We start from the raw sequence: 72,089 nt of genomic DNA, 5'->3' as shown, positions 1-72,089 counted from the left end.
GTAGGCCATATCCCATAAGGGGTTCATAGTCTTAATCTCCATTTTATGGGGGAGGTAACTGAGGCATAGAGAAGTTGTGACTTTCCCAAGGTTATACAGCAGACAAGTGCTTAAAAAATACTATTATCATTACTCCTGTATTCCTTTTTTCTTTTAATTGCAATTGTTAAGTGCTTACTATGTACCAGGCACTGTACTAAATGCTGGGGTAGATGCAAGCTTCTCAAGTTGGACACAGTCTCTTTCCCACACGGGGCTCCCAGTCTCAATCCCCATTTTCTAGGAGATAGCTGAGGCCCAGAGAAGTTAAGTGACTGGCCTGAGGTCACACAGCAGACAAGGAGAGGAGCCAGAATTAGAACCCACTCCCAGGCCCGTGCTCTAACCGCCTGCCACACTGCTTCTCTATTTCCCAGGAGAAATCGATCACCAGGAGAATGCTGCAATGAGAGACAGGCAGGAGAAGGAATAAAATGCCCAAAGTAAAACAACTATAGCCATCCATACATAAGGAATTACAAGATAATGGGATCATAGTACAGTGCTCTGCACATAGTGAGCGCTCAATAAATACTATTGAATGAATGAATGAATTTGAGCTGTTTACTTCCAAAATCAAAATTAATTCTTCTCTTGAAGGAAACAGATGTGCAAGAGTGAAAAAGGAAACAACTATTTCTTATTGCAAAGCCTTTTTAAAATCACATCTCTTCCAAGAAGCCTTCCCTGATTAAGCCCTCTTTTCCCCTACTCCCTATCCCTTCTGTGTCACCTACGCACTTGTCTCTGTACCCTTTAAGCACTTCGTATTCACCCCGCCCTCAGCTCCATAGGGCTTAGGTCCATATCCCCAATTTCCCTGCCCACATGGAACTTACAGTCTTCTGTAAGAGATGGCCTGCTAAGATGTTTAAATGCTGATATTTGGGGATTGTTTGCATGATAATTCTCTGACATTTCATCAGCTCTCTCAAAGAGCAACACTCCAGCGTCAGACGAAAGCTGAAAGCTTTTACATATTCCAAAGCCCTCAACATCCCGGGCGGTGGAGAACAGGGCTCGCCAAGACCTCTGTGCTGTGAATTACGCAGGTGGAGTTAGCCCGCACCTCAATTAACCGCATCAAACTTTCCGATTTCTTTTTCATCTCGGCCCCTTTCGCGCAGTATACAATTAGATTCTTAAAAAAAATATATATAGTCTTTTACAGCATCGTTCGTCTTCCTACGGGATCGATCATTTCCCATTGTGTCAGAGCACTAGTGGAAACAGCTGGACCGTGGCTGGTCTCCGCAGAGAGAATCGGTCATCTCTGTGGGAATCTCGGGGGTGTTTACATGCAGAACTACACCTCAACCTCTTTCTTAAGGCGGGGAGACTTGGAAAGGGTTACTCGGTATGCCTAACAAGTGTAAGGGAGCGGGCTTTTCTTGTGCTATTTATCCGACGAAGAAAACGGGGAGATTTAAAAAGAGGTTTCTACATACTCGGTGAAACTGCAGAAGTCTGAGAGTCAGGGGAACTGGGTTTTGATCCCAGCTCTGCCGCCTCTCCCAATTATTTTCACTCGTCATCATCATCATCATACCTCCTCAGTAAAACGGGGAGTAAAACTCTGAGCCCCATGGACCGTGTTCATCCTGATGAGCTTGCTTTAGCCCCAGCACTTATTACAGTGCTTGGCACAAAATAAGTGTCTAAAAGATACCAGTACCTGCCCCCTCCCTGCAAAAAACAAGTATTATTTAAAAAATAGACAAATGACCAACAACAACGACAACAGAAAAACACGGCTACGTCTTCCAGATCCCCAAGCGACTGAATCAGTCACATTTATTAGGGCTTATTGTGTGCAGAACCCTGTACTAAGTGCTTGGGAAAGTACTTAAAGTACAGTAATAATAATCATCATAATAATGTTGGTATTTGTTAAGCGCTTACTATGTGCAGAGCACTGCTCTAAGCGCCGGGGTAGATACGAGGTAATCAGGTTGCCCCACGTGAGGCTCACGGTCTTCATCCCCATTTTACAGATGAGGTAACTGAGGCCCAGAGAAGTGAAGTGACTTGCCCACAGTCACCCAGCTGACAAGTGGCAGAGCCGGTAAAACAGAGGTGGGAGGCCCGACCTCTGCCCAGAAGAAGCTTAGAGTCCTAAGCGGGAGACAGACATTAATAATAACAATTGTGATATGTGTTACGCACTTACTGTGTTCCAGGCACTGTATTGAGTGCTGGGGTAGATACAAGATGATTGGGTTAGGCACAGTTCCTACCCCAAATCGGGCCCGCAGTCTTCATCCCCATTTTACCGATGTGGTAACTGAGGCCCGGAGGAGTGAAGTGACTTGTCCAAGGTCACATAACGGACGTGAGGCGGAGCCAGGATTAGAACCCAGGTCTTTCTGACTCTCGGCTCCGTGCTGCTTCTCTTATATGAATGAATTACGGATAGGGAGGTTTGTGCTGCGGGGCTGAGGAAGGGAAGAACAGAGGGGGCACGCAAGCTCACGGCACTACTCCTCCAAGAGGGTAAATGTTTCGGTGTCTCCCGGCCTCGGGGTTAGCAGGGTGTCCCGTGACCCAGATCGTCAACTCAATTCAATCTCTCCCCGCAGCTTCGTGGCCAAAGAAAGGATGAAGTTTAAAAACTCCCTCCTACGGCTCTCGGGTCTCTCTTCCCACACTCGCCTCACCCCTGGCGCCGTTACTGACCCATGCTAAGCTAAACTAAAGGATGATAAGTTTGCTGCTTCTGCCCTTTTCCTCAGGGGCTGCCCATTATCCCATCAAACATCAGGAACCATTTCTGGGGGATATCTGTCAGCCGACGAGGGCCTTCGGAACAAATGAAATGGGCAGCGAATTACAGAAATGTCATTCTCTAAAGGAAATGGATGAAGGCTTTTGTTCTCCAATAATAAATAGATGCCACAGGCTTATAACACTATTTTTATATTAAATGTGACAGGGTTACTATTTCCAGTTCATTAAGGGAACAGCTTGAAAACTATTTTTTTTCTGGTCCTTAAAAAAAATTGTTTCTTTTCCCCTAGTAATAAATACACACACTGGCTGGCAATGTAGCCGCCTGGTCATACATCATGATTAATTTCAAGGTTCTTGGGCCGGTGATTAGTTAGAAAAATGAACAGGGCAGAATTTGGGGGGATGTTTTCAAGAATGTAAATGGATTAAGTCATTACTGATGAGAAAATAAGAAGTAATCCCCCTCCGCCCTCTGCTTAATCGCAACGTATTAGGTTTTTTGGTTTGTTCTTAAATCCAGGTCCTAGGGAGTACGGTATAACCGGACAGTGTGATAAATATCTCGCGGGCAAAGGTCAAGCAAAGGAATAATAACTCACTTCCTTAAATGAATTCTTCAAAGTAAATCCTTGGTGGTTAATAGCAGTGAACAGAGGTCAGGATGGAAGTATCCCTGGCTACAGAATAAAGTTTATGTGCTTACACTCCTGGAGAATTACTCTGACCACTCATCATTATCCTCCTCGAAGATGAGTTCCAGATAAACCGCCTATTATTTTTCAAAATATAGGGCATTTCACTTTAGGAGTACCTGACTGCTAACGGCATGGAGCCATTTTATAGGAAGGCAGCAAGCAATTTTTTTCCTTAAACCGGGTTCAATGGCCTGGGATGGAGATGACTTGAAAAGTCGGCCCCCGTCCCGCCTTCGGGTTCGAAGGGATTGTTTCAGATCACATTCGTCAACTGCCGAAACTTGGTGGAGCTGTACTTTCCCAAGTGCTCAGTTCAGTGCTCAGCACACAGTGAGTGCTCGGTGAATACCAGTGATTGATTGAGAACTGTCTCACACGCATTTGATTTACAGTATGTTTTGCTCTCTCTCTTTTTTCATGGTATTTATTAAACACTTACTACGCGCCAGGCACTGTCCTAAGCACTAGAAGCAGCGTAGACCAATGGAAAGAGCACAGGCTTGGGAATCAGAAGTCGTGGGTTCTAATCCAGACTCTGCCACCTGTTCGCTGTCTGACTTGGGGCAAGTCACTTAACTTCTCTGGTCCTCAGTTACCTCATCTGTAAAATGGAGATTAAGATTGTGAGCCCCCACGTGGGACAACCTGCTAACCTTACATCCATCCCAGTGCTTAGAACAGTGCGGGACATACGGTAAGCGCTTAACAAATACCATATTATTTACGAGGTAATCAGGTTGGACACTGGACGTGGACCACTTGGGGCTCACAGTCTTAATCCCCATTTTACAGATGAGGTAACCGAAGTTCAGAGACGTGAACTGATCTGCCCAAGGCCACCCAACGGATCACTGGTGGAGCTGGGATTAGAATCCAGGTCCTTCTGACTCCCAGGCCCGTGGTCCATCCACTAGGCCGTGCTCAATCATCAGCGTCGCGTAGCAACTGTTCCGTTGCAACAAAAAACGTCACACAGTGTCGATTTTACACGCGAGTAATAAGAAGGGAATCGTCTAAACTATATTAATTAGTGGCATGTAACAGCAAGCCAAGATTAGATTAGATTTTACTTTTATTCTTCCAACCAAATCTAATTTGCACAGCAGCAGATCATTTAAAGAAAACCTTTCATTCTGCCTCCCTGTTTCAGGATTTGAGGCTTGTATTCTGGGCCTCTGTTCAAACCCTCAGGTGGGCCCAAACAGGAAAAGAATAAAAGAAATACGTCCTGGACATGAGCAACAGATTCTAGTAGTAATAATAATAATGATGATGATAATTACAGTTTTCATTAAGCACTTACCATGTGCCAAGCACTGTACTAACTGCTGGGATCGAGACAGGATATGCAGGTTAGACAGAGTCTGTCTCCTACGTGGGGTTCACAGTCTGAGTAGGAGAGAGGACAGGTATTGAATCCCCATTTTGCAGATGAGGGAACGGAGGCCCAGAGAAGTGAAATGACTTGCCTAAGGTCACAGACCAGACAAGCGGAGGATCTGTGATTAAAACTGAAGTCCTCTGACTCCCAAGCCCGTGCTTTTTCCAGCAGGCAACGCCGCTTCTTCATCTTCTTCTATTCCTTTGGATTGTGAGTCCGCTGAGGAGAAGGACCCTATTTACTTCCCACCTGTGTATTCTCTTCCAGAGCTCAACAGACTGCTCTGCCCACGGTAAGAGCCTAATAAATTCTAATGTTAATGTTGGTATTTTTTTAAGCGCTTACTATGTGCAGAGCACTGGGGGGATACAGTAACAGATACAAATAACTGCAGCTATTTGGTAGGCGCTTACTATGTGCCAGGCACTGTACTAAGTAATAATATTGGTATTTGTTAAGCGCTTACTCTGTGCAGAGCACTGTTCTAAGTGCTGGGGGGATACAAGGTGATCAGGTTGTCCCTCATGGGGCTCACAGCCTTCATCCCCATTTTACAGCTGAGGGAACTGAGGCCCAGAGAAGTGAAGCGACTTGCCCAAAGTCACACAGCTGGCAAGCGGCAGAGCCGGGATTAGAACCCATGACCTCTGACTCCCAAGCCCGGGCTCTTTCCACTGAGCCACGCTGCCTCTCCAATCAATCAATTCTACTTCTTCTTCAATCAGTTCTACTCCTACTCGCTCACTCGCTTCTTCTCTCCGTCGCTCAGTGATTTTTCCTGTGTGCTTACTGCATTGCAGATGACTGAATTAAGCGCTTGGAAGATAACAACTGAGTTGTAAGACAGGAACCCTGCCCTCCCAGACTTCTCTTGGGGGCACTTTCAAACAATTCATTCATTCAGTAGTATTTATTGAGCGCTTACTATGTGCAGAGCACCGGACTAAGCGCTCGGGATGGACAAATCGGTAACAGATCGAGACAGTCCCTGCCCTCTGACGGGCGCACGGTCTAATCGGGGGAGACGGACCGACAAGGACAGTAGCAATAAATGGAATCAAGGGGATGAACATCTCATTAAAACAATAGCAAATAAATAGAATCAAGGCGACGTACATTTCATGAACAAAATCAAATCGCTCCTATTTATTGAGCACCTACTAAATGAACCAGTCTCTCAATCCGTGTTTACTATTTGGTGCTCCCAAGAGCGCAAGCTGTCTGCTTAGCAACGTATCTGCTAATTCTGTTATAGTGTACTCTCCCAAGATCTTACACTACAACAGAATTAGGGGATCTTGGGAGAGTACACTACAACAGAATTAGCAGACAAGTTCCCTGCCCATAACAAACTCACAGTTTAGACGACTTCACCCACTGATCCACTCTGAAGATGTGACACAAAAACAACTGGGTGAGATTCCAAATAGCTTGTGAAGAACACAGCTGAAAAGGAAACGGAAGGAAATTTCTCTAGCGGATCTCTAAAAACTGGCTTACTGAAATTTGGATCCTTTATCCCGAAAAGTTTGTTTTATTCGTTCATTCAATAGTACTTATGGAGCGCTTACTCTGTGCAGAGCACTGTACTAAGCGCTCGGAATGGACAAATCGGTAACAGATAGAGACGGTCCCTGCCCTTCGACGGGTTTACGGTCTAATCGGGGGAGACGGACGGACGAGGACGATGGCGAAAAATAGAGTCGAGGGGAAGAACGTCTCGTAAAAACAATAGCAAATAAATAGAATCGAGGCGATGGACATCTCATTAACATTTTAGTGGGCATGCGGATAAGAATCCTAAGCACTTCAGTCAATCAGTTGTATCTGTTGAGCACTTACTGTGTGCTGGGGAGAGTAAAATATAACAATAAAACAGACACATTTCCTGTCCATAATGAGTTTACAGTCCAGAGGGAGAATGGGGAGATTGCAATAGAAGGCGGCATGATCATCGTCAGTTCCCACAAGGGATTTTCAATCTAGAGCAGTGAAGCAGTGAATAATGATAGTAATAACAATAACTGCAGCATTTGTTAAGCACTTACTATGTGCCAGGCACCGTACTAAGTAGTAATATTGGTATTTGTTAAGCGCTTACTCTGTGCAGAGCACTGTTCTAAGCGCTGGGGGAGATACGGGGTCATGAGGTCGTCCCACGTGAGGCTCACAGTTAATCCCCATTTTCCAGATGAGGGAACTGAGGCCCAGAGAAGTGAAGTGCCTCGCCCACAGTCACACAGCTAAGTGGCAGAGCTGGGATTCGAACTCATGACCTCTGACTCCCAAGCCCGGGCTCTTTCCACTGGGCCACGCTGCTTACTGGGTTGGATACAAGCAAATCGGGTGGGACATAGTCCATGTCCCACGTGGAGCTCACAATCTCAATTCCCATTCTCCGGATGAGGTAACTAAGGCCCACGGAAGTGAAGTGGCTTCCCCGAGGTCACATAGCGGACAAGTGCTGGAGTAACCATAAACTCACTACTTTTCATGGCACTTATTCGTACAATTCTATTGGTATGTTCTTTCCTGCTATTTACAAACTAGTTTAAGCTCCTTTCGAGCAGGGAATGTATCAGTCATTCATTCATTCATTCATTCATGTGCAGAGCACTGTACTAAGCGCTCAGGAATGTACAAGTCGGTAACAGATCGAGACGGTCCCTGCCCTCTGACGGGCGCACGGTCTGATCGGGGGAGACGGACGGACGAGGACAGCGGCGATAAATAGAATCGAGGGGAAGAGCATCTCGTTAAAACAATAGCAAGTAAATAGGATCAAGATAGCAATTAAATAGAACTCGCGACCCTACTGCATTGTACTTCCCCAAGTCCTTAGTTATTGCTCTGCACACACCGAGTGCTCGCTAAATATTATTGATCGACTGGTGTAAAGGTGCAAGAGAGAGCCAAAGTAGGAGCTTCCAGCTGCCGGTCTGCAGTATTTCACTACTGCCCGCTGCAGCTTTAGACGTGCCACAGAGCCGGATGCAGTGTTATTCCCTGCCTGTTTAGGCTGAAATCTGACAGGAGGTGAATGTTCTTTGCTTTTCCCTGGAGTTCGCTGTGTTCCTGCTTGAGATAGAAAGCACATAGGCAACTTGATCTTGGTGCGTGTGCGTGTGCATAAAATCAAGTGAAATGAAGTCTGTATGGGGTAGGTTGCCTTAGCAGAGTGGCTAGAGCACGGGCCGGGGACTCAGAAGGTAATAATCATAATAATGTTGGTATTTGTTAAGCGCTCACTATGTGCGGAGCGCCGTTCTAGGCGCCGGGGGAGATACAGGGTGATCGGGTCGTCCCACGCGAGGCTCACCGTCAATCCCCATTTTCCAGATGAGGTCACTGAGGCCCAGAGAAGCGATGTGACTCGCCCACGGTCACCCAGCTGACGAGTGGCAGAGCCGGGAGTCGAAATCACGACCTCTGACTCCCAAGCCCGGGCTCCTTCCACTGAGTCACGCTGCTTCCCGGTCACGGTTTCTAATCCAAGCTCCGCCACCTGTCTGCTTTGTGACCCTGGGCAAGTCACTTCACCTCGTCTGCGCCTCAGTTCCCTCATCTGTAAACTGAGATTGAGACTGTGAGCCCCTCATGGGGCAGGGACTGTGTCCAACCTGATGTGCTTGTTTCCACCCCAGTGCTTGTATCCACCAAGTATAAAGATGTTGCACTGTACTCTCCCAAGTGCTCAGTACAGTGCTCTGCATACAGTAAATGCTGAATAAATGACTGAATATGCACAGAAAGGGTGAGGGTGGGGTGAGCATATAGGTTTTTCGGGTGTATAGCCCCGCGTGGATGTCTGAGGACAAAGAGCGGTGCACGTGACGGGGGGTGTGTGTGTGTGTGTCCGTGAGAATGGGTGAGTGTGTGCGTGGCTCAGTGGAAAGAGCCCGGGCTTCGGAGTCGGAGGTTGTGAGTTCGACTCCCGGCTCTGCCACTTGTCAGCTGTGCGACTGCGGGCGAGTCACTTCACTTCTCTGTGCCTCAGTTCCCTCGTCTGGAAAATAGGGATTAAAAGTGTGTGAGCCCCACGTGGGACAACCTGAATACCCTGTATCTCCCCCAGCGCTTAGAACAGTGCTCGGCACCTAGTCAGCGCTTAACAAATACCAAATACCAACAGTATTATTATATTCAGTCACGATGGTGTTTGCTAAGTGCTTACTAGGTGCCAGGCACTGCTCTAAGCACTGGGGTTGATACAAGATATTCAGGTTGGACACAGTCTTCACATTCTTAATTCCTGCTTTACCAATGAGGGAACTGAGGCACAGGGAAGTGAAGTGACTTGCCCGAGGCCACGCAGCAGACAAGGGGACTATTCATTCCGTGGGGGTTTTTTTGAGTGCTTAGTGTGGGCAGAGCACTGTACTAAGCTCTTGGGAGCGTACGATTCAACAGTAGAAGGAAACATTCCCCGCTCACAATAAACTTACATTCTAGAGGGAGAGACAGACAATATGGTTAAATAAATAAATATTTGCACACGAGCTCCGAGGAGCTGGGCGGGGGGGGGATGAATAAAAGAAGCAAGTCAGATCAGAACCTAGGTCCTTCTGACTCCCCGGCCCATGCTCTATCCACTAGGCCGCAATGCTTCTGTGCCTCAGTTCCCTCATCTGGAAAAAATGGGGATTAAGACTAGGAGCCCGGTGTTGGTTAGAGACTGTGTCCGACGTGATTATCTCGAATCTACCCCGACGCTTATTACAGCGCCTGGCACCCAGTAAGTGCTTAGCGAGTACCATTCAAAAAAAAGAAATTAAAAATCATCCCCACTGAGCAGCCCAACAGGTGACGAGAAGGGCTGCGGGTGGGAATTCGTTCATTCACTCATTCTGTCGTATTTATTGTTTACCGTGTGCAGGGCACTGTACTAAGCGCTTGGGAAAGTACAAGAATAAACAGTGACACACACTGCCCACAAAGAACTCACAGGGAACGGAGGGTGTTCCAGTATCAGGGTGGGGTGGGGAACGAAGCCCTGCCTGTGAGGACCACGACGTCCTACCTGAGCGTTTTTCCGAGCTGGGGCCTGGCGTTTCGGCTGGGCACGGCTCGAAAAGTGTGTCATCACAGTGTGCCATCACCCCCATCCTCCCCCACCCCGGAGGGGGGGCTCGGCTGCCCGGACTAAATCCTCAACCGGCGGCTCCTCGCCGCTCCTCCGCACACGCCACACGGAGGCCCCGCAGAGAAATCAGCATGCCACCGAGAAAGCATCCTCTCCTCCGGAATAAAAATTAATATTACTTGTCATATTTCATGTCTGAGCTCTTTTCATGCTCCATCCTCTGGTAATGAGGGCTAAATTACCAATATTAGTAGATTTTCATGGCTAGCACAGAAAGCGCTGTTACCAGAATAAATGTTTGCCTTTTGCTTCTGTTGGACACAGGCTTTGCTAATGCAGCTTTGCTAATTATTTCTAAATAGGCAATAATCTGCATCCCCTAGCGCGGGGTAGTGGATTGCCCACGTACCTGGTATTTCCCTTATTTACATGTTTTACAACTTTATCAACTACACTAATTACACTCTGAGCACTGTTTAAAATTTTCTGTTAATAGAGATACAATGATGCACCAGAGGATATGTATTTATGCCATAATTACGCCTCTGTTCCTACGATGCAGTTTCCAATTAGCTGTCTACGGTGGCACAGGCAGCTGCCTGGTATTCTAAAGCAGGGAAACATCTGTACGGGGGATGATATGCTCACATGGATTTTTTTTTTTTAAGCCTAGAAATTTACACCCAGGGGAGTGCAGAGAAATAGGGGTCTGTCATGTGTCGAGGTGATTAGAAATCCTCACCATGGTAACATTGAAACCGCCATGTCACAGTCACAGAGTGAGGGGGTACATGTGCAGATGAAGGCCCGAAAAACATTCGCTTTTTGTTCTTTTTAAGCTTCGGCATTTCCCGACTTCACCCCCTCCTCCTCCGCGGCATCCTTTGCCTCTTGAGCCCCAAAGGGCGGGTGACGGGCCCAGAATCCAGAGTCCGTGAGAGGTCGGGCCAGCGAGTGGTTATGGACGCTAGCCGCTTCGATCACAGCGATTCCTGCTTTCGGGAAAAGAGCTTGAGGGCGGGGTGCTACGAAAAACGTCACAATTTCAGGACTTGGGATCTTATAGTGAGCACCCAGTTTAGTCTTTCTTCTTAAGCCTCATTAAACAGTTTCAATTTCTGACTGAGCAGTTGGCTAACACAAATTATATGCTGGTTTTAGACTGTTGGCTCCTATAAACTGTAAGCTCCCTGTGGGCAGGGAACCTGCCTACTGACTCTATTATACTGTAACCTCCCAAACGTTTAGTACTGTGCTTTGCACACACTAAGCCCTTAATAAATCCCACTGATTGATATTAATTAGCAAAGAGAAGGGGGATGGAGGAAGGCCTGTTAGACTGAATTTTCTCCTTTTTCTTAATGGTGGCTTCTTGGATGGCTTTGTGTGCATGTGTGCCTGTGTGTGTGTGTGTTGAAGGAGATTCAGTCAAACACTTTCACAATATTTTCCCAGCGGACGAAGATGCGTTTACTGCATTCCTGAGACGGAGACTTTTTACTACAAAAGAAAACACAGTCGCTGTTCCGATCTCATCCTCAGTTCACGCCCTGCTTTTGTTCTCGCTTTAAAACACCCAAGACGGCGTTATTTATTGAAAAGTCAATTTTGAAGGGAAAAAAAAACTCAGCGGAGGGGTGAAATTATCATAATGACTCCAGCTCTAAAAGTAGGGGTTAGAGTGGAAATGATGGAAGAGAAAAATTCTTCTGTTATCAAGGGAGACCTGCAGCAGAACCTACATTAAGTCATTTCACCTCGTGATGCCATTCTACAATTTCCAAGGACGCAATGCAGGGAGGGTTCACTGAGTGTCTTGTCAACTTCTGAGGCTAAACCCTGAGTTGAGTCTATTTTCTATTTATTGTAAAAGCTTTCATTTCTAATTTTTGTGCAGAAAAGAGAAATATTCCCTTTGGATTTGGAACCTCTGGGCACTAAGTATTGGCCCTACCCTCAGTTTACCACCCTTATGTACATATCTACGTATTCTAAATTAAAATTGGGTATTTGTATCGATGTCTGGCTCTCCCAGACTGTAAGCTCTCTATGGGCAGGGAATGTGTCTACAAACTCTATTTTATTATAACTCTCAAGGGCTTAGCACAGTGCTCCATACTTAATCAATGCTCAGTAAATACCACTGATTGATTTGATTGAAAAAGCAAAGAAAGGATACTGCTGGAAGTCCTGGTAAGTTCACAAGAATCAACATATGAATATGAAGAAGTGGAAAGGGAAATGAATGCGTGCTCACTGCGAGCAGGGAATGTGTCTCCCGATTCTTATACCTGTACTCTCCCAAGTGCTTAGTACACAACGTAAACACTCGGTAAATCCGATGGATTGATTAATCGACTGATTGGAAACAGCAGTCTTGAAGGATCTTGTGAGAAGGTACAAGACTCCTTCAATGACGGATTCCCTATCTCTTCTTCCAAAATCCAAGTCCTTCCAAAATTTCTCCAGCAGGGAAAAGGCGATTTTGAAATGATACTCTCCACTGCCTCAGCGGCTTTCACAGATCTATCTGCGATGTCGCATCCATTAGCAATGCAACCCCTCAACTCCTCATCAACAAAGTGGGGCCATAAAGCGACCTCGATGTGTCTACTACATTCAATCCTCAAACATTCTGTGACTAGTAAAAAAAGATTCGCTTTCAATCTGGCACTCCCAGGTACCGAGGGGATTAGTGACTTAAGTATCTCTCAAGGAGAACTGGAGAGTCACCTTCGCTTCCGGCTTCTTTACCGGGAAGGAAACTGCACGATTCCGAGTGTCTTAAGCTGTGATTCCCTTTGGTCCTCGCCACCGTGGTCCGGTATATGTACGATGCTGAAAAGCCTCTGACGGTTAGTGCGGGAGGGCGGAGTTTATCTGATAAACAAGTCTTTTTTTGGAGCCTGCAAATGCTCCCACTGTGAAGCATTAAATGTGCCCCCTCTAAGATATCCAGAATGGGGTTCCGGTTGAGCGGCCACGGGCCGATAAGCTCCATACTGCACTGAATGCTGTTTGCCCACATACTAATGTTAAACAAAAGAACCACAGACAGCAGAGAAAGCATGCGGGTCGGACAACTAAATGGCTTAAACCCTTTAGGCAGCCTTCTGAAGAGGAAAGGCATAAAAGAGGATGATATGAGCTTTTCTGCAGAATTGTTCTGTTTCTTATCCCCGTTAAGAAAATGATGGGCAGCACCTTGCTCAACTGTCTTCTCAGGACAGCCTCGGTTAATTTGGGACGCTACTCCTTAGCGATACATCTATGTTATTTACAGATTATGAGCCTAATCATGGATAATGAAAAAAAAAACCACATAATAATGACAAACCTCCCTCTCCTGCATCCGAACACTGGCCTCGTGATTTGTCTCCACGAGTTCCCAAGACCATAACACCCTGTCGCCAGACAAACTCATGGTCGGATTAAAATTTCACAGTCTTCCATTAAAACTTTGTTAGCTTTCATTTGCGAGAACTCCATTTCCAGGGAACCAGAGACAGTTTAGTGATCGAGCCTCAACCAAGTGCACTGTTGTGACAACATGAAAACAGCTGATGAGTAAACCAATCCAATTTCTAACACCAACAACATATGAATCACCGTTTTAGGGGCTGGGAATTGAGGTAGGAGGGTTGGGTTGGGCCTGGGTCTTCTCTTCCCTGCCTTTCTTTCTCCCCTCTCTCTCTGGCTCTGATTGTGCCTCTCCCTCCTCTCCTTTTGACCAACCCCATGCTCTCCTTTCTCTCTTTGCCTCTTCCCTCGTCTCTCCCTTATGTCGGTTTCTCTCAGTCCCACTTTGCTCCCCCCCTTTTCCCTTTTCCCCCACCCCTTTGCCCTCCCATCTTTCTCTTTCTCTCTTCTCTCTCCCCTCCTTATCTGTCTCTCCCCCTCCTTTCCCGCCCATTCCCTCAGCCTGCCTTTTCTCTCTTCTGCTTTCTCCTCCTCTCCTTCTCTCTCTCCCTCTCTTTTTCTCTTCCCCCCTCCTTCCTTCTTTCCTTCACTCTTGTCCTTTTTCCTGGCTCCCTCCCACAGCTTCTCCTTCCTTCCTGCAGACACTCCAGCTGTGATTCTCTGAATGACTCAGAGGAGGTGGAGAGAAAGCTCAGATGAGCTGTCATGCTGGGCCATGCCCGCCACTAGAAAAATGATCACCTCTGGCAGGACCTAAAATGCCGAGAAAGCCTTGGATCCGAGGGGCCGCTGCTGGCTGGAGACAGGAAAGGCAGGAGGAGGGAGAATAAGCATTCCGACAATTAAAAACAAAGGATTACCTTTGAGGGAAAGTGAGGTAAAATGCCATGCGGTGTTACTTTGGCATCTTCCTGTGGTTTTACCTCATCAGGCAGGAAATGAAAATTCATCTCATAGCAACCCTGCCCACTCTCAGGGTCGCACCTGGAGGGTTTCCAGTTCTCTACCAATCTCGATTATGAGGGAGAGTCAAGCAGAGGCATATCCACTCCATTCCTAGCTTGGGCGATGGCTAGCGAGTGGAAGGCCACCTGCTAAAAATCAAAACTCACCTCTGCTGGGCAGCAGCGGCACGGGAGAGAAGCAAGGGTGGAGATTCGAGTTTACCGCACGGAAGGAGGCAATGGTTAAACCGCTTCTGGATTTTTACCAAGAAAACTCTACGGACACACTCCCGAAAGGATCGCAGATGGAGGTGGGGCGTTCTGGGAGAGATGAGTCCGCGACATCTCTGTGGGTCGGAGTCGACTTGACTGCGTAAGACAAGCAATCCTGCCAGTGTTCCAGAGATCCCAGCTCAGTGCAAGGGCCTGAGTTCTGGGGTCCTTGAAAGGGTGGTAGCCAAACCCAAACTAGGGAGGTCACCCAGAAGGCCATGAGCAAGCATACAATCAATCAGTCATATTTATTGAGCGCTTACTGTGTGCACGGTATTCTAAGCATTTGGGAGAGTACAACAGAATTAGCCGACACATTCCCTGCCCACAACAGGCTCGAGGGGGAGACAGATGTTAACATCAATAACTAAATCATGGATATGGAGATAAGTGCCGTGGCGCTGAGGGAGGAGTGAATAAAGGGAGCCATTAGGGTGACGCAGAAGGGAGTGGGAAAAGAGGAAATGAGGGCTCAGTCAGGAAAGGTAGGGAACGTGTCAGTTTATTGTTGTATTGCATTCTCCCAAGCGCTTCGCACAGTTCTCTGCACGCAGCGAGCACTCAGTAAATGCAACTGACTACCTGCCTCCTGGAGGAGGTGCGCCTTCAGTTAGGCTTTGAAGGTGAGGAGAGTGACCGACAGCTGTGAAGAGGGCGGGCGTTCCAGGACAGAGGCAGGACGGGGGCGAGAGGTCGGCAGCGAGATAGATGAGATGGAGGTGAGGTGAGTAGGTTGACGTTGGAAGCAGCGGCATGATGTAGTGAGAAGCAGCAGGGCCCAGTGGATAAAGCACGGACTTGGGAGTCAGAAGGTCACGGGTTCTAATGCCGCCTCCGCCACTCATCTGCTGTGTGATCTTGGGCAAGTCACTTCACTTCTCTGGGCTTCAGTTACCTCATCTGTAAAAAGAAATGGGGATTGAGACTATGAACCCAAGGTGGGATAGGGACTGTGTCCGCCCCGATTTACCCGTATCCATCCCAGAACTTAGTACAGAGCCTGGCACATAGTAAGCGCTTAACCAATACCAGAATTATCGTTTATATGGTTTATTATGCTTATTCGTGGTCACCTCTGGAAGAGATAGCGTTTTCCGATCTCTGGACTCCACTGGATGTCAGGGTGGGGACAGACGGGCTTGGTCTGGGGAGCGACAGGCTCTGGGGCTGATGCTCGCTGAGCCGCAGTGAAAAAAGTGGTGAGCAAAGCTTGGGCCCCAACTTGGGTCTGGTGACCCGAGCTGGACTGGGGGATGCAACTCCCGACTTTCCACCCTCTCCCCGCGTTTCTCTCCCCCAGACCCCGCACTTCCATTTACACACCCTGGAAGAGCAGCTTCACAGAAGCGGCGTGGCCTACTGGAAAGATCTCAGGACTGGGAGGTCCTGAGTTCTAAACCCTGCCCTGCCAATTGCTTGCTGTGGAAACTGGGATGAGTCAATTCACTTTTCTGGGCCTCAGTTTCCTTAATTGTAAAATGCGGATTAGATCTTCCTCCCTCCAATTAAGACCGTGAGTCCCGCGTAGGACAGGGACTGTGTCCAACCTCGTAAACTCGCATCTACCTCAGCACTTAGAATATTGTGTGACACAGAGTAAGGGCTTAAATGTTATTTTTAAATTATGTGAAAATGAAGAGGGGAGGGCTGGGCCACGAAAACAGGAAATCTTGACTCATGCCGTCCTCTTCTCTCTCAGTATTTACTGTTATACCTCAGGGTAAGAGAGGGATAAAACCTCTCTCCCCCAGGGAATACAACACGTTTTAAAACCCCGAGCTTAGCCGGAACACGTATTCTTCTGACCAAGCCAGTAAACACTCTGCCTATGAACAGTATCATAGTAAGTTAATGAAACTATTTTTTTCTTCCAGTTTAAACGAGACCGTTGCGTTTTACGTCTTTTAAAAATCACATGGACTTTATTCCTGTAGCAAACCTAGCATGAAGAATAGCTTGTACACTGATTCTCTCATGGGAAGGATTTTTTTCCTTTCCAGAGCAGAGTCAAGAAACGATATTGGGAAATTTCTCTTTTACACCTCAATTTCTGAGAAGCTTGAACTATTATGCTCAGCTTATTACAGAGCATAAAGCCTTTAAGACATGCAAATTTCCAGATAAATTCCTGAGCTGAGGAGGCTTGTAGAGGTTCAGCACATGTTAAACATACAGAATGTCAAAGGGAAGAGTGAGATCAAAGGCAGGTTTTTGACGTTGCTCAGAATTAAGTCTATATTTGTGGCCCGAGATGTATTTGGCAGCGGGGGTGGGGAAGCAAAGAGAGGGGCCTGGGGGGTTGACAAAGAAACAGGCCCAAGTAAGGGGAGCAATGCGTTGGCTAGTTGAAAGAGTTCGTAGCAGTAAGCTCGTTATGGGCAGGGAAAGAGTCTGCTGATTCTGCTGTACTGGACTCCCCCAAGCGCTTAGTTCAGTGCTCTGTGCATAGTTAGCGTTGAATAAATACGATCGATGGATAGCAATCATCGTAATTTAAATAGATAAATTTGTTGAGTCCTTGCCTTTAATGATTTCTAGTGGTGGTACTTTGAAAAATGAGTTAATTTTAGCATTCCTATTCTCTGTAGCTTTTAATCTGAGCAAAGCTTTCTTTGGGTATGTAGTTTTGTATTTTAAATGGGAAAAAAACTTTTAGGAAAATCACAGGTTTCAGTAGCATTATAAAAAGAACATAAAACAGGGACCTATACTTTTCAAGAGTTTTCACAGAAGCACTACGGCCAAGTGGAAAGAGCAAAGGCTCTAATTTTGGCTCCGCCACTGCCTGCTCTGCGACTTTGAGAAAGTCCCTTAATTTCTCTGAACCTCAGTTCCTGCATCTACAAAATGTGGATTCAAGTCCAGTACCTACTCCCCCTTAGAATGTAAGCCCCATGTGGGACAGGGGCTGAGCCCGACGTAATTACTTTGTAACGACCCCAGCCTTTAAGACGGTGCTTGGCACACGAGAAGCGTTTAGCAAATACCACAATTATTATTATTGGGTGGAAAGATAATTCCCAAGAGCAAATGAAAGGATGCTATTATCATTGATAAGGTTTGGAATCTGGAGCTCTCTACACCAAATCCACTGGAATTACTAAGCATGGGTCAGGGACTGTGTCCAAGCTGATTATTGTGTATCTACCCCAGGGCTTAGCACAGTGATTGGCACATACTCACATTGGCTCACATTGGCACATTGGCTCACATATAGTAAGCACATAAGTAAGTGCTTACTATACATCAGGCACTGTACTAAACACTGGGGTAGATACAAGATAATCAAGTTGGACGTAGTCCATCTCACAGCTTTACTTCCCACTTTACAGCTGGGGTAACTGAGGCACAGAGAAGTCAAGTGACCTGCCTGAGATCACATAAAAGACAAGTGAAGGAGCAGGGATTAGAACCCAGGTCCTCTGACTCCCCACCCCCTGCTCGTTCCACCAGGCCATGCTGCTTCCAAACCCCTCTGCACCACGGGTAGGCAAAACTATTTTTAGTCCTTTCTTACACATGGGTAAACTGAGGTGTAGAGCGGGTAATTGTTTTCCAAAGCCATAATTAGTCCAGAGCAGAGTTGAGGCTAGAAGCAAGTCTGCTGATTCCTACATAGAAACTTCAGCCTCCTGCACTTCGTGCCTTGAATTCATTTTTGGCTTTTATTCCAACCGTGCTAACAGAAAACATGATACCTTCCTCTGCCATTCACTTTCTCGCATTTCTTTTTACCAAAGGGTTGAGTTTCATGAAATTCAATTGGATGAATCTATTACACCTCTCATTTCCTCTACATACCGACTATAAATTTGCATCAAATGAAGGACACTTTTTAAAGTTCTCGTGATTTTTAGGTTATAAAGACCCCGGAAAACTGGTCCATAAAAAGGATGGACAAAAACAGTACAAATCTACTTTATATTTTGGGGGGTTGTTTTGTGGTATTTGTTAAGTGCTCCCTATGTGCCAGGCACTATATATCAAGCACCGGCGTAGACACAAGATAATGCAGATTGGAAACAGTCCGCGTCCTACACGGTGCTCATAGTCTTAATCCCCATTTCACAGATGAGGTACAGAGAAGTTAAGTTAATAATGTAGGTATGTGTTAAGCGCTTACTACGTGCAGAGCACCGTTCTAAGCGCTGGGGTAGATACGGGGGAATCAGGTCGTCCCACGTGAGGCTCACAGTTAATCCCCATTTTCCAGACGAGGTAACTGAGGCATAGAGAAGTGAAGTGACTCGCCCACAGTCACACAGCTGACGGGTGGCAGAGCCGGGATTGGGACCCATGACCTCTGACTCCCAAGCCCGGGCTCTTTCCACCGAGCCACGCTGAAGTTAGTGGCCCAAGGTCACGCAGAGACGAGTGGCAGAGTCGGGATTAGAATCCACGCCCTCTGACTCCTAGGCCGGCGCTCTATCCACGTAGACACGCTGCTTCGAGAAGTGTCTGCTAGTCCGGACATACGCCAGCTCTGGAGGGGAGTCTGGGGGACACCTCAGGCCCCTGGAATCGGAGCCACCCCACTCCACTCCTAACCCGTATCTCCTCCTGACAACCGCTCTCCCTCCTCTTCAAAGTTTATCGAAGGTACCTTTCCTCCAAGAGGCCTTCCCTAAGCCGTCCTTTTCTCTTCTCTCGCTCCCATCTGCGTCACTCTGATTTACTCCCTTGATTCACATCCCCTCCCGGCCCCACAGCACTTATGCAGCACTTATACATTATTAACTTAACTTCTCTGTACCTCATCTGTGAAATGGGGATTAAGACTATGAGCACCGTGTAGGACGCGGACTGTTTCCAATCTGCATTATCTTGTGTCTACCCCGGTGCTTGATATATAGTGCCTGGCACATAGGGAGCACTTAACAAATACCATAAAACAACCCCCCAAAATATAAACTAGATTTGTACTGTTTTTGTCCATCCTTTTTATGAATTTATTCCTATTGTTGTCTGTCTCCCCTTGTCGACTGTGAGCTCGTTGTGGGCAGGGAGTGTGTCCATTATATTGTACTCTTCAAGGGCTTAACAGAGTACTCTGTACACAGTGAGCGCTCAATAAATACGATTCGCTGACTGACCGACTCCAGGACACCCGGGGGCCCCCAAGTTAGTGATAAAACATTCATTCGTCAAGCTCCTCTCTACTTGGTTGTGTGGGTGTTGGAAAAGGACACAGAAAGCCATGCAAACACATTCCCAAATCAACTGAGCCGTCTTGGAATGGTTTTCTGTAGGAAAGAAATCTGCCAATTTATAATAGCTTTAAAAATAAAAGGGAACTAAAACATACATCTCACAATCTTGGAGAATCCAGCACGGTGAAAACAATCACAAGCAACTGCATAAAAATAAAACACCCCAGGCGGTTTTAGTCCTCCGAGACAGGCGAACAGTCAAAATTCAAACTTATTACCACTGCTATTACTTCTAGTAATAATAATAATGTAATTTATTTGCTATTATACTGGGGTAGATATATGATAATCAGATCCCACATGGGGCTCACAGTTTAAATAGGAGAGAGCACAGGTACTGAATCTGCATTTTACAGATGAGGCACAAAGAAGGGAAGTGACCTCCCCAAGGCCACACAGCATACAAGTGGTGGAGCAGGGATTAAGAGTCCATGACCTTCTGACTCCCAGGCCCGGGCTCTATCCACTCCGCCACGGTGCTTCCCAAGCTGTGATTCCCACTCGGGGTTCACAGTCAAAGTAGGTAGGAGAACAGGTATTGAGTCCCCATGTTGCAGATGAGGGAACTGAGGCCCAGAGAAGTGAAATGACTCACCCAGGGTCACACGGCAGACGAGCGGCGGAGCCGGGATCAGAAGCCAGGTCCTCTGACTCCCAGTCCAGAGTTCTTTCCGCTAGACCCCGCTGCTTCCCCCCTCAGATGCGTGGCACTGGGGATTCATTATTAATAAGGGGAAGAAAGGAGGATCTGTGTGTGTCGGAGAAGCACTGACACTTTGGCATGACCGCGTGAGCCTCCCAAACCGCACGGTAAACACCCATTAACATGATAATACACATTAATCCAGCCAAACACGACTCATTTGTCATCTTTCCACGGCAACCCATCTGTGCGCGTGTCGCGGGGAGAGGCTGGCGCTCTTATCCGTCGAGGGATTAGCTTCCGAGGAAGGGTTGGTTTTCCGTGATTCTTTGGGAAGGAAAAGCTCATTCGTTTCCATTTCCTGAAACCCTATTTGTCATTCACTTCGGTGATCTCGCTTTCGTCTTAAGCCAAAGCCAGGCGACGAGAATGACTCTAAAGAGGGTGATAGAAATACCTCATTACGGCAATCAAGACGACACCTAATTTTGATCCCTTCTTAGGCTTGAGACACTGCCGATTCTCGTCTCTCACCAGCTAGGCCGAGGGAATAAGAGATTTACGTTTGGGGGGCGGTTATCTCTCGGCACAGGTGGAGAGGGTTTTCCCTTAATTTTGAGCGCTAACTCCGAACCGACTGCGGCTCTTGATTACTGGATGTGAAAATGGTAAAAGCTAAACATGTCCCTTAAATTAGAAAGAGAAGCAGCGTGGCCCAGTGGATAGAGCACGGGCCAGGCTGTCAGAAGGACCGGGATTCTAATCCCAGCTCTGTCGCTCGTCTGCTGGGTGACCTTGGGGAAGTCGCTTAATAATGTTGGTATACGTTAAGCGCTCACTATGTGCCGAGCCCTGTTCTAAGCGCTGGGGTAGACACAGGGGAATCAGGTCGTCCCACGTGGGGCTCACGGTCTTCATCCTCCTTTTACAGATGAGGTCACCGAGGCACCGAGAGGTGAAGTGACTTGCCCAAAGTCACACGGCTGACCAGTGGCCGAGCCGGGATTCGAACCCATGATCTCTGACTCCGAAGCCCGGGCTCTTTCCACTGAGCCACGCTGCTTCACTCCTCTGTGCCTCAGTTACCTCATCTGTAAAATGGGGATTAAGACTGTGGCCAAATCTGGGACGGGGACTATGTCCAACTCCATTATCTTCTACCTACTCCAGCGTTTAGAACAGTGTTGGACACAGAGTGAGCGCTTAACAGATATTTTAAAAATAATCGGGAGACTACCTTCGGACTGTAACGATTGCAAGTGTTCCCCCCCTCTAGCTGCTTTTGGATGTGAAGCAGGGATGGCACCTGGCTATATCGAGTCTATCCCAGGGCTTAGCACACAGTTGGGCACAAAGTAAACGCTTAATAGATACCACAATTCAATAGAGCAGAATCCCTACTTTCCGGGTCTTGAACAACGAGAGTCGGGGCTCCATTCTTAGGCAAATCAGCAAATCAAAGTGAAGAAGCTGCGTGGCCTAGTGGATGGGACACAGGCCTGGGCGTCAGAAGGCAGGGTGCCGAGCGGATGGAAGACATATGGAATGATAATAGTAACGTCAGTATTTGTTAAGCGCTTACGACGTGCAGAGCACTGTTCTAAGCGCTGGGGGAGATACGGGGTAATCAGGTTGTCCCACGTGAGACTCACAGTTAATCCCCATTTTACAGATGAGGTCACTGAGCCACAGAGAAGTCAAGTGACTCGCCCGCAGTCACACAGCTCACAAGTGGCAGGGCCGGGGGTCGAACCCACGACCTCTGACTCCGAAGCCCGGGCTCTCTCCGCAGAGCCGCGCGGCTTCCCCGATGACGGATTTGCCGAGAGAAATGAAAACACCCGCCCACGGAAAGTAATGGGTTCATCTCGAAAACCATGCCTTTATGTTATCCTCCTGAGATAAGATGGGAGGGAGAGAGGCCCTAATTTGAATGCGGTCAGCAGGGTACAGGACAGTTGCGGTCACTCCTAGTGTAAGCGCTTAACAGATATCATTATTATTATTATATCCAAAAATGATTCTCCCCTCCCTTCGAAGTCTTCTGCAAGGCACATCTCCTCTAAGGAGGCCTTCCCTGACTAAACCTTCCTCTCCTCTTCTCCCACACCCTTCTGCGTCACCGTGACTTGCTCCCTTTATTCAACCCCCCCCTTCCCAGTCCCGGTACCTGTGTCCATATCTGTAAGTAATTTATCTATTTATATTAACGTCTGTCTTCCCCTCTAGACCGTAAACTCACTGGGGGCAGGGGACGTATCCGTCTACCGTTATACTGCACTCTCCAAGTACTTTGTTCAGTGCTGTGCGCACAGTAAGCGCTAAATAAAGAAGCAGAGAAGCAGTGTGGCTCAGGGGAAAGAGCCTGGGCTTCGGAGTCAGAGGTCACGAGTTCGACTCCCGGCTCTGCCACTCGTCAGCTGTGTGACTGTGGGCGAGTCACTTCACTTCTCCGGGCCTCAGTCACCTCATCTGGAAAATGGGGATTCACCGTGAGCCTCCCGTGGGACGACCCGATTGCCCTGTCTCTTCCCCAGCGCTTAGAACAGTGCTGTGCACATAGTGAGCGCTTAACAAATACCAACATTACGAAATACGAATGAATGAGTGCATGAACGAAGTTAGCAACTCCACGCCTGTGGCTTCCTTTCGCTTCCTGCTACTGCTGCCGTTCTACTCATTACCGCAAAAGCCCTCTCCTCCGGGCTATCGCAGCGACTCTGTTTTCCCCACTGTCGCCTTTGCCGTCTTCCTGGTGTGTCCTTCGACAGGAACGTGGGCGAGAGTCTGCTTGAATTTGGGTCTATAAGCGTGTCTATTGATGCACGTGTGTGTACCGCATGTGTACACGTGCATTTGCGCACGTGTATAACACCTTCATGTCTGTCAGCCTAACCGTCTGTCTCTCATTCATTCATTTGATCGCATTTACTGAGCAACTGTTGTTGCCGTAATAGTAATAGTACTGGTAATGCTATTTATTGAGCACTTAATGTGAGCTCACCACTACAGGGAGCCCCGGGAACGCATGCACGACCCTTGTGGGACTCACAATTTAGGAGGTATGGATCTCAAAATACGGCACGTGTCTGTGCGTGAGAAGACAGAGGGGGAGGAACCGGGAAATGTTACGGAGGGAAAACTGGCAGGATTTGGCAAACCGACCGAATGTGAGAAGGAAAGGAGACAGACGAGTCAAAGGTGACACCCAAGTTGCGAGATTCTGAGGCAGGGAGGGTGGAAGTGATGTCAACCAGGAGAGGAAAGGTAGGGAGAGGAGGAGCAGAGGCTTTAGGAGAGAGGAGTTCAGTTTCACAGAAGGCAGTTGCTAGCAAACGGAGAGTCACACGTGTGGATGCGTTTGGGATAAATGTGCGCAGAACTAAAGCAGAACTAAGTGACCCCTAAACTCTATCCTGCTGACAAACTGACATTTCAGTTCATCAGAGGATGTTCTTGGGCATAGACAATTTTTCCTTTTTTTTTTTTTTTTGGAAACCAGAAAGACTGGACGGGCCCCCCTACCCACAGCCAAGCTCGCCCAAAGAAAGGTGCTTGGTCTTGAGGGAGCTGAGTAATAATAATGTTGGTATTTGTTAAGCGCTTACTATGTGCAGAGCACCGTTCTAAGCGCTGGGGTAGACACAGGGGGATCAGGTTGTCCCACGTGAGGCTCACGGTCTTAATCCCCATTTTACAGATGAGGGAACTGAGGCCCAGAGAAGCGAAGTGACTTGCCCACAGTCACACGGCTGACAAGTGGCCGAGCCGAGATTCGAACCCATGACCTCTGACTCCACAGCCCGTGCTCTTTCCACCGAGCAATGCTGCTGTGGGGGTCTGGGGAAGGGGTCCTGGAGGGCCAGAGCTCAAGCCCGGGGCCTTGGTAATAATAATACTAAGAATTAGGGTACTTGTTAAGCGCTTACTCTGTGCCATGCACTTTCTAAGCCCTGGTAGATACAAGTTAATCAGGTTGGACACAGTCCCCGTCCCACATGGGACTCACAGCCTTAATCACCATTTCCCAGACGCGGTAACTAAGGCGCAGAGAAATGAAGTGACTTTCCCAAGGTCACACGGCAGACAAGTGGCACAGGTGGGATTGGAACCCGGGTCTCTGTGACTTCCAGGCCCATGCTGTCCATTAGATCGTACTTCTCTCCCTTTATGGCCAGCACTGTATTAATCACTGTGCTTCCTCCTCCTCTTCCCATTCCTCCTTCTTCTGTACCGATCGGTTAAAACATTTGGTTGGTTCAAACTGCTCTGTTTCTCAACTCCCTGGGCTGGTCTTCCATTGCGAGCCCCATTAGGAAGAGGACTGTCTTATGTGATTTTTTCGGATTTATCCTGCTGCCTAGAACACAGTAAGCCCTTAATATCAGTGTTATTTATTAATATAGATAGTAGCAAGATCACAGGCTCCGGAGCCGGAGGACAAGGGTTCTAATCCCGGCCCCTCCACTTGTCTGCTGTATGACCTTGGGCAAGTCACTGAACGTCTCTGTGCCTCAGTTACCTCATCTGTAAAATGGGGATGAAGACTGTGAGCTCCCCGCGGGACAGGGACTGTGTCCAACCCAATTACCTTGTATCTACCCCAGAGCTTAGAACAGTGCACATACTAAGCGCTTAACAAGTACCACAGTTATCATTATACGTACACGTGGGAATGTGTGCGTGTGTGCACAGCTTAGCCATCTCACATCCCACGTGCCTCAAGCAGGGAACGGAAGTTGCGATTTTTGAATGCGCTGTTGGAATTTTTTCCTGCCTTCCAAAGATTGTGAAGTAGAAAAATACTGGGCGGGAGAACTATTCCTGCAGGGACAACTACCAAAGTAGATCCTGGAACAGACTGTTCCCACTCTGTCCCTTGGAGCAAATAATAGAAATATGGACACCAACAGTTTGGTGAAGAGAAGGGGGGAAGAGCATTAGATTTCGAGTCATAACACTCATCAGTTGGCCAGGAAGAAAAGCGGTACTATCATTCAGCCTTTTAAGTCAACGGTGTCTCCATGTTTTGGTTTCCTCAAGGCGTCTTTAGAGCAGTGCCTGTTAAGAATGACGCTCTGACGATATCATAGTCGTGCAATCGCTGCTACTCACCGAGCGATTATTGATCCAGATGTAGTTCAAATCCGATGATGACCAATTAGCAGTATGCTTTCGTCTTGTCCTAGGTCTAGCTTGAAAAAGAATCCCAGGCCCGTGTTCTATCCACTAGGCCACACTGTTTCCTCAGGATGTTCATTCCTGTATAATAGACATACTGTTCTGTTGAGGCACTTGTGGCACTTATTCATCCATCATCTTTTACGCATTGTGGGCATCTGTCCCGAACTGAGCCTGGCATTAGGTATGAGTAGAGACACAGAAGAGAGATGATTCTGAATCGAGCAAAGGCGAAGGTATAGCTGCTAAAGCCAAAAATGTCAATATAGAACAGATCGAGCAATCGACTTTATTGAGTGCGGAACACTGCACTAAACACTTGGGAGAGTACAATATATCAGGGGTGGACCAGATCTGAGAGGAAGCTTTCTTTTGGCTTCCTCTCCTACGACACCAAGCCTGAAGAAAAGGAACGGGTCACGTAAATTAGCAGGAGCCAGGGCGAAAGGGATTTATTCAGATATACAACTGTGCTTTGTAGACGAAGGAGAAATGAGATATGGAGAAAGATACAGCACCCAAAGAAAGGGGCGGAATGATGCAAGCTGTTGGTTGAAATGAAGAAAGAATTACACTGCTACATGACATAAAATCGTGCTAGATTTATTATTCCATTTATCCAACGAGCCTTAAAACAAACCAACCAGAGACGTTGCCCTCAGAAATATAAAGTCGCTCCTGTCCGTTCCGAGCGGTTCAACAGAACCGTGGATTGATAGATCAGTCACACTTGCCCAGCGTTTGCTGATATCAATATAAGAGCTTCATTTTAAAAGATAAATAAAGCAACGCCATTATCCAAACGGGGTAAAATTTAACATCCTTGTGGTTTGTGGAAATTTTTGATGTGCCTGCTGGCTTTTCAATAAAAATCAATTATGCCTTAAATGCGAGCGGTAGTCAACATACTACAGACTATAAATTCAATTTCATCCTCAGAAATATGGATTAGCTGAACTTGGTGCCCCGCCATTGATTTCAGAAAGCAAAACTGATAAGGTAAAGAATAGGAAGAAGATTCCTGACACTGCATCGAGTTCTGGATTTCCATATTATTCTGTAAGAACTTTCCCCTCCCTATAATATCCTCCTTGTGAAATATGTATGATGGGTAGGCATTATACGAACTGCTGATTCATCTCTATTCACCAAATGGATATTTAGCTTTTATAATGCAAGGTGGGAACAGTGCAGAAAAAAACAAATATATTTGATGAAACTCAGCGCTGGATAGGTACGGGCCAATCTGCATGAAGTCGGGGTGTAACTCCAAACACTCTGATTAAGCGCTCCTGTTCCTTAGACGGGAAGGTCCAATAAGTGAGAATTTTTCAGAGGGCAGCCATCCCCACCGTTTAAAAATGAGTGAGTTCTCCCCCTCCACCCAGTCCCTCCCTCCACCCCTTCACCCTCTGGGCTGAAGCAGCATGGCCTAGTGGATAGAACATGGGCCTGGGAGTCAGGAGGACCTGGGTTCGAATCCCGAATCCGCCACTTGTGTGCTGGGTCACCTTAGTAGTAATAACAATTACTGTCGTATTTGTTAAGCACTTGGGAGAGTACAACACACATTATAATAAGAATGTGGGTAGTCGTTAAGCGCTCACTACGCGCAGAGCGCTGTTCTAAGCGCTGGGGGAGATACAGGGGAATCAGGTCGTCCCACGTGAGGCTCACAGTCTTAATCCCCGTTTTCCAGATGAGGGAACTGAGGCCCAGAGAAGCGAAGTGACCCGCCCACAGTCACAGCTGACAAGTGGCAGAGCCTGGATTCGAAGCCATGGCCTCCGATTCCCAAGCCCGTGCTCTTTCCACTGAGCCACGCTGCTTCTCTGGTAGCAGACACATTCCCTGCCCACAACAAGCTAACGGTCTAGAGGGAATTATTAATTTAATAATAAATTAGCAATTTAACAATTAACACCCATAAGTTACTCAAACACACTTTAGGCATTTCACACCTCTGTCATGGACCCAGACTGCATAAAGGTATGCATAAAGATACATATATAAAGATAACCGTACTGCGAGCAGAGAAAAGCTTTCGGAGCATCTACTGGTCCCAGAATACACTATTAGAAGCTTAGAGAAAAGGTACTAGAGAGGGAGAGAGTACTAAAATGGTAAATATCGTAAAAGATACAGTCCCCCCCCCACTAGGAATTCACAGTTTAAAAGGGGAGACTATAGTCATAAATTGATGAACATACCATAGTTGATACAGACATCATAAACCCCCGTGAATTAATAATACCTCAATAACTACTTGATAGATCGTTGCAGGTAGATAAGTCTTATAAGTTGGCATGACCAGGAAGGGGGGAATCTACTATGAATCCAGAGAAAAATTCAATTACCACTTTTATACGTGTGTGTGTGTGTGTGTGCTTATGCGCGTGGTTTTACAGATTGGGCTGGTTCAGAGAACATGCCTACCGACTCTTCTGTATTGTACTCTCCCAAGGTCTTAAACAGTGCTCTGCACACAGTGAGCCCTCGATAAATACCCCGGATTGATTGATTGATTCAAAGATGGCATCCTTGGTATTAGAATTTACCCGTGTGTGGATTTGTGTGTGGCGTGTATGGAAGGGCGGGTGTGAGAATGACATCCCACAGAGTGCACACACAAAGATTGCTCCTTGTTGTGCTGGGTTGTTTGCGGTCCCAATAGCTAACGGTGTTTTTGGCCTTAGTCTCTGGAACATACGTTCCTCTGGAAATGCATCATTCCGCGATACGTACCAATCAACTGTTCACCTCTCTAAGAAAAATTTAGGATCAAAAGGCTACAGTGTGCCTTTTGGGAGATTTATACAGATCCAGGTAAAGATAATAAGCAGGAATCTATAGTGCCTGCATTAATCTGTTCTTAAATAAACAGCTGGGTAGTAAGAAATCCTTGATGAAATAACATGGTTACCATGTAAATGACAGCTTTGCTCTCTCTCTCCGAAACAGATCTAATTCAAAACATTCCCCAGCATTTCCATCATATTGTTCCAATGTGAGTAAAGCATATTGAGGAAAAATCCATAGCATTGTTTATGGAAAAATAATTCTTGTAGATTCACTTGGAAAACTGCAAACATTCATAAACAGCTACTCTTTGGGGATAGAGAAAAAGTGCCATTAAACAGGTGTTAGAATTTAAATGACATCTCATTAGTGGCTTCTTTTCACAGCTCAGAGACAAATAAAACCTTCATTTAAAAGCATTAGCGTTTCTCCTAAGGGTTTCTGGTATCATAATGTTTTGTTTTATGAAGATATTTAGTTCCTCCCAACCTTCTTGCTTATTTATACAAAACAAACCAACTGTATTTTCAAGTTTAGTTTGAAAACGAACCCACTGAGAGAATGGGTCCTTTGTGGGGCACAAATCCTCTCAGTTGTCCACAAAAGAAAACTGCTCTTTAGGAGACTTAGACCAGAGACAGATTATTTTTCATCGCTTTGGGTTAATTTCCAATACACTGAATTAAAAATAGTCCCTAGGTCTATAAGAGTTAAAAATACCTTCTCTTTTTCCAGGACCTCCTAGCCGAAGGAATCAAATGATTTCCTGAAATAAAGTGTGCTCTTCAGCTTTTAATTAATAGTAGCTACTGAGTACTAAGTCCGTGCACTGGACGTACAAAATGCCTGGAAGACTTCAGCAGAGTCAGTGGATACGGTCCCTGCCCTCAAGAAACTTACAATCTAGTGGAAAGATATTAAACTCAAGTTCATTATGGGCAGAGAACGTGTCTGCTAATTCTGTTGTACTCTCCCAAATCATTAATACAGTGCTCTGCACACAGTAAGTGCTCAATAAGTACCTTTGATGGACTGACAAATTACAGTAGGGGGAACAACTGAGCCGGAAGAGATTTATTCATTCAATTCAATCGTATTTGTTGAGTGCTTACTGCACGGAGAGCACTGTACTAAGCTCTTGGAAAGTGTAATTCGGCAATAAAGAGAGTCGATCCCTGCCCACACGAGGCTTAAATAAGTGATGCGGTTTGGGGAGGAGGTGGGGTGAATTCCCCATTGCTTAGCAGGTGAGGACTCAAGTGCTTATTGAACCCCCATTTTGCTAATTAGGGAACTGAGGCACAGAGAAGTTAAGCGACTTGCCCAAGATTGCACAGCAGGTAAGTGACGGAGCCAGGATAGGAACCCAGGTCCGTTGACTCCCAGGCCTGAGCTCTTTCCACGAGGCCAAGCGACTTTTCACGTGAGCTGGGGGCCAATTTGAGCATGACAATATGGGACGTGCCACTTACTCTTCTGAGCGTGTGACCTGTGCAAAGCTCTGATCCACAGTGTAAGGTGGAGAAGCAAAGCAAAGGTGATGGCACATTTCTCTGGATCATCTCCCTCCTGCTTGAAACTCTCTTCTCCTCACAGCACTTACGAACAAATGACATTTCAAGTAGAAAAGTCAGCCAGTAGTAGCCAAGGTATCTGCTAAACAGTCGTTAAGGGCAGCGCACTCTACTAAATGCTTAAGAAAGCGCGGTAAAAGCTTGAGACATATTTTCTGCCCTCAGGCATCAGTAAATCAGCCAGTCATATTTGTTGAATGCCTCGTGTGCCGAGTCCAGTGCTCTTGGGAGAGTCCAGTCTAACAAGATAACAGACACATTCCCCGCCCACAGCGAGCTTACGGTTTAGAGGGGAAGCTACATGTCCAGGATAATGTATTGGGCTGTTCCATGTCTCTCAATGACCGCTTATTCTCCAGGGCAATCAATGCCTACCCTAGTCGATCCCTTTGAGGCTGACAGATGATTGGGCTCAGGAGAATGTCTCAAAGAAAAAGACCTCATCCCTGCCTTCCAGAGGCTTGTAGTCTAATGGAGGAAACAGGATGAATGCAATCTCTCAATAAATACCATTGATTGAACACACAAATATCAAGATGTAGTTAGATAATACAGACTATAATAGAGATAATTAGATGCCGGGGAGAGAAATCTCAAGTACTATGTTTAAAACAGAACTCCTTATCTTCCCACCCAAACCTACTCTTCCCTTAGACTTTCCTATCACTGTAGACATCACCCTCACCACCCCCTGTCTCACAAGCCGGTAATCTTGGCGTCACCCTTGACTCATCGCTCTCATTCAACCCACATGTTCAATCCTTCACCAATTCCTGTTGGTTCTACCTTCAGAACATCTCTAGAATCTTCCTCTTCCTCTAAAATTCCACCCGTGCTTATCCACGTACTTAACATCTCCAGCCTTGCTTACTGCATCAGTCTCCTCACTAACCGCCCTCATCTCTTGCCTCTCCCCACTTCAGTCCAAACTTTACTCTGCTGCCCGGATCTTGTTTCTAAAAACCAATTCCATCCATATCTTCCCACTCTTCAGAAACCTCTAGTGGTTGTCCATCTAACTCCGCATCAAACAGAAACTCCTTGCCTTTGCCTTTAAGGCACTCATTCAGCTCTCCCCCTTTTACGTTACATCACTGGTCCACTACACTACAGCCCATCCACTTCGTCCTCCACAATCAACCCGCTCGCTGTACCTCAATCTCATTTATCTCCCCGCCGAACCCTTGCCCACATCCTCCTTCTGGCCTGGAAAGCTTGAAGTGGGAATAATATTTCCGAACACGGGATTGCCTAAGAACTTCCTGATATAGAGGAAAAGAGGATTTGGGAATGAAGTCAAAGAAGGAAACAAAGTATACTGCAATGAACTCATCCCCATCTTCTATGAAGAACAAGGGCCAGTCCAATCTGATTAGCTCGTATCTGCCACGGAGCTTAAAAAGGTCCTTGAGACATAGGAAGAGCTTAACAAATGTTATCGTTATTATTATTATTATTATGTTCTGGTTGTTATTACCATCGCTAAGCCCCCAGAAATAATTCATACCGGTTTCAAACCCACTGCAAGAAAGTGATGATAGCTCACTTTCTGAACAGTCTTAAAAAAAAAAACCTGAAAGGGTTTTTTTCTTGTAAAAAGACTGATTTCTTTTAAAATTTTACTTTAAAAAAAAAAGCAAGTTAATGTCGCCTGCTGGTAAGCTTAGCAACCACGGTAAAGCAATCAAGATAAACATGAAACACAAGCTATTCACCTGGTTATGTAAGGAATAAACACAATTTCCAAGGGTAAAATCAAAATTTCAGTGCCCTTTTCAGTTCAATCTAGCCAAAAATGCCGGCCATTGGGGAAGCTTCCTCAAGCCAGCACCTTACTGAGAGATTAGGGGCGGGAAAATGTGAGAGAGATTTGGCACGTTCTTGAAAATATTCTCTGTGCTCTCCCAAGAGCAATGCAGAGAATAGGTCGAAATATTCTGTTGTCTAAACATGCTTTACCTTCATGACATCTTACCTTCACAACTTCTCTAGATTGTCTTTTCTTCTCCAGCCAACTGCTTCCACGCCGACCCAAGCTTTAGTAATTTCCACTTTGATGCCGCGTCACCCTCCTTGCTTCTCCAGTCCATACTTCACTCTGCTGTCCAGATCAGTTTTCTAAAAAAAATATTAAATCAATTGTGTTTACTGAGCACTTGCTGGGTGCAGAGCGCTGTACTAAGTGCTTGGGAGAGTACAATACAACAGAATATATATATATATATATAAACCACCACTCTCCCAACTTTCAAAGCCATCTTAAAATCGCATCACCACCGAGAGGCCTCCTCTAAGAAGGCACTTCTACACTCTCTCCCTTCTTCACCGAATAGGCACTTGAATCTGAGTCTCTTAAATGTTTGATATTCACCCCATCCTCAGCCCTGCAGAACTTACGTTCATATCCTTACACTCTACAATCAAAATGCGTTTGAATGTCTGGCTCCTCTCTCTTGACTGTAAGCTTCTTTGCCGCCAGAGAACGGGTCTAATGATAAAATAAAGATGACGATGATGGTATTTGGTAAGTGCTTACTGTATGTCACACACTGTTCTAAGCACTGGGGTTGATTCAAGCTAAACAGGTTGGACATAGTCACTGTCCCACACAGGGCTCACAGTGTCTACCGACTTTATTGTACCACACTCTCCCGGGCGCTTACTATAGTGCTCTACTTTTTCCTCTCTGTTTAGCCAAAGGTGATTTCCTTTTAATGGTATCTATTGAGTGCTTAATTTGTGCCAGGTACTGTACTAAGCACTGAAGCAGATACGAGCTAGTCAGCCACTTACCTGGTGCGTGACTTTGAAGGAGTCACTTCTCTGTGCCTCAGTTACCTTATCTGTAAAATAGGGATTAAGATTGTGAATCCCATGGACCGGTCCAACCTGATCAGCTGGTATCTACCCCAGCCAGGGCTTAGTACAGTAGAGAAGCAGCGTGGCTCAGTGGAAAGAGCACGGGCTTTGGAGTCAGAGGTCATGGGTTCGAATCCCGGCTCTGCCACTCGTCGGCTGTGTGACCGTGGGCAAGTCACTTAACTTCTCTGTGCCTCAGTTCCCTCATCTGGAAAATGGGGATGAAGACTGGGAGCCCCACGTGGGACAACCCGATTCCCCTGTGTCTACCCCAGCGCTTAGAACGGTGCTCTGCACATAGTAAGCGCTAAACAAACACCAACATTATTATTACAGTGCCTGGCACCAAGTAGGCACTTAAATACCACCAAAGGGTCCATGACCTACATGGGCAACACCGTCTTAATTTCCACTTTACGGATTAGGTAACCGAGGCAAAGAGAAGTGAGGTGACTTGCCCAAGGTCACCCAGCAGTCACTTGGCACCGGAATTAGAACCCAGGTCTTCTGATTCCCAGGCCCATGCTCTTTCCACCAGGCCGTACCGTGTTCAACTCCAGAAGGCACGTTGACCATTTCCCATCTCTTGCCCGAGTTTCCGTAGTTTTGAGAAAGAAGATTTCGAGAATGCTTGTTAGCTTTTCCATCTCCAATCGGTACAGACCTATTCCAAGCAGGTTTTCTGTTCTTCTCCCCTTTCTTTCTTTCTTTCTTCTTTTTTTTTTTAAAGTGGCAAACTGCTTTATATCGACAACCATCTGTGAGCCTGTCTTTCAGACCATCAAACTCTTCCATCCATTACCTCACCTCGGAGGCTTGACAGCCCCATAAAGATGACATACTAATTCAATGGCTTGTAATTTCAGCTAAACAAAGACGAGGGCTGCAGCTTCTTTCTTTGTGTTAACAGTGCCATATCGGCAAAGCCAGCTCCACAAACATGCCTCTGGGAGGGTTTTATGACAGCAGCTGAATGGGGAGAGTAGCTTGGTGTTGCTTTTTATGGATTTTGGCTCCATAATCTTTGGCTGTGGGCTGCTGGTCCTGGCCATTGTGTCTGGATTCTATGTCAGCAGCAGCTAATTGTTCCAATAATGTTTATCATAGGGATCCACCAGGGAGCTGTATATGTGGAGATACGCTACGGGCCATGATACACACTATCTTATTGATCTCTATACACAGGCCTTTCGCTTCAATGCCAAAAAGCTCTTTGAGGTTCCCAATCCTAAAAGGGGAGGGAGGGAAACCTAACAGCTTAATCATCCCGCAAACAATAGCGTCTAAGGGAAAGTGGAGTCGCGTTCCTCCGATTTATCGGAGCGGTGCCCGAAAATCGCGCTCGGAAGGGGCCGAGGAAGACATCGGCTCATTCCACCTCCTGATGTGGGATTTGCAGGTTAATGTCCAAGAGGTCCCTTTCCTACGAAGCGGGATGTGAAGGCCCCTGTAAACAGGCATGGGTTGCACGGGAGCTTTTCCAAATGATAAAGCGACGGTTCATTAAATCAAACCCACCAAAGGAGTGGTGTGTCGGTCCAAACCTGCGAGCCGCTGGCCTCCTCTCCCCGCCCCCCTCCGGCAAATTTTTGTTCCTTACGGTGCCAGCCGGCAGGAGTTCTTTAATCTGAGGCCCAAATGTAGCTAAAACATCCAAAAATAAAGGGACCGAGCGGCGGGGAAGGGAAAACGTTTATCTTTGCCTGATTTGGGATGCTTTCTTCCCTTCAGAGAACGTTAATGGTGGAAAAAAAAAACCCACCCAGAATGATAAGGAAAGCTCTCTGCTGCAGGGGCCCATCCATTCGTTCGTTCGATCGTGTTTATTGAGTGCTTACTGTGTACAGAGCACTGTACAAAGCGCTTCGGGGAGTACAATATAACACTGAGCAGACACATTCCCTGTCCACAACGAGGTGAGTGTCTACATAGAAGTCTTTTCCCTTTCAAGATCTCCTCATCTTAATAGCGTGGAGAAGCAGCGTGGCTTAGCCAATAGAGCACGGGCCTGGGAGGCAGAAGGACCTGGTTTCTAATCCTGGATCTGCCGCTCGTCTGCTGGGCGACCTTGGACAAGTCACTTCACTTCTCTGGGCCTCAGTCCCCTCACCTGTAAAACGGGGATTGAGACTGTGCACCCCATGTGGGACAGGGACTGTGTCCAACCTGATTTGCCTGCACCCACCCCAGCTCTTAGTACAGTGCCTGGCACACAGTGAGCGCTTAACAAATACCACAGTTACCATTAGGTGCGAGAGGGGTACTGTGGAAGTGACTCTCCCAACCAATCACTGGACCCCTGAGGGTCCAACCAAACATTGTCTTAGAGAAGCAGCGTGGCTCAGTGGAAAGACGCCGGGCTTGGGAGTCAGAGGTCGTGGGTTCATATCCCGGCTCTGCCCCTTGTCAGCTGTGTGGCTGTGGGCAAGTCACTTCACTTCTCGGTGCCTCAGTTCCCTCATCTGTAAAATGGGGATGAAGACTGTGAGCCCCCCGTGGGACAACCTGATCACCTTGTAACCCCCCCCCAGTGCTTAGGACAGTGCTTTGCACATGGTAAGCGCTTAACAAAAGCCATCATTATTATTCCTAGCCATTCACCAGCCTCTGCCCTTCTGGACAATCGTGGGGCGCTTCCAGTCTCAGAAAATCCAAGGACCCCAGTCTTCCCAGCCGATCGCAGCTTCATCCCTCCCGGCTAAGTGCCCACTGGCCACCAGCAGCCATTTAGAGCTGTTAAAGACCAACCTGCCCTCCGTCTCCTCGTTTCAGCAGAGAGCTATCTTGGGAGCACTAGCTAAGCTCACAAAGTCAATTTCCCACCTGTCAATCCACGCTCCCTCTCTCCTTGGGTTCGGAGAGGCGCTGGTAGCTATGGGGAGCGGTTTCGGTTCGAAACCTCTCTGAACACCACTTCAGCTAAAAGACCCTAGCTGAAACCAATGCCAGACATGCAGGAAACTCCGGAGGACTGACGAGATGACAATGATAATGATAGTAGTGATATCTGCGATATTTGCTAAGTGCTTACTATGTGCCAAGCACAGTATTAAGCCGTGGGGTGGATACAAGCTGTCCCTGTCCCACATGGGGCTCACAGCCTCACCCCCCCCCCCATTTTACAGATGAGGTAACTGAGGCACAGAGAATAAACTGACTTGACCAAGGTCACGGAGCATCTATATCTGTATCTGTAATTATCTGTATATTATCTGTAATTCAGTTCAACGTTTCGATCACCAACAGACACTTTGAAAACTCCTGTTGCCTTGTATTCTGCCAACGCTCAGTCCAGTGCTCGGCACACGGTAAAGCGCTCCATAAATACCACTGACCTGGGGATCCTCTCCCAGTTTATTCCTTGGGGGTTTCCACCCTTCAGGATTCCACTGCATCCCAGCAGAATCGAAGAAACAGAATTTTTGCTGAGAATCTGAAATTAATCCTTCCCTCTTATGAGTATTTACTGCCGGTCACTTCCTTGATTTCTGGGAACGCGGTTTTTCAACGCCACTGAACTTTGAAAATGGGCGATTCAAATAGCATTTATTAAATAAACTCCAAGAGGGCGTTTTGCCAATGGGAAAAAAGAATACAGTGCATGGTTGATTTAGAAGAAATGAGAAATAGTCATGGGTAGCCAGCCACTGTGCAAATGATTTTTGTTAACGGAAAGGAAAACCTAATAAACAATTTTATTCTTAAAATGTCTTCTCCTTAAGTAAATGGCTTTGAAAAGCAGAAATAGATGGCGAAAAAAATTAGTGCCGTGTGAAGAGCGATCGGGATATTGTTTTAATGGTTCTGAATTACAAACTCTGTTTGTAATCCATCAAACAGAGTGACGATTTGAATCTTTCCCTTCGTTTGATAGCTCTTGAGGGAAAGGTAGTGAACGACTTCTTCAGTAATGAACACATCACACGCCCTGTACTCTACTCAATCATTACGTGTATCAGGAGGACTCCCTGTTTAGCCACAGTGGGGGGGGGGGGGGCGGGGCGCTAATTTCTCTGAGTGGAGGAGGGGGGTCTTCCAGAAAAAGAATAACTGTGGTCTCTGTGAAGTACTTACTATGTGTCAGTCACCGTACTAAGCGCTGGGGTAGATGCAAGATATTCAGGTTGGACACAGTCCCTATCTCACATAGAGCCCCATCTGAGGCTAACAGTCTTAATCCCCTTTTTACAGATGAGGTAACTGAGGCACAAAACAGTGAACTGACTAGCTCAAGGTCCACATCAGACAACTGGAGGTGCTGGGATTAGAAAAACTCCCAGACCCATGTTCTTTCCACTAGATCAAGCTGCTCCTCTGTTGCAGAGCCCTGATATATTGCACCAACACTACAGTTAGGTAAAAAAAAACAATGTACAACTCATCTCAACCCCTCTCCATCCTCTCCTGTTTCCACGAACTTTTCCACCTTCTCCGGCCTAAACCTAGAACTCACCCCACACTCCAATCTCCATCCCAAGCACTTAGTACAGTGTTCTGCACACGGTAAGCACTCAATAAATCCCACTGATTGACTGATTAATCACAAGGAACCTCAGATCTAATGCATCACAAGAGTGTCCTCTCTAGATGTAAATTTAAACATTTTAAAGCAAACGGCATATTTAGTTTCAGTGCTGAAAATCCTTAGTGATCAGACTTCCATACTCGTTATTAACAAGACAATATCAGATGACATTTATTAAGCATCCTCTTGCACAAGGGGATTTGATAGGAACCTCAGACAATTAAAAGAAAAGTAGAGACAGCTTTTCTCAGTTGATAAGAGAAACTAATAAACATCCAATAACCCGAACCTCATCACGACTAATCGAGCTTTTTGAGAATTAGACCGTAAATCCCTTGTGGACAAGGAGCATTTCTACCAACTCAGTTGTACTGTACTCTTCCAAGCACTTAGTACGGTGCTCTGCACATAGTAAGTGCTCAGTAAGTACGAGTGATTGATTGATTGAGAATTAGCAACTTTGCAGCTGCTTACAGTTATAGCCATTTTGGGGGAAGTCTCTATAATGGCTCCTTGTAGCAGATTTTGCCTGTTCATAGGGCAGGGAGCCAGATTCAATATCGTCTAATCCAGGCTCTGCCACCTGTCGGCTGTGTGACCTTGGGCAAGTCATTTCATTTCTGCATGACTCAGTTCCCTTATCTGCTAAATGGGGATGAAGAGCCCCATACGGGACAGGGACTGTGTTCAACCTCATCCCCTTGCATCTAACCCAGTGATTAGTACAGTGCTCTGCACTCAGTAAGCACTCAATAAATACGATTGATTGACCGACTGATTAAACACCTAGTCCACATAAACTCCCACGCCCCAAGCCACAGTCTCAAAACAGAATCGAGGCCCTTCCGACGTTGCCATTACAGCGTCTTTAAAGCTGCTTCTTTTTCATTTCTTCAGGATACTTCTGTTTCAACCTAAGCAAGAAAAAGGCCCATTCCCTTTTATTTCCCCTCCGGAAAGTGTGTTTGCCTACAAAGGCTCGACTAGCCACTGGGGCTTTGCCAGAGTTCCTGCAGTGAAACAAGCTCCTTGGCATCTTGTTGACAACCCAGAAACAAGTGTATCCACAGGTCACACATTAGTGACGGAATGTTTTTGGCAAAAGGGAGTTGTCCCGGGCACCAAAGTGAGCCCGGAATTCCATCAGAGGTTAGACAGAGATTAAAAGGCTAGAACAGTGCCGCTCTCCAAAAGGCTGAGATTTCTTTTTTTTTCCTTTTCTTTTTTAAGAGGAAAGCATTCAGGGAACAGGAATTTTCACTCAAAGAGAACTTGCCGCTAGCAGTTTATTCCTTCGGTAATTTTAGATTTAGGTAACCTCTGCGGGTTCACAATTAACAGCACTGCTTTTGCTGCTTGGAAGGAATAAATGAGGCAATCATTTCGTTGGCACTATATTATGATAATTCTGTTCCTTTGCGGGTTTCACAGAAGGATGGCTTAGTGGACAGAGGACGGGCTTGGTTGTCTAAACCCAGCTCTGCCACTTGTCTTTTTTGCAACCTTGGGCCAGTCACTTCGGGGAGCCTCAGTTTCCTCATCTGTAATATGGGGATTAAGACTGTGAGCCCCAGTGGGGACGTGGACTGTGTTCAACCTGATTAGTTTGTATCTACCCCAGCACTTAGTGCAGTGTCTGGCAAATAGTAAGCGATTAGCAAATGCCATAAAAAAAAAACCCCAAATGCTATTAAAAAAAAAAAAGAATGGGACCAGCCGATCACATTAATAGTGTTAAAAGCCAAGTTGAGGAAGGAAGAATCCAAAGAGCAGCTGAGTGAATAATTCCCCATTTTGAGATCCTCTCTTTGCTGAAGACCCTACTCCATGCGACAACCAAACCCGTGCTCTATCCACTAGGCCACGCTGATTTCCTACTGTTGTCTGTGTCATCATCAGTCGTATTTATTGAGTGCTCAGTATATGCGGAGACCGTAATAGGTACTTGGCAGTTACAATATCGAAAAATTGACTAAAGATTGTCCACTGCTATGCCACAGGGTGTAAGGCTTTGCTTCACCGTTTCTTTTAGTTCTTCTGCCCATCCTCGTCTCCTTGGTTCATCCGTTCATTCAAATGTATTTATTGAGCGCTTACTGTGCGCACTGCACTAAGCACTTGGGACAGTACAATACAACAATAGACACAGTCTGCGCCCACAATTAGCTCAGAGTCTGGAGGAGAGGAGACGGACATCAATACAAATAACTAAATGACAAATATGTTCATAAGTGCTGTGGGGCTGGGAGCAGGGAAGAACAAAGAGAGCAAGTCCGGGTGATGCAGAAGGGAGTGGGAGATGAGGAAAGGGAGGGCTTAGGCTGGGAAGGCTTTTCGGAGGAGATGTGCCTTCAATAAGACTCTGAAGCGGGGATAGGGTAATTGTCTGTCGGATTTGAGGAGGGAGGGTGCTCCGGGCCAGAGACAGGACGTAGGCCAGGGTATTTCGTCTTGCTGTAGAACAGCCGTTTGGATTTCCTGCACACACAAATAAATAAATGACAGATACGTACATAAGTGCTGTGGGGCTGGGAGAGGTGTTGAATAAAGAGAGCAAGGCGGGGAGAGGCAGAAGCGAGTGGAAGAAGAGGAAAGGGGGTTTAGTCAGGGAAAGCCCTTCGGAGGAGCCGAGCTTTCAGTAAAGCTTCGAAGAGGTGCAGAGACGTTGCCTGTCAGATGTGAGGAGGGAGGGCATTCAAAGGCCAGAGGTAGGATGTGGGCCCTAATCTCGGCTCTGCCACTTGCCTGCTGGGTGACCCTGGGAGGGTCACTCCCTTTGCTTCTGTTTCCTCATCTGTAAAATGGGGATTCAATATCCTCCTAATTTGGCAGGGAACTTTAAGCGGGACGGGGACTATGTCCAGGCTGATTACCTCAGAACTACTCCAATACCTGGCCCGCTCTGAGGGCTTAACGAATACCATTTAATACACCCCGTGGCCACTGTCCAAAGAGTCCTTATCAACCACGCTCCAAGTTCCTCTGTTCCCAAGGAGGGTTTTTTACTCCCGTCTCAGTACCGATGAGACGAGAGGCTCGGTATTCAAAACCAGGAATCACTCCCTGTCTGTTCTGAAATAGTTTCCTTTTGTGGTCAGTTTCTGAAACAGTAGACTCCGGTCAATCCTGCAGCCCAGCCATCCACTCCAGAATACGATACCTCTTGATTCTAAGCTCGTCGTGGGCAGGGAACGTGTCTACTGTTATATCATACTCTCCCAAGCACTTAGTACAGAGCTCTGCACACAGTAAGAGCTCGATAAATATGATTGAATGAATGAATGAATCCCTGACAGTAGGACTCAGGATGCATCAAGGATGACTGACTGTTCTTTAAGGACTTGTTTTGGAGGAAATTCATTTTCCTAACCGACCAGGAAACCCTTTCCTTGGTTTCAGCCTGAGAATGGTCACTCTTGTCACACAGATCTTCACAGCTTCTGCATTTCATTGGTCATCATAAATCTAAGGTTTCTTTTAATATGTCTGCCGAGTGTGCTTATAAACAAATGCCACCTTTATTTGAGTCAGATTAAGTTTTTTCTTAACGGTTTGCTCCTAATTTCAATCTATCAATCGTATTTATTGAGCACTGATTATGTGCATAGCGCTGTACCAAGCACTTGATGCAGCGTGGCTCAGTGGAAAGGACCTGGGCTTCGGAGTCAGAGGTCATGGGTTCGACTCCGGGCTCTGCCACTTGTCAGCTGTGTGACTGCGGGCGAGTCACCTCACTTCTCTGTGCCTCAGTTAGCTCATCTGGAAAATGGGGATTAACCGTGAGCCTCACGTGGGACGACCTGATTAGAACAGTGCTCCGCACATAGCGCTTTACAAATACCAACATTGCAACAGATTTAGCGATGCATTCTCTGCCTTCGGATGTTTTTTCACCAAACCTAAAGTGGACACTTAAATGATCTGAACTGTGAGAATTCCATTCATCTTACCTTTGCTTTGTGTGTTCATTAGCAATGATTCATCCCAAAATTTATGCTTCCTATGAAATCTGTGCATTGGGAATACCAAGGAAAACATCGTATTCACAAGATGACACTGTTTAAATAAAATAAAATCTTAATCGATTTATTTCTGAAATTCATGCTTTTCTCCAGCTCCCACATTTATCTATGCGGCACAGGGTTAGTATTTTTGAAATAAAAAGGCATTTTTCATCTGAAGCATTGATTTGAAAAGTTGAAACTCATTTCACCTAATGTACGTTTTGCTTTTAAACATGCTCTGAATAATTTGTGTGATCCAGGAATTTAGAAATTTTTTTGTTGTTGTTATTAAGATGCATGTTTTACGAATAATTCTAACTACTTCAAAATAAATTGAAACCTGGGAACACCCATATAAAGCAGGTAAATGGCATCACTGTGTTTTTAAATGTGAAGTATTTTAAGTTAACTGATTTTAAATCGAGACAATTTAAAAACAAATCCCAACCACACTAAACTGTGACGTCTGAAGTCAAGAAAGCGATTTATAAATTCCCAATAAATGTAAATAAAAATACTAAGCTTCTAACTACATAGTGAAGGTTTAACCACAATGTGATAAATATTTTACTATTTGACTGATACTTGTTAATCAAAGCTGATGAAAGAAGTGTTCATAATTTTCCATGGCATATTTCTGAAACTATTTAATATTTTTAAGCATTTATGATGCCACTCGGATTAGATTTCCACTGAATTCAAAAAATCAATTGAAAAATCAGCTCAAGAAAAAGGGATCTGGGAAGACTGAAGACTTTTCTCTAGGGAAAAGGCATTCCCTCCACCCCTCAAAAATGCCAGACCAAAGCTCTTCTCATATTCAAACTTTTCCTAACACTCTCCCGTCCTTAATTTCCAGTGACAACACGATGCTAACCCGATACCCATACTTAGCACTCGGTATCACCGTCGGGGCTGGGAAACATGGCTGCTGGGGATTTGGGATCCTATTAAATACCACTCCTGCCCCAGTATTAGGAAAACTGAAACGGAATCTGATTTGGGGAACTGGAGCTCCTGTTGGAAACGAAACACTTCACATCAAGGCAAATCCGGAGAGCCTCTTCGGCCGCGTAAAAGGTCCCGGGGTTTAAAAGACACCATGGGAGTCATGTTCGTGAATCCACTTCAGATGCAGTCTGTATACCCACCTGGCACTGAGTCAGCTCTTAGAAAACTCAATTGTTTGCCCAAGACCGCCTCCACAGCATACTGACCCTCCAAGCTCTGAAAACATGGAGTGGTGAAAGGGCTTTCAGCTGATTGAAAATGCTGTTTTTTCCACCCTCAACAAAGAAGACTAAGGCACCCCAAGTGCACAGACCCCTGCAATTGTCCAGGGAGAGCTCTGCTGAGGCTATATTACCTGAGGAAATCTCCATCGTGTTTCCCTGGCAGAACTAGAAGTGGGTGCGGCCAAGAGGAAAGAACGTGGGCCTGGGAGTTAGAGGGCTTGGGTTCTAATCCCTGCTCTGCCACTTGCCTCCTGGGGGACCTTGGGTAAATCACTTACCTTAGTGCCTCAGTTCTTCTTCTTCAAATGCCGTCGAGTCGTTTCCGACCCGCTGCCACTCCATGGACGCACCCTCTTCAGAATGTCTCATCTTCCGCGGGGTGGCTCAGTGGAAAGAGCACGGATTTAGGAGTCAGAGGTCGTGGGTTCTAATCCTAGTTCCGCCACTTGGCAGCTGTGTGACTTTGGGCGAGTTACTGAACTTCTCTGTGCCTCAGTGACCTCATCTGTAAAAGGGGGATTAAGACTGTGAACCCCACATGGGACAACCTGCTTACTTTGCATTTCCCCCAGGGCTTAGAAAAGGGCTTGGCACATAGTAAGCGCTTAACAAATACCATCGTTTCGGTTCTTTTTCTGTCTTTAAGTCATTCTGGTATGTGTGTCCATAGAGTTTTTTTGGTAAACCTTCGGAAGTGGTTTACCGACGCCTTTACCGTTGCCTCAGTTACCGCATCTGGAAAATGGGGATTATAGCCTCCTCTCCCCTACTTAGATCATGAGCCCCACGTGGGAAATGGAACTGTGTGTCCAACCTGATTAACGTACATCTACCCCAGGGTTTCGTTCAGTGCTTGGTACATAGTAAGAGCTTAACAAGCATTATTATCATCATTGTTATTATTATCAGAACAGGACTCTGCCCACAGGGCCATTGTCACACAAGCCGGAATAAAAGAGAAATGAGAGAAGAGTGGAGGAGGCAGTTCAGCATGTTCTAAAATTTATAAAAACTGCCAGACTCAGAGTGGGAACAAAAAAAATCAGTGTTTTCCAGTGTATCTTATCTAACAACTTGAAACAAAATGTAAGGTCACTGTGCTAACAGGCTTTTGAATGAAAGATTCACATTTATTTCATTCCATTAAGATTTTGATCTTGCACAGAAAAATACAAACTTGGAAATAAGATATTTTAGCATGGTCGATACGAGGAGTATTGGCTAGAAGTAATTTCAGGATTTTGGGAGCATTGAAATAGTTTAGGGTCCTAAGAAGCATGAAAAATATTCAATAATGAATTATAATCAGTCAATCCATTGCATTTACTGAGCGCTTACTCAGAGCGGAGCACTGTAAAAGTGCTTGGGAGAGTATAGTATAACGGAGTTATACTTAGTACAGTGCTCTGCACACAGTAAGTGCTCAATCAATATGATTGAATGAATGAAAAGTTGGTGGACACATTCCCTGCTGTCAACGAGCTTCAGTCTGGATCGTTATTTTATCTATCACTTTTCTCTTTAGCATTTTTTTTTTAATATTGAGCTCCATTCATCCTTTTTCCTCCATTCATCTTTTTCTATATGTGGGACATATGATCAAAGATTAGATTCAGGATGCCAGGTTGAGCCTCCTAGAATAATGGGAGAACTTTAATGACTGCAGTCAAGATTTCCCAAATGCTTAGTACTGTTCCCTCCAATCACTCAATCAACGAATCAATCAGTGAAATTTATTTAGTGCTCACTATGTGCACAGCACTGAGCACTTGTGAAAGTACAATGCCATAGAGTTGATAGATGCAAATCCCTACCAACAAGGAGCTTATAGTCTACAGCCTCTGCACAGAGTAAGCACTCAATAAATTCCATTGATTGATTGAAGATTACAGCTTAACCACATTACCCTGGAGAATGTAATAAAGTCAAAGAATGTAGGACTGATTATGAAGGGAATAATGAAAATGTCTTCCTCCAATAACAAATCCATGTGAGTGTAAATTAGAAAGGAGTACAACAAAAATTTAAAAGTGAAGCATATAAGAAATAAATTTAATAATAATAATAATAATAATAATAATGTTGGTATTTGTTAAGCGCTTACTATGTGCCGAGCACTGTTCTAAGCGCTGGGGTAGACATAGGGGAATCAGGTTGTCCCACATGGGGCTCACAGTCTTAATCCCCATTTTACAGATGAGGGAACTGAGGCACAGAGAAGTTAAGTGACTTGCCCACAGTCACACAGCTGACAAGTGGCAGAGCTGGGATTCGAACTCATGAGCCCTGACTCCTAAGCCCATGCTCTTTCCACTGAGCCACGCTGCTTCTAATAATAATAACGTTGGTATTTGTTAAGCACTTGCTACGTGCAGAACACTGTTCTAAGCTCTGGGGTAGATACAGGGTAATCAGGTTGTCCCACATCAGGTTCACAGTTAATCCCCATTTTACAGATGAGGTAACTGAGGCACAGAGAAGTTAAGTGACTTGCCCACAGTCACAGAGCTGACAAGTGGCGGAGCCGGGAGTCGAACCCATGACCTCTGACTCCGCAGCCCAGGCTCTTTCCACTGAGCCACGCCGCTTCCCCTGCCACGCTGCTTCCCCTTCGTATTTAGTACGTTGGATACGTATTTAGTACGTATCCACCTCACTTGAGTGTTTGGGGGATGGCTGAAGGTGTTAGGAATGATTTAAAAAAGGAGTAGGACATTAGTGGGGAAAGCTCTCTGGAGGCAGTGGGTTTTTAGGAGAAATTCGAAGGTTGAGAGGTTGTACTTTGCAGCATGGCCTAGTGGCTTGGGAGCCAGAGGTCGGGGGTTCTAATCCCGGCTCTGTCACTTGTCAACTGCGTGACCTTGGGCAAGTCACTTAACCTCTCTGGGCTGCAGTTACCTCATCTGTAAAACGAGGGTTGGGACTGTGAGCCCCATGTAGGACAACCCGATTACCATGGATCTCCCCCCAGTGCTTAGAAGAGTGCTTGGCACATAGTAAGTGCTTAAGAAATACCACCATTATTATCATAATTACTATTTGAGTGAGGAAGGAGTAGAAAGAAGAATGGAAAGGGGGGACTTAGCTCGGAAATGAATCTTGATTTACCTGAGTTTGGGTAGAATGATGGCGAACGTTGTTATACAAATTATTACCGTTGATTTGTAATTAAGAGAAACAATTTAACCTAATGATTAAGCCATTACAATGAAACCGGGGAAGGTATTTAATTCAGTTTAAGGGAAGTCCACGGAGTCTGCAAAGAACTTTACCCAACTCTCCTGTGACTCAAACCTCCCCAGTGATAAGAAGACATTAATTTTCTGATGGAGTAACTACAAATGAAATGCTCTGTATTCACTAATTGATGATCCAGAATTAGGGCCATATTTTCAGCTATTGTATTGCATTCTCCTGCAGAACAATGTGTGGAAAGCATACATGAAACAAAGGCAATCACTGTTGAGTTTCTGTAATTAATTGAGACAGAAGAGGATATGTTTCTAATAAAGGAATGATTAGAAGAATATTGGCAGCTGTCACAGTCCGATCAGTATTCTCTATATGGTGCTTAATATTTTTCCGAGATTTATTGAACCCTCAAGGAATGCCTGCAACCAGATTTACCTTGCCCGGATTCGGCTGATATCTTATCGTGTTTTCTTTATCATTTCATCAAGATCCTTTGGTGAGGGGAGGGGGTGGTGTTTCTTCTTTTTCTGACCCCTTGTAATTCGATATCCTGAACTCGGGAAAATGGTTATTTCCATCTGTTCTGCACAGAGTAATCAATACTTAGTTAAGTACGTGCATAATAATGAATATGAGGCTCCCAGGGCGTGCTTTGCAGAAATTTGGTAAATTATTCGGCGCTTGACAGAAGGGTGTCTGCATTCTTGTCATACATTATGAGGAATATGGAAGGGATGGCTCTATTTTCTAGGATTATTCTGAAGCAAAAAACTCCTCTGTTCCTGCGACAGATGAATTGACGATTTTAGTGCTTCGCTCCCTATTGAAAATGTTCATAAAATGTATTCCTTAACATTGTCATCATCATCATCATCATCATCATCATCATCGATCTCATCTTCTTCATCATCCGTATTTATTGAGTAAACATGCGGTTGGCAGAATACTGCCCAAGGCACTCAAAGGCCACACTGGCAGTTTAGGAAACCTCTGTCATCGCAGTCTAACGGAGAAGCTAAGCCAACATAAATGATCACACCGATAGTCCAAAGAAGGCCAGAGCCGGGAGAAATAAAACTGCAATCATTTTGGTTATCCGTTAAGCCCTTAATACGTGCCAAGCACTGTACTGAGCATCGGGGTAAACACAAGATAATCAATTCAGAGGCAGTCCTTATCCCACATCGGGCTCCCAGTCTTAAGGGGATTTCCATTTTACAGAGGAGGAAACTGAGGCATAGAGAAGTTCAGTGACTTGCCCAACGTCACAAAGCAGGCAGATGGCAGAGGTGCGATTATTCATTCTGTCATATTTATTAAGCACTTACTGTGTGCAGAGAACACAACTAAGTTGTTGGGAAAGAACAATTCAACAATAAACAGTGACAATCCCTGCCCACAACAAGCTAACAGTCTAGATTGGGGATTAGTATATCCAGGTCTCTAAGCCTTGCCACTAGGCTGCACTTTCAAAATAACAGACAACGATGAAACACCTAGGGGCTTAGTGGATTTAGAGGTGGCATGGCCAAATAAGATCTGTCCAAAGTGGCTTCGATGGAAGACTTTGAAGGAGGGGAGGATGTGGCTTGGTGAAGCTGAGGAAAAAGGACAATCCATGGATCCTGGAGAAATGGGTGATGAATGGATCAGAGATGGAAAAATCAAGAGCGAGGGAGAGTTAGAAAATTGTCTTAGGAGGAATGGGGGAGGCAAGATAGGAGATGGGGAAGAAGAGAACAGATAAAGGAACACCAGCTGATGGAAAACCTTGACACCGAAAGCCAGAATTTTTGATTTATGAGTTGGATTTTACTCTCAATTCATTGAGTTGAGATGTCTCGTTCAGCTCTTTCCAGAATCTGCAAGGAGTAGAAAACATCCCTCTCCACACCAGGCAGCTCTTTCACTCTGGACAATGCTTCCATTTCATTTGAGGGCTACAACACTTACTCTTCTGTTTTTTGTTAAGTGCTCACTAGGTTCTGGGCACTGTACTGAGCACTGGGATAGATACAAGCTAATCAGGTTGGACACAATCCCACATGGGACTCACAGTCTTCATCCCCAGTTAACAGATGAGGTAACTGAGGCACAGAGCAACGAGGGGACTTGCCCAAGGTCACCCAGCAGGCAAGTGGTGGAGCCGGGATTAGAACACAGGTCCTTCTGAATCCCAGGCCCTTATCTATCCACCAGGCCACGCTGCTTTTACTCCCCAGGACATCCCGATGAATGACCCTCAAAGGAGTCAATAGTTTTAGCGGCGGAAATCCTAACGTAGAGAATAACATGGAAGCTTCTAGATCGTAAGCTCGGTGTGGGCAGGAAATGTGTCTATTTTTTATATTGTACTCTCAAGCGCTTAGCACAGTGCTCTGCATGCAGTTAGCGTTCAATGAATGGGATTGAATGAAGCATCTCTGTTCGTGTTGCCAGGGCCAAGTTCAAGTGAGCAGCCTCTCTTCCTGCTTGTAACTCTCTGATCCTCCTCCCGCCGAAAACATTTTCCAGACAGCATGAGAAATCAGCTGCCAAACCTCATTATTGATGGCATCAGGTGGCAGATCAATGCCGGAGGAAAATCAATAGTAAAAATATTTTTCTGGGGCGTATAAAGATGGAATGCCCACTAGAACTCCAACATGGAGACCAGGGCCCGGCATCTTATCCGGTTTTCTTTACGATTTCCTCAAGATCGTACAATGCTTTGACTATTTTAGTGTTCTGAGGAGTTATTTTTGCTACTTTCTGTTATTAAGGAGATATTGAATAGGTGGGGATTCGCCTGAAATAGAGACACCTATTTACACACTGGGTTTGAAGATTGGCTTAGGACGATAAAGCTTAGTAAACTTGAATCAGGTTTCTAGATCTAGGAGGTAAATTCCACCCCCCCGCTCCCAGAATTGGCGTGGAAATGGACTGTTTTCAAGTGATCCCCTGGATAGAAGTAGTAATGGTATTTACTGAGCACATATTATGTGCAAAGAACTCTATGCTAGGAAAGACTACATAGGTGGGAAATACAAATGGTCCCCGACATTCAGAAGCTCACCATCTGGATGAAAATATTTAGCATTAATCAAGAAGCGTGAATGACTTACAAGGAGCAGCGCGGCCTAGCGGAAAGACCCCGGGCCTGGGAGTCAGAGGACCTGGGTTCTGATCCTGGCTCGGCCAAATGTCCGCTGTGTGACCTTGGCCAAGTCACTTCGCTTCTCTGTGTCTCAGTTGTCTCATCTGTAAAATGGGGATTAAGATTCCGAGCCCTAAGTGGGACAGGGACTCTGTCCAACCTGATTATCTTATATCTACCCCACCATCTACGGTGCCTGGCACATAGTCAGCACTTAGATACCATAAAAAGGACTCGTTGATTCCTAATAATAATAGAATTATTATTATTATGCCATTTGTTAAGCACTTACTATGTGCAAAGCACTATTCTAAGCGCTGGGGAGGATACAAGGTGATCAGGTCGTCCCAGGTGGGGCTCACAGTTTTCATCCCCATTTTACAGATGAGGTAACTGAGGCACGGAGAAATTAAGTGACTTGCCCAAAGTCACATAGCTGGCAAGTGGCTGAACTAGGATTTGAACCCATGACCTCTGACTCCCAAGCCCGGGCTCTTCCCACTGTGAGCAACACCGCTTCTACTAATATTGTTAATATCTAACAATAGTGGTATTTGACAAGAGCTTGTTCTGTGTTCAGCACCGCGATAGATATGAGGTAATCGGATCGGAGTCAGTTCCTCTCCCACACCGGGCTCTCATGCTAAGGGGGAGAGAGACCAGGTCTTTACTCCCCCATTTTACAGATGAGAAAAGCAAGGCCCAGAGACATCAGGTGACTTGCCCAAGGTTACACAGCAGGACACCAGTGGATCCAGGATTAGAACCCTAGTCTCTGAGCTTCCAGTTCTGTGCTTTTTCCAGTACAGCCTACTCTGCCTCCGACTGAGTAAATTCGGCCAAAGGAGAAGAAACGGACTTGAACACATCGACGGAAACGAATCGACTCATCGATCGCATTTACTGAGCGCTTCCTGTGTGCAGAGCACCGTACTAAGCACTTGGGAGAGTACGACAGAACCATATAACGGAGTTCGTAGACGCATTCCTTGGCCATAACGAGTATACCATCTAGCAGGGGAGACAGAAATATAAATACGCAAATTATGGATATAATAACGTTGGTATTTGTTAAGCGCTTACTATGCGCGGAGCACTGTTCTAAGCACTGGGGGAGATACAGGGTCATCAGGGTGTCCCACGTGTGGCTCACAGTCGATCCCCATTTTCCAGATGAGGTAACTGAGGCACAGAGAAGTGAAGTGACCCGCCCACAGTCGCACAGCTGACGAGGGGCGGAGCCGGGATTCGAACCTCTGACCTCCGACTCCCAAGCCCGGGCTCTTTCCCCTGACATATTCTTAGGTGGTGTGTAACCGATGCCAGTTCAAATATCAGGGCAGCGGGTAGAGCAGCTGAGAGTATTAACGCCTAAAGATAGAAATTGAGAATTTTGGGCCACAGCGAGGGGTGCTGGGAGGCCTGCGACGTCTGCTTCGGAAGAACACAGGGAAGTCGCGAGGAGACGCCACCGACGGAGATGTAACTTGGAAAGAGTTCGGAAGCTGGATTCTAGCCCAGGGAATAATGCAGAGCCAGGACGAGATTTATGAATTTAACTGGATTTGATTCTATGCTCTGACCTTGTATTGACGGAAGCTTGTTTTCTGCTGATAGGCCGGTTCCTGTTTGCTATCAATCAACCGGCGGCATTTATTGAAAGCTATGCAGAGCCCTCGACAATGAATTTGCGAGAGAGCAACAGAACAGAGTCGGCAGACATGATCACCGCCCACAGTGAGTTTACATTCGACAGAGAAGCAGCGGGACTCAGTGGAAAGATCCCGGGCTTGGGAGTCAGAGGTCACGGGTTCTGATCCCTGCTCCGCCACGTATCAGCTGTGTGACTTTGGGCAAGTCACTTCATTTCTCTGTGCCTCAGTTCCCTCATCTGTAAAATGGGGGTGAAGACTGTGAGCCCCACGTGGGACAACCTGATTCCCTTGGATCTCCCCCAGCGCTTTGAACGGTGCTCGGCACATAGTAAGCGCTTAACAAATACCATCATCGTTAGAGAGTTCATTTAATAGATGAATCACCTTTCTTTAGCTTCAGCTACCTATTTTGTATTTATTTTGCAATACAAAGAGTGATGGTCAGAGACTGGAAAACTCGTTACCATATGAAGAAACACTGCTCAAAAATCAGCTTCATTAGCAGGGTAACCTAGTGGCAAGCCACGGATGTGGGCCAGAAGACTTGAGGTCGACTCTCTGGCATTTCCTTGCCGTGTGACCTCGGGCAAGTCACTTCTCTGTTCTGCGGCTTTCTCCCCTGTGAAAATAGGGCTAAGGTACCAGCTGTCTTTTCCCCTTCTACTGAGAGTCCACTGGGAGATGGAGACCGTGTCCTATATTATTTTTTTATTATAGTATTTCTTAAACTGAGGCATGGAGAAGTTAAGTGCCAAAGCCAGAATTAGAACACGGGTCTCCAGACTCCCAGGCCCGTGCTCTTTCCACTAGGTCTTGCTAGAATCACATTCTCTGGGTGAATAGGGCTTATTTTACACCTTGGAATCACTGGTAATTGTTGACCCTTGGCCTTAATCCCTTTACCGACATGTTTCCATCCACCATTTAGGGAACATCTAAATGTAAATATAATGTTGCATTTTTAGCAGTTGTGTACTGTTTTTTTCTCACATCATTCACAGGTTCTCACTTTACAATTGAACAATCTGCTCTAAAGAGTGAACGGAAAGATGCCTGGGTTTTGCTAAAGCTGGCTCGATGCCACTAAGAATCTGATAGGAGTAATCCTCCCCAAAACGTGCGTTGGTCATTATCTTATCTCGCTGCCGGATTTACCTCCGCTGTCGGTCCATATCTCGGGGAGAAGTTCGGCTTTCTCCGGGGCCTGGCTCAGGGCTAGTTTCCCGGTTTACCGGTACTCGAAACACCGGTTTAGGAAATTGGCCCTCATCGGAGCCCCCAAACTGTGACGAAAGCAGAATAGTTTCCATTCCTTTATTTTAGTTTTCTCTTTGGACTGAAATTTTCTGAGTTTCCTTCTGCGGCCACCAGGCTAGCCATCTTCAGAAATCCTCCGCTGCTGGAGAGAAGAAAGAGTTTCTGATCTGTACGAGCATCTGAAGAATGGCGGTTTCGGATCTTCTCTGGGGAGTTTGGATTTTGGATTATGCCACAACAGATGGCTTCTTCTTGATTGAGGTGAAAGGTTGAACTAACTGGAGGGATTGATGCGGGAGGGTTTTCGATAGATAACCAGTCCGGAGTGAATCTGTAAATGGGTTGATTCACTAGAGAAAACTCCTTTAACATTAACCCTTCCATGCCGATAATTCACAAAATGTCTTTGCAATGGCTTCAGAAGACCGAAAGGAAAACTGCAGGGAAACTTGTTTTGGGCAGGAAACGTGTCTACCAACTCTGCTAGATTGTGTGATTCTATGATTCTGTTTGTCTATTTTGACGGTACTGATGCCTTGTCCACTCGATTTGTTCTGTAGTCTCTCGCCCCCTTTTAGACTGCGAGCCCGTTGTTGGGCAGGGACGGTCTCTATCGGTTGCCAAGTTGTACATTCCAAGCGCTTAGTACGGTGCTCTGCACACAGTAAGCGCTCAATAAGTACAATTGAATGAATTGTACTCTCCCGAATGCCTAGTGCAGGGCTCCGTGCACAGTAAGCGCTCACTAAATTTGGTTGATTGATTGTTAGGATTTTAAAAGCACTCTCCACTGACTAAACGCCTTTGAGGGTAGGGATACCATCTCTATTGTACTGTTCTCTTCCAAGTGTTTTTTTCTCTTTTTTTAGGGTATTTGTTAAGTGCTATGTACCAGACACCCTTACGAAGAGGCCATGCTGCTTTATTAAATGCTAACAACTATACGCCCAGCCCTGGGCTAAGCACTGGGCTAGGAACAAGGGAATTGGATCAGACAACCTTCCTAGAAAATAGCAGCTCCGCACTTCCTCCCTTAGGCCGGTAGCCCCGGGTTACAAGTCACCATTGTCTCCTCAGGTAAAACGGTACGACGACAACAGAGTCTGTGATGTTTCTAAATACTCCGAAGTCTCCTTCTAGAATTTAAGTAGCACTTGGCATTTAGCACATGGGGGAAAGGAAGGACACGGTCATGGGGCAGATGAATATCGTGAACTCTTCAGAATTCCCCCCTTCTCAGAGAAACTTCCCCCCACCTCCTCCCTGTGCATTCCTCCCCTGGTAATCAGAGGTATTCTTGCTGATGTATCCGTTGAGTGCTTACTATGTGCCAAGCACTGTTCTAGGAGCTGCGATAGATACGAGGCCATTAGGTTGTCCCTTGTGGGGCTCACAGTCTTAATCCCTATTTGACAGATGAGGCAACTGGGGCACAGAGAAGTGCAGTGACTTGCCCAAAGTCACACGGCTAAGCAGCGCGGCTCAGTGGAAAGATCCCGGGCTTGGGAGTCAGAGGTCCTGGGTACGAATCCCGGCTCTGCCACTTGTCAGCTGTGTGACTCTGGGCCAGTCACTTCACTTCTCTACGCCTCAGTGACCTCATCTGGAAAATGGGGATTCACCGCGAGCCTCGCGCGGGACAACCCGATTACCCCGTATCTCCCCCAGCGCTCAGAACGGTGCTCTGCACATAGTAAGAGCTAAACAAATACCGCCATCATTATTATTATTATTATTAAGTGGCGGAGCAGGGATTAGAACCCATGACTCCTGACTCTTCTTGTTCTTGTCTGCCCGTCTCCCCCGCTTAGACTGTGCGCCCATCAAAGGGCAGGGACCGTCTCTATCTGTTGCCCACTTGTCCACTCCAAGCGCTTAGTACAGTGCTCTGCGCATAGTAAGCGCTCAATAAATACTATCGAATGAATAAATGAATGAATGACTGCCAAGCCCTTGTTCTTTCCACTAAGCCACGCTGCTTCTCACAGCCACACGACTTCAACCAGCACCCCGGACGTAGCCCTCCTTTCCTCTTTTCCCACTCCCTTCTGTGCTGTCCTGATTTGCTTCCTTTCTCCATCTCCCATCCCAGCCCCACAGCACTCACGTCCACAGCAGTCATTTATTTATATTGCTGTCCCTCCTCCCAGGCTGTAAGCTCAACGTGGGCAGGGATTGTGTCCGCTCATTGTTACGCCGTACTCTCCTGAGCGCTTAGTACAGTGCTCTGCACCCGGTAGGGGCTCGATAAGTAGGAACGAATGAAAGACAGAAAAGCAAAGGGAAACATCACGTCTTCTATCCGAGACTTCCCTCGGGGGACCTTAGAGGTTAAAGCTGACCAAATGTTACATCATCTCTTGCCTCCCAACTAGGGGACGGGTGTCCAAGGAAGGCTTTAATTTTCAAAGTGGTGATTCACGGCCCGGATCAAGCTCACCGGAAGGTCACACCGCAGGAAGTGTCAGGGACACGAGATGGATTTTGGCCGCCTCTCCTGTTCCCTGTTGTCTTCCAGCCAAGACCTTGACCCGTTCCAAAATGGTCCAAGAAATTCGACTTCCAGACTTGCTATTTTTACAGCGGGGCCCAGGGTCGAGACGGCAACTGAGTTTTTAGAGGACGGGCTTGGTGGCCAGGGGAATATGCCAAGATGGAGAGATGTGATAGACCTGTGTCAGAGTCAGGTGCATCTGGAGCTCTTTGGGACGCCGAACGGGGAATTATTATATTATACAATAATCATATTTTAATGCTTATTGTAACATTCATCGTCGTGAATGACGAGAAAAGAATATCATTAACAAGGCGCTGCAAATTTCCATGGCAACCGTCGGAAAAGGAGCAAACATTTACTTCTGTCAGTTCCATTAAGTGAACTCGATTTGAATGATGGATGTGTGGCATTTCACTCTGCTGTTCTTCCTTCGACTCTAAGGAGCACGGCAGGGTTTGAACTTTTGACCTTTGAAAAGCTCCAATATTTCCGGGGGATGAACCTTCAGCCAGGTCTGCTGGGAGCTCTGTCCTCCTGGGACCATCGGCTTGAACTTCGGCTGGCTTCACTGCCTGTGCCTGGGGCTTCCCACAGAGCTCCAGAAGCACCTGACTTTGACACAGACCTATCACGTCTCTCAATCTCGCCATATTCCCCTGGTCTCCAAACTCGTCCTCTGAAAAATTCTTTTGCTATCTCGACCCGGTGCCCCGCTGCAAAAGTAGCAAGGCTGGAAGTCAGATTTCTCGGACGATTTTCCAACGGGGCAAGATCTTCTGCCGGTTTACGGGGCTCTGATATTGTTCTTGAGTACGGGCTAAGCGAGCACCTCCAAGACTGGTATGAACCGAGCCAGGAACCAAGTCGTTTATGAGTCAGTCGATCAATGGTATTTTCTGAGAGTCACGTGCTGTTGGACCAGATGGAGGAAACCCATCAATGGTATTTACCGAGCACTTACTGTGTGCAGAATACTGTATTAAGCGCTTGGGAGAGTACAGCACAACGGCGTTGGTAGATACGTACCCGGCCCTCATGGATCTTACGGGTCCAGAGTAAGCTTTGGGTAGTAAGAAATGGTGGAAATAAGATGATCGATAGGTAACTTATAATAATGATGTTGGTATTTGTTAAGCGCTTACAATGTGCAGAGCACTGTTCTAAGCGCTGGGGGAGATACGGGGTCATCAGGCCGTCCCACGTGAGGCTCACAGTTAATCCCCATTCTTTTACAGACGAGGTCACTGAGGCACAGAGAAGTTAAGCGACCTGCCCGCAGTCACCCAGCTGACAAGTGGCAGAGCCGGGAGTCGAACCCATGACCCCTGACTCCGAAGCCCAGGCTCTTTCCACTGAGCCACGCTGCTTCCAACTGATCTGGAAAGCTGCTTGGCCTAGTGGAAATAGCACCAGCTGGGGAGACAGGGGGCCTGGGTTCTAACCCTGACTCCGCCACTTGTCGGCTTTGTGACCTTGGGTAAGTCACCTCACTTCTCTGTGCCTCAGTCATCTTGTCTGTAAAATTGGGACAACGCGAATGTGGGACCTGGACTTTGTCCAACCCGAATAGCTTGTCTCTACTCCAGCCTGGAACGTAGTAAGCCCTTAACAGATACCATTACAAAAATTAGCGAAGGTTGAACATGTGTTTCTCCAGGCCACACGTTGCTGCGTATATATTCCTGACCAAGTCGGACTCATCTTGAGTAGCTATGCCATGAGAAAGTCCAGGTCAGACGGGTCTGAGGTAATGCTAACCAAACCTTTCAAGACTGTGAGATATATTTACGTGAAATAATACCGATTAAAAGAACCACAAAACACAAGGAACTAAACGTCCTCCAAGTGGATAGGCTGTTCCATCACAACTGAGCATTTTTGGGCCAAAAGAAACAATGCTCAAGTGTTCAGAAAATAACAAAGGGTGAATAGATACGATGCATGAGGTAGATATACCAGCTTGTCCATTAATCCTGTTCAAAAATACAACGATCAAACCTGTTTCTGTTGGATCAGTCATTTCGGAATGGTTAATTTGCGATCCTCATTTTTGATCCAGCATATTATGACCTAGAAAGTAATACATTTTTTATTTCATGGCATCTGTTGAGCGCTCACTATGTGCTAGGCACTTTTCTAAGCATTGGGATACAAGTTAATCAGGTTTGACTCGGCCCACTGTCCCAGATGGGGCTCACGGTCTTAACTCCCATTTTACAGATGAAGAAACTAAGGCACAGAGAAGTGAAGTGACTATCCCAAAGTCACATGGCAGACAGGTGGTGGAGGAGGAACTAGAACCCACATCCTTCTGATTCCCAGGCCCGTCCCCTATCTGCTGCCTAGGTCACGCTGCTTCTTTTTTGCTTCAGTCTGAGGGTTTCCCTTTCGTGTTCTTCAGGAAACAGAAGTTACCCCGTCGGGTAGTCAATCTCCCAGTCAAAAATTCAGCCGTCCCAAAGACCTCTACGTTGGGAGAAGTCCGTCTTGTGCGCAAGCCACCAGATCGTCCTCACTCAAGAAGTTTCGGAAAGGGAGGACAGAGGAGCAGGGAATGTATAAAGAACTGACTTTGCTTAGTCTCATTGAAAATTCCAGTCTTGTCAACAGCTTTCAGTTCTCCTTGTCCACTCTAATCTTATTTATTTGTGCCTTTGACACCTCCTATGAGCTTTCCTCAGACTCCTTATTTCGACTGAAATGGCTCTTCTGTTGCTTTCTCTTTTTTTGTTTGGTTCTTTTTTTTCTTTACCAGGAAAACGATCCTGTTTCTGGGTCACCAGTAGTAACTCAGCATTCTTTCAAATCCGTGGATTAAAGAGCGCGTCTTCACTAATCATACACAACCGATTTTCACGGCAACAGTGTGGAGCGACGCAACATTTGCTTTAGTCAAAGTTCTAACAGGTGAACCCGAGGTGAATCCTAGAAGGATGATACTTTACTCCGTTTTTAATTCACAAGCCAAGGTGAGGATCGTGACAGTGATTTGATTTTACTTGGCCCATTATTTTCTACTATTACCGTTTCCGTGTTAATGAAATTCCTTGAACTAAACTGTTTTTATCGGGCCCAGGCCCGTTTGCTGCATATTAAGAGAAATTTCTTGTTAACAATATTTAATCTGCCGGCGGTTCAATTTAATAACAAAAAAAGCTGTGCTGAAGAACAGCCTAGTTGAAATCGGAGTTCGACAATGGCATTTTACCTACGGTTTACGGCCAATCCAAGAAGAAATAGGCCAAATAAATAAAGCAGACTGTATGGGTATGTATCCCAGGGTTTCAATTATAGGTGTAAGCCACTCTTATTTCCCAGGGAGTTCAAGAGCAGAGCAGTATTCCACTGTACAGAGGTCAAGAGCTCTCCGGCTTCTTCTTTAACTACATGAATCAGTTAAGCCCCCTCCAAGACAGGTTTTTGGAGAGATCAAACCCATGCCAGTTTGCTCGCTAAATGGAATGATGTTTCCATTGATGCCCCTCTTCTTTTTTTAAAAAATGGTGCCAGGCACTTACCAAGCGCTGACGTAGATAAGAGATAATCGGGTGGGACACAGCCCACGTCCCACAGGACTCACAGTCTTAATCTTCTTTTTTTTTTTTTTTTACAAACGAGGTAACTGAGGTACAGAGAACTGAAGTGACCTGGCCAACGTCACGTAGCGGACAAATGGCAGAGCCGAGACTAGAACCCAGATCCTTCTGACTCATTCATTCATTCAGTAGTGTTTACTGAGCGCCTGCTACGTGCAGAGCACTGTACCGAGCGCTTGGAATGTACAGATCGGCAACAGACGGAGACGGTCCCTGCCCACTGACGGGCTCACAGTCTAATCGGGGGAGACGGTCAGACAAAAACAATAGCAATAAATAGAAGAGTGGTTGCCCGTCCACCTTCGCATCAAAACAAAACTACTCACCCCGGTTTTAAAGCATTCAATCACCTCCTACCTCGCATCGCTATTTTCCTACTACAACCCAGTCCACACCCTTCACTCTAATGCTAATCTTCTCCCCGTGCCTCCATCTCATCTATCTCACCACCCACCCCTCGCCCACATCCTGCTTCTGGCCCGGAATTCCCTCCCTTCTCAAATTCGGCAGACGATTACTCTTCCCGCGCCCGTTCAAAGCCCTTATCGATGACACGTTTCCTCCGAAAGACCTTCCCTTACTAAACCCACCTTTCCTTTTCTCCCACTCCCTTCTGCATCCCTCAGACTCGCTCCCTTTTTTTTTCTGGAGGCGAGAAGCAGCGTGGCTCAGTGGAAAGAGCACGGGCTTTGGAGTCAGAGGTCATGAGTTCGCATCCCGGCTCTGCCGCTTGTCAGCCGTGTGACTGTGGGCCAGTCACTTCACTTCTCTGTGCCTCAGTGACCTCGTCTGTCAAACGGGGATGAAGACCGTGAGCCCCACGTGGGACGACCCGATTCCCCTGCGTCTACCCCAGCGCTTAGAACAGTGCTCTGCACCTAGTGAGCGCTTAACAAATACCGACATTATTATTATTATTATTTGGACTCCCAGGCCCGAGGTCTATCCACTGGGCCTGCTGCTTCTCACCCCTCAACGGAAGTTGCTGGTATTGCCTTTGTGAGAACTGTGATACCTGTTAAGTGCTTACTATGGGCCAAGCACTGCGCTAAGCACCGACTGGGATCGATACAAAATCATCACATCGGACATATTCATTCATTCAAGAGTATTTATTGAGCGCTTACTATGTGCAGAGCACCGTACTGAGCGCTTGGAATGAACAAGTCGGCAACAGAAACAAGTCGGCAACAGTCCCACCGTCCAAGTAGGGGGGAGAAAAAGCGGCGAATCCCTAATTTGGCAGATGAGGAAAGCGAGGCACGGAGTGACATGAGTGACCCGTCCCAGCTTTCACAGCAGTTGAGTGGCAGGGCCGGGGAACTGTAAGGTCATCGGCCGTAGCTATCCGCTATGCCACGCTGCTTTGAGTAGAGAGGCAATCTACGGCGACTAGGCCTAAATGACTTACTGGAAAGACAAGAAGGCGGACAAGTGGCGTTGCCTAGTTGAAAGAGCACCAACTCGGAAGTCAGAGGACCTGGGTTGAAACCCTGGCTCAGATTCGATACGGGAAGAGAACGTGTCTACCAACTCTGCTGAAGTCGTACTCTCCCCGTTGCAACTCCGTTGGGATGATGCGCTCCCAAGTACAACTCTGTCGTAATAATAATAATAATAATAATAATAATAATAATATTCTAACGCTCGATTGCCAGGAGAGATCTGAAAGCCAGAGTCCAAAAGTGCGTCTGATCCTCGGGGCAATTCCTTTCACAGAAGAGGCCGGCGTGGCTCGGTGGGAAGAACCCGGGCTTGGGAGTCGGAGGTTATGGGTTTGAATCCCGGCTCTGCCACTTGTCAGCTGTGTGAAGTCACTTCACTTCTCTGTGCCTCAGTTCCCTCATCTGTCAAATGGGGATTAACTGGGAGCCTCACGTGGGACGACCTGATGACCCTGTAGCTACCCCAGCACTTGGAACAGTGCTCTGCACATAGTAAGCGCTTAACCTGGGAAATTATCTTTTCCCAGAGCTGGTCTCCTGCCTACGAACGAGAGAACCATGGGACGGTGGTCTTACCAACCCTTTCTCATTTAATCTTTCAGGAACGAAAATAATGATGGCATCTGTTAAGTGCTTACTCTACGTCAAGGACTGTTCTAAGCGTCGGAGTAGATACAAGCAAATCGGGTTGGATACGGTCCCTGTCCCCCGTGAGGCTCACGGTCTCGATCCCCATTTTACAAATGAGGTAACTGCGGCTCAGAGAAGCGAAGTCACTTGCCCAAGCTCACACAGCTGACAAGCAGCGGAGGCGGGATGCGAACCCATGACCTCCTGACTCCCAGGCCCCTGCTCTGTCCACTACGCCATGCAGGCGAGGCCCCTCTGCTGCCTCTCACCCACCCTTCACTCTGGATTCCTATCCCTCCTCCTCAACAGTACATTTCACAGCAACCTTTCCTGACACGCAATACCGTCAGCCCTTAAAGAGCACCGAACTCCTGCTTTGGGGAACTCTTTCCAAACTCCGCAAGTATATTTTACATATCCCTTCTGTATCCTACTGGCATCCACATTGCATATCTGCCACAGGGGTCTCAGTGAGCCACCGAGCTTAGGGTGAGGAATCAAATAATCCATTAAAAATCTCATATAATGGTTTCATGAAACAGCTAGTCTTTTTTTTTTTTTCCAGTGGTCTTGAGTACCAAACAGATCACCCCTCCTCTCACCCCGCCCCCCCCCCCCCCCCCGTTCCACCGGGCTGAAGAATTCTTCCTGAATTCTGTTTGTAGATATGTGATGCGGGTTTTTTTCCCCCCGTTCTTTTCCGCGATAGTCATTTTACTTTGATCTCTTAGCAGCCGAACCGTTAAACGTAAGCATGCTCATAAGCCAGGTACAAGGCGGGCAAAGCCTGCGATTTCTAGGAGAAGGTCACAACCCAGATTTTTTTTTTTTAAATAACTATCACAATGAGGAACGGCATCGAGCTACAAAAGGAATAGTTATAATTTATGCCTGACTTACTTCAGCGGAATATAGTTTATTTATAAACTGCTTATGGCAAACTCTGTATGCCCCTGTTCTGTGCATGTACTGAACTGTCTTCTGGTAAATTATTTAAATTACACCTAGCAGTAATTCCTGAGGACTTTCATACTTCATTTTCTCTATTAATGTAACAGGGAAAAGCTGCTTTGCAAGGATTGCTCCAAATTCCCCAAGTGTGAATTCTAAACTCTGTATGTGTTGCATTATCCCTGTCAAAAAACTTGTCTTCTGCTGAAATTTATTACTGAAGTCTCTCCACTAGAGCTACTCATTGAAGCCTTACAGAAACCTCATACATGATTTAAGCAGCTAACAGCAGCGAAAGAAATAGGTCAGGTAAAAAAAAAAAAAAAAACCCCGAATTTAAGCTACCTTCACTTATTACTTATGCAAGATTATGCATAATTTAGCACACTGCTGAATATGCAAGGACAGAATAATTGTTTACCAAAATATTTACTCTGTGTAGGTACCTGTGTTTTAGTGAGATAAGGTGATTTCTCAGTTCTTGCAAATCATTTTGGAGCCAAAAAAAAAAAAATAAATAAAAATAAGTTTTCGATCGGGTCGATAACTGCGTGACATTCCCCGTAAACAAAAATCTTGTTTAAAAACTGAATTCTAAGAGGATCTCCTCAAATTCTCCAGAGGACACTGCAGCGGAGGCAATCCATTTAGATAGGATTTCTTCTCTTCTTTTTCTTTCAGTCACCACAGTCCTGCAGTCATAGATCTTATCAATCATCTATTCATTCGATTGTATTTACTAAGCGCTCGCTGTTTGCAGAGCACTGTACTAAGCGCTTAGCTATCTCGCCTAGCTCCTAGAGCGGGGATTGGCACAGACTAAATGCTTAACAAGTACAATGCTATTAACAGAACTATTATAACTACTAATAGTAATGATAATTATGAATGAGTGGCATTTATTGAGCACTCACCGTGTGCAAAGCACTGTACTAAGAAGCAGTCTGGCCTAGTGAGAAGCAGTGTTGCCTAATGAAGAGGCCGGGCCTAGGAATCTGAAGGACCTGGGTTCTAATTCCGGCTCTGCCACTTATCTGCTGTGTGTCCTTGGGCAAGTCACTTCACTTCTCCGGGCCTCGGTTATCACGCCTGTAAAGCGGGGATTGAGACCGTGAGCCCCGTATGCGACAGGGACTATATCCAACTCGATTTGGTGTATCCACCCCAGAGCTCAGTACAGTGCCTGACACATAGTAAGCACTTAATAAATACCACGGTTATTATTATTAACACACAGACCCATCTCACAAATGTTTTTCTCTTCCCAATAGGAAGAGAACAAGCGCTTTTCTCCCTTTTCTTACGCTTCGTTTCACGATGCACCAGGTCGCGGTATTAGGCAATGGGCAGGACAGAGGACAGGGTGCATATCGGAGAGATATCTGGGGCGACACACTGCCCTTTACGCCGCTCTGGGTGATGCAGCGGCCTCTTTCTAATATGTTTGCTGTGGGCTCTCTACGCTGCTTGGCTTCATTATCCTGTAAATCTACAAAAATCGCAACCCTGCCTCCTGATTGGGAGGATTGTCCGCCCCATAAAAAGCCCCGTAAATCGAATTAAATGACCCCTTGCGCGGGGCAGCGTTTCCCAGATCCAAATCAGCTGAAGAAGAAGCGTGACGCGATACCCACGTGGGAGGGAGCTGGGGATGTGCGGAAGCCAGGCGATTTGAGGTCGACATCTGGGGGGATTGGAGACGAGGTTCCGGCGCGAGTCAGTGTTGCAAATCAAATCCCTCAGAGCTGTAGAAGGCACCTCTTGCTGCTAATAATAACTGTGCTATTTGTTAAGAGCTTACTATGTTCTGATCACTGTACTAAGCTCTGGGGAGTGTACAGGTTAATGAGAGCGGACGCGGTCCCTGTCCCATATGGGGCTCACTTTCTAAGTAGGAGGCAGAACCGGTTTACTCGTTTTCATGTCTGTCTCCCCTCTTCTGGACTGTGAGCCTGTTGTTGGGTAGGGATTGTCTCTATTTGCTGCAAATTGCACCTTCCAACCGCTCTGCACGGTGCTCTGAACATAGTGAGTGCTCAATAAATACGCTTGAATGAATGAATGAATGAACAGGTACTTAATCCCCATTCTACAGGTGAGGAAACTGAAGCATCGAGAAGTGAAATGACTCACCCAAGGTCACACAGTAGACAAGAGGCAGAGTCTGGATTAGGACCCACGTCCTCTGACTCTTAAGACGTGTGCTTTTTCCTCAAGCCATGCTGCTTCTCTACCACTGCTCCTACTAGACAGGCTGGAGACGGAACAGAGTTTATAATTCACTGGAGGTAGACTTTTGAACCCTGAATTAGCAGAATCCTAGGTTGTTGACCCTGAAGTGTTGAGGGAGGAAGAGCCAGTTCCTAGGGAATGGACTGAGCATCGGCGATCCGATTTTAAAGCACTCAATCGGACCTTCCCCACCCTACATCTCACCTCGGTGATCTCTTACTATAGCCCAGCCTGCACAATCCTCCCCTCAATCGTCTATCTCACTGCCCACCTCCTTCCCACGTTCTCCCCCTAGCCTTGGAACCCCTGCCCCTCCATATACGCCAGACCACCACTCTCCACCTTCAAATCTTTACTAAGGTCACATCTCCTCCAAGGGGCCTTCCCGGATTAAGCCCTCTTCCCTCCAGGTTATATATTATAAATTATTTATTCATATTAATGTCTGCCTCCCCCTCTAGACTGTAAGCTGAGAATTCTGTTCTATTAGCGCCTCCCAAGCACTTAGGACAGTCCTCCGCACTTATTAAGTGCTCAATAAATACGAGTGATTGATTGAGTGATTGACTGGTTAAAAAGTGGAATTTGCATTTTCCACTTTCTTGAATTTTGTCTTTTGTACATTCTCTAGTTCCCTGCTTGCAGGATCTGAGGTTTAGGCTAAACTCTCCTGTTTCGACCCTCAAACGTTTATTCCCAAGAAATACCGAGAGGATAGTTGAGCTATTTGAAAAGTCTTTGCATTCCTCTAAAGAAATGCGCTTGGAGAAACATCAGCAAATGAAAAATATTTTATCCATTATAAACTATATCCACTCCTCGGTTAGCTGAACCCAGGCTCATCTGAGTAAATCCCAAAATAATTCAGACCACTGGATTAAATCAGGAGCCTCCCGACCTGAGCCAGTCAAAATCAATTTGGTTCAGTTAACCAAAATTTCACTGTTTTAAACTCATCTCCCTTCTGAATTTGGATGATGAGCTTTCTACTGCATTATGTCTTTTGGAAAAACACTATTCATGAAGTAAAAAAATTTCCATCAAAATACGTGATGATTTGTAATTCATCCTTAAGGAATAAATATCATCACCTCCGTCACTCTTGGTTCCCGGATAGAGTCTGTTACACAAATATGAATGGGTGTCTGTGTGTGGTGCGTGTGTATGAGTAAAGCATGTCACGTATTAAGTGTACTTTCCAAGTTCATTTTTACCAAACCCACATCCGATATACTCTAAGACTGAGTCCTGATTATCCTAGTGCTTAACATGATTTTGGCACATAATAAGCACTTATTAAATAGTACGATTATTATTAGCATTACATGACACGGCATTCTACACACACGTTATTTTTACATACATGCCTGGTTTTCTTTAATTGAAACTTCAGAAAAATCATCACTGAGAACAGGCTCCAACAAAGCTGATGTAACAAAACAATTCATCTTGACCTCCCAGATTAGTGAAGTTAATTAAAGGGAGATTTAGCACAATTTCACTGCTAGATGATCTGCAAAAACAAAGTCACTGATCATTAAAACATTTTCAGAATCTGCTAGAGTGTTCAGGAGATTACTCCTACTGACTTTCCACGGTTTTTAATGGCATTGGTTAAGCGCTTACTCTGCGTCAGGCACCGTACTAAGCACTGGGGTATATCCGGGCTGATCAGGTTGGACACAGTCCATGGCTCACATGGGGTTCACAGTCTTAATCACCACTCTAAAGATGAGGTAAACTGAGGCACGGCAAAGTTAAATGATTTGCCCAAGCTCATTCAGCAGACTAGCAGCGGAGCTGGAATTAGAACCCAGGTCCTCTGACTCCCGGGCCCGTGCTCTTTCCACCAGGCAGGCTGAGTTAAACACATATCTGTAAACCAAATACATCTTTCGAACACAAGAAGATTTCTTTTATGAAGAGCCGGCAGCATTTTCATGATGAGATTTCAAGATACTATTTCCTCTTCCGGTTGCTCTGGGTCTGATAGAAGATTTCTTGGCTTCGGTCTCAGAATTTTGCAGCAAGGGATATGAGGGTTACTTCAAATAAGTAGAGAAAACCATCCTCAGCGAAAGAGCCCGGGCTTCGGAGTCAGAGGCCATGGGTTCGACTCCCGGCTCTGCCACTCGTCAGCTGTGGGACTGTGGGCGAGTCACTTCACTTCTCTGTGCCTCAGTGACCTCATCTGTAAAATGGGGATGAAGACTGGGAGCCCCACGGGGGACGACCTGATTCCCCCGGGTCTGCCCCAGCGCTCAGAACAGTGCTCTGCACCTAGTAGGCGCTTAACAAATACCAACATTATTATTATAGTTTGTTTGGACTACCACCCAGAGAGTAGGTAAGATTAAGGTGTTTCCACAGGATTCCAATGAAAAACACCATTCCTTTTCACACAAAAAAATCTTCTTCAACCATTTAGTCTGGGTTGTCTGCAAATGCTCTGGATAAACCGATTGTTTGTATTTTTCAAATAGCAAGCGCCACAGAGGTAGCACGGCAAAACCACACAAGGTGGTTAAACAGCTTATGAATTAAACTCCATATAAGCAAATTTCTATGTAAGTAATTTATATTGTACGGTAAACTTGTAGCCAACTAGACCAGCAAATTAAAACATTAATCACATCTGTAAAATTTAGGGCCTCGTGCGTACTGAAAAAAAAAAAAAATATTAGGGAAATACATTTTCTTGTATTGCTGAAATAAATATTGCACATATGGAAGCCGGTCTAACCCTTCTCATTATAGCGTGGATGAAGATGAACATTAAGGCCATATAACATTTCTTTCTGAATTAGTCGATAGCTCATTTCGGAAGGTAGACCCATGTGCAAATCAGATCTGCAATCCTTTTCCCCTCGCCGCTGAGGCTTTTCATCACTGTTAGGTAACCACAGCGATTATTCCATAGCCATAGTGATGAGATGGCAAAACAGATACAAGCTTTCTCTCCAGCATTAAGCAGGTCGTAAGCCGCGGTAAACTAACTTGCCCCGAAATTATCAAGCGCGCCGGGGCTCCTCGGCCTCGGTCCCAGAAATCCGGATCGCCCTTCCACCCCCTCCCCGTTTTCTGTCTCTCGCACATTTTTACTCGGCCCTCCTCTTCATAAGAGCAGTTCCGCTGCTTCGATTTACGGCGCCGCTTAAACGGAGGGTGAGGTTGCTTTTAGGGGTAGGATCGGTTTCGGCAACGTATTTTAAACTCTAAAGGATGCGCTTTCCCCTTCACCGACCGCCTAACAGAACGTGTACCGTCTCTCGCTCCGACGGAAACCTCGACTTGAGCGAACTGGGAAGTTGAAACCGCTGGACCACGCAACGATGCTCTCCCACAAGTGTTACGGAAATCCAGGTGTCATCTCTCCACCCTAAAAGGAAAGACCTCAGGAGGTGGGGCGGCCTAGCAGGAAAAGTCCGGGCCACGGCAAGTCACTAGCGTCTCTGGGCCTCGGTTTCCTCCCTGACAAAATGGGGGTAAAATTGATTTATTTTTAACCTAGAGAAGCAGTGTGACCTCTTAGAGAAGCAGTGTGGCCTGTAGGAAAGAGCTCTGGCCTGGGAGTCAGAGGACGTGGGTTCTAATCCCGTCTCTGCCATGTGTTTGCTGTGCGACCTGGGGCACGTCACGTAGCTTCTTTGTGCCTTAGTTACCTCATCTCTAAAATGGGAATTAAAGCCCGCTCCCTCCTACTTAGACCGTGAGTCCCATGTGGGACAGGAACCGTGTCCAACGTGATTAACCTGTATCCGCCTCAGTGCTTAAAACTGTGCTCAGCACCTAGTAAGCACTTACCAAGTGTCATAATAATAATAACTACAGCGATAATCATAATAATGGATGCCGAGCTCTGTGTAGGACAGGTACTGGTTCTGATCTGATACACTTGCTGAGTATCCTGTTACGGGCAGGGAATGTGTCTGCTAATAGCAATAACAAAATAATGGTATTTGTTAAGCGCTTACTATGTGCCAAGCACCGTTCCAAGCACTGGGGGAGGTACAAGGTTATCAGGTTGTCCCAGCGGGGGCTCACAGTCTTGATCCCCATTTTCCAGATGAGGTAACTGAGGCACAGAGAAGTCCGTTGTACTGTAATTTCCCAAGCGCTTAGTGTGATGCTCCGCACATAGGGAGCACCCAATAAAAACCATCAGTTGATTGGTTACCAGGCAGTAAGCAGTTAGTAAATACCATTATTATTCATCAGAGAAGGTGGGTTTAAGATTCCTTTCGACGAGGGAGATACTTAAATGCACCCACGAGAATCTGGTCATGTGAGTCTGCTGGAATTCCCCCCTAAGCACCCACAGATGTCTCTTGCACCCTGGGGGAGGGGGGTGGGGGGTGTCTGTAATCATGGCCCATCAACTCCCAATCCAGGCGCAAAGGGTCCCCACGCAATTTCCGGTCTAGGGGAAAATTCCAAGGACATTTCTCCGGTTTAGTCTCCATCTGTCATTCAAGACCAGACCGGAGAAGCGTGGGCTCGTAGCTAATTTGGCCGGGGCTGCTCCAGACCAATGGCGAGCTGAAGAGGCCCACGTATCTTCCGAAACCGGAAAGATCATTAATCCACTTTCTCTCCACACAGGGCGTTCTCCCCGTGTCTTCGAGAAAGGGAGATGCCGAGCTTTAGCTGGCTATTTCTGAGTCCAGCTCCCGGATGGAGCCGAAAATAAAGGTTTTACTTAAGAGGTATAAAATTGTCCCCCCAGCTGTGAAAATACATTTCACAGATAGCATTTAAGATGACACTTTAGCCCTACGTGTCACCTGTGCACGACACAAGTCATCAATCAAACGGAGGTTTCAGTCGAATCCACAGAAACTAAAAGACACGTCAGAGGGGATTTTCAATGAGTCCTTAATCTGTATGCTTCCCCTCGTTCTGAATGTGCCTCTCTCCAAACGAGAGCACGTTAATGGCTTCATGAGACAAAGTGGGAAGTACCGTTCGGGAACAACGGAAGCTCTCCCCGAAGCAGACATTTATGCGAGCGAAAAATGGCCCCAAAGAAAATGGCAAACAAGAGGCTCTAAACCGAATTCGTTTCGCCTTTCCGGTCTGACGGTGCTCCTCTTCTGTAGAAATTATAGAAGCATTTCCAGATTCTCTAATGTCTGCTGTCAGAGCCCAGCGTTGACATGAGGAAATAGGAGAAACGTTTTGGGTAGCAACCTCGGGACCAATAGAGGATGACGAAGAGGTGGTGGGGCCTGGGAGTCAGAAGGATCTGGATTCTAATTCAGCCTCCGCCACATATCGGGTGCGTGACCGCGGGCAGGTCACTTCTCTGGGCCCCAGTTACCTCATCTGTAAGATGGGAATCGAGATTGGGAGCCCTATGTGGGACAGGGACTGTGTCCAACGTGATCAGTTTATATCTACCCCAGGACTCGGTACGGTGGTTGGCACGTAGTAAGCGCTTAACGGACACCATGAAAAAGTACCTTTAAGCACTGGATATTCACACCACCCTCTGCCCCACTGTACTTACGTGCATAGCCGTAATTCATTTTAACGTCCGTGTCCCCCTCTAGACTGTGAGCTCCTTGTGGGCAGGAAACTTGTCTAATAATGATAATAATAATAATGTCGGTAGTTGTTAAGCGCTTACTGTGAGCAGAGCACCGTTCTACGCGCTGGGGTAGACACGGGGGGATCAGGTTGTCCCACGTGGGGCTCACAGTCTTCATCCCCATTTTCCAGATGAGGTCACTGAGGCCCAGAGAAGTGAAGTGACTCGCCCGCAGTCTCACAGCTGACGAGTGGCAGAGGCGGCATTCGAACCCATGACCCCGGACTCCAAAGCCCGTGCTCCTTCCACTGAGCCGCGCTGCTTCCACCAACTCTGTCCACTGTACGCTCCCAAGAACTTAGCACGGCGCACTGCATAACGTGAGCACTCAATAACTACGGTCGACTGAAATGAACTGATCTTAGCAACTCAATGTTCCATCCTGGGAATCTGGAGTTTCTTTGTTCCTCTTCTAGACCCGTGATTCCGGACACTGTCGCCTCAGGGCTTTTACCCCCTCCTTTGCTTAAAGGGCTCAGAAATGTTGGGGGAAAAAAATGAAGAACTGGAAAGGCATAAACTGCAAGCCCCCCCATTGCCTCTTCATCCCCTCCGCCTCACCTAAGGCCTCAAATACTCACAGCCCCTGTAGCATTGAAATACACTTTTTACATCCCTAGTATTTCCTCGTATTCGCAATTCATTTAATTCATCCACGAGAAGCAGCATGGTCTAGTGGAAATAGCACTGGCCCAGGAGACGGAGGACCTTTGTTCCCATCGCAGCTCTGCCAACCTGTCTGCGGTGTGACCTTGGGTTAGTCACTTCACTTCTCTGCGCCTCAGTTCCCTCATTTGCAAAATGGGCATCCAATACCTGATCCCTCTCCCATTTACACTGCGAGCCCCATGTGAGACCTAATAATCGTTTCTCTACCCCAGCAGTTAGTACAGTCCTTCGCACATAAGTCCTTAGCAAATACTGGTATATTATTAATAATGATAATAACAGTGATAATAACATGTATTAAAATGTCCGTCTCCCACACTGGATCGGAAACTCCCCGAAGACAGAAATCGCGTTTACTAATTCTATTGTAATAATAATAATAATAATAATAATGTCGGTATTTGTTAAACGCTTACTACGTGCCGAGCACCGTTCTAAGCGCCGGGGTAGGCACAGGGGAATCGGGTCGTCCCACGTGGGGCTCGCAGTCTTCATCCCCATTTTACAGATGAGGGAACTGAGGCACAGAGAAGCGAAGCGACTCGCCCACGGTCACACAGCCGACAGGTGGCAGAGCCGGGATTCGAACTCATGAGCCCTGACTCCGAAGCCCGGGCTCTTTTCCACTGCGCCACGCTGCACTCTCCTAAGCACTCGACACAGGCATTCAAAAGATGATTTGGATAGTAATAATACTTTCGCGACGTTGTGCTGAGTAGGTGTCAAGCACTGTGCTGAGCACTGGATAGACGTAAGATTATCAGATCAGACACAGTCCCTGTCTCCCATGGGGCTCACACTCTAAGGGAGAGGGGAATGCAGGTATCTTATTCCCATTTTTACAAATGAGAAAAACGGAGGCACAGAGAAGTTGAGCAACTTGCCCAAGGTCACACAGTAGGCACAGGGCAGGGCCGGAATTAGAACGCAGTTCCCCGACGTCCAGATCTGTACCCCTTCTATTAGGCCACGCTGCTACTTCTAGCAGAAAGCCTGACACAGCAAAGACATGTGTAACGGGAGCAAATCATTTCATTCTAATTTAAAACATCTCCGTACCTCATCGGCTGATCCGAAACCCACTTCGGCATAGCGAATATCGTGCATGACCTCTTTGTGACTGGGCAAATCCCGTGCTTCTGTATCAGAGACCACTCTACCGAGAAATCTAGGAATTAAGAATCTGTTCTGCTGGACTGCAAACCCCTTGAGGGCGCGGATTTTGTCTACCGACCCCACTGTAGGCTCCCGAGCCTCGACACAGTGCTCTGCCCAGAGTAAGCGCTCAAAAAATAAACTGAGTCACTGATTCAGAATGAGTCTTTATCTTCGCTCACCGAAAAAAGGATAGCGACTTCGAATAAACACAAGATGCCTAATTAGAACACTGGTTGAACGAGCGCCCGTAACATCAAACGTATCCGAAGAGTCCCTTTAATCGATTATCAGTTATGGATTAAATCTCTGGGTTTTAAAAGGAACAAGTGACTTTTTTTTTTTATCTCAGTTCGGTCACTGTCCCCATTCGTCTCCGGAGTTCCACTGGCCTCCTGATCTGTAATATGTTCTACGAATCCGCTTCATGCTTGATCTAAACAATACCGTAGCCAGAAACGCCCGGTGACGACAGTAGCCCTGGAGTGTGCTGCAGTCACTGTGGAGGGGAGCGGAGATATTCTGCCAAAACAGATAAAATGGGCAAATACGTCGGAATTGAATGGTCCAGCAAGCAGGGTTTCAGAGATGGATCGTGCCATCGGAGAACCGAAACGCGATGTAAAAGTCAGAAACGCTGTTGAATCCGTGGGCGAACCTACAGGCCTTTTGACTTTAGGTCTGGGCGGGAATTAGAAAAAACGTCGGAAAGCGTTATGGGGCTTTTGGTAGCCGCTCCATCGATACGGGATTCCCATTAATGATGTTGGCAGCTGTGAAGCGCTTACCATGTGCCGAGCACCGTTCTACGCGCTGGGGTAGATGCAGGGGAATGAGGTTGTCCCACGTGAGGCTCACAGTTAACCCCCATTTTACAGATGAGGTCACACGGAGGCACAGAGGATAATAATGTTGGTATTCGTTAAGCGCTTACTATGTGCCGAGCACCGTCCCGCGTGAGGCTCACAGTTAAATCCCCATTTTACAGGTGATGAGGTCACTGAGGCACAGAGAAGTTAAATGGCTCGCCCACGGTCACCCAGCGGGCGAGTGGCGGAGCCGGCAGTCGAGCCCGCGCCCCCCGACTCCGAAGCCCAGGCTCCTTCCACCGAGCCACGCTGCAATTCGAGGTGAGGTGTCTTAAGCGTTCCCTTTTGCCCGGAGTCCAGGAAAAAATGACCTTCTGTCCCACGGATGTTCACGAGTTATTAAACAGCTCGATAATGTGCCCCTTCCTCTCCCTCAGGGTCGGAGAGGGTTTCACAGAAACGTCGGGACTCAACGTTCCCCACGTGGGGCTCAGACTCTCAATCCCCATTCTTTACCGGTGAGGTAACTGAGGAACAGAGCAGTGAAGTGACTCGGCCGAGGTCACGCAAGTAGCTGAACTGGGATTAGAACCCAGGTCCTTCTGCCTCCCAGGCCCCGGCTCTAACTGCTAGGCTAAGCTGCTTCTCCACAGTAAAACAGGGAATGCAAAGAAGGG

At 46.5% G+C, this 72,089-nt stretch overlaps 1 long non-coding RNA gene across 2 annotated transcripts; it reads right to left on the bottom strand.

Moving 5' to 3' along the window:
- Positions 1 to 15,428: 15,428 nt before the first annotated feature.
- On the bottom strand, positions 15,429 to 41,408 carry LOC114805626. Of its 2 annotated transcripts, none has more exons than XR_003753604.2 (4): positions 41,307 to 41,408; positions 31,948 to 32,090; positions 25,534 to 25,773; positions 15,429 to 15,465 (listed from the first exon to the last, which is right to left on the bottom strand). It is a non-coding gene; the product is annotated as an uncharacterized LOC114805626 (long non-coding RNA). The 2 variants fall into 2 exon arrangements; XR_003753605.2 differs by lacking the exon at positions 15,429 to 15,465 and adding an exon at positions 20,432 to 20,853.
- Between the last annotated feature and the right edge of the window lie 30,681 nt (positions 41,409 to 72,089).

This window comes from Ornithorhynchus anatinus, chromosome 19 (assembly GCF_004115215.2).
Source record: "Ornithorhynchus anatinus isolate Pmale09 chromosome 19, mOrnAna1.pri.v4, whole genome shotgun sequence".
NCBI classification, from domain to species: Eukaryota; Metazoa; Chordata; class Mammalia; order Monotremata; family Ornithorhynchidae; genus Ornithorhynchus; species Ornithorhynchus anatinus.
Note: the sequence above shows the minus strand (reverse complement) of the source record. Positions and strands in the feature narration are given on the sequence as shown.